Source organism: Arachis ipaensis, chromosome B2, assembly GCF_059453495.1.
Source record: "Arachis ipaensis isolate K30076 ecotype BB chromosome B2, ASM5945349v1, whole genome shotgun sequence".
NCBI classification, from domain to species: Eukaryota; Viridiplantae; Streptophyta; class Magnoliopsida; order Fabales; family Fabaceae; genus Arachis; species Arachis ipaensis.
In genome coordinates, this window is record NC_142437.1 from 90,468,027 (window position 1) to 90,540,115 (window position 72,089).

Sequence of the window (72,089 nt, forward strand, 5' to 3'; positions counted from 1 at the left end):
GGTTTATATCAATTCTTCACCTACTTATTCATATGATTTGCATGATTTTACAATCCCTTCCTAGTTTTGTTTTATGGTTGAAAACTTGCTTCCTAGAGATCTTTAATTAGTATATTTTAATTCTCCTTTATACCATCCGATGCCGTGATCCATGTGTTAAGTGTTTCAGGCTTTATAGGGTAGGAATGACTTAGAGAATGGAGCGGAAGCTTGCAAAAATGGAAGGAACACAAGAAACCAAGGAGATAACCAGCGAGCACCGACGCGAACGCACGGCTCACGCGAGCGTGCGGAATGGAGAAATTGGCAGCGACGCGTGCGCGTGCCTAACGCGTACGCGTGGATTGGAGTTCTGCAAGATGATGCGTGCGCGTGCCTGACGTGTACGCGTGACAAGGAAATTCGCCAAATGACGCGCACGTGTGACATACGCGATCTGCAGAAATAACAAAATTCGCCCCCAGCAATTTCTGGGCTATTTTTGACTCAGTTTTCGGCTCAGAAAACACAGATTAGAGGCTATAAAGTGGGGGAATCGATCCATTCATAAAAAACAACATTCATACTCATAATTTTAGGTTTTAGATGTAGTTCTCTAGCTCTCTCTCTTAGGTTTTAGAATTTAGGATTTCTTCTTCTTCTCAATTCCAGGTTCAATGTTCATTTAAATTATTAATGCAAAGAGTACTTTTCTATTTAAATCTATTATTTGTTTAATTGTTTCCAATTGAATTTTAATTACCATGTTCCCTTTTATTATTTTCAAGGCATTTTTATTCGAGTAGATTTTCTCCTTTTGGCTTTGGTTGAGTAATTGGTGACACTTAAGTTGTCAAACTCAGCTGTTGATTGAAAATTGGAAATTGCTGATTGATTTAGATCCCTCTAAAGCTAGTCTTTCCGTAGGATTTGACTAGGACTTAAGGAATCAAATTGATTAGTGGTGCACGAAAATTACTTCACACTATGTAATTCCGCACAACTAACCAGCAAGTGCATTGGGTCGTCCAAGTAATACCTTACGTGAGTAAGGGTCGATCCCACGGAGATTGTTGGCCTGAAGCAAGCTATGGTTATCTTGCAACTCTTAGTCAAGATATTAATTAGTGGCTATCAATTGACTTGCAAATGAACAAGAGAGCATGAATTAAAGGTTACTTGTTATGCAGTAAATGAGAATATGTTGGAGTTTTGGAGATGCTTTGCCTCTTGAATCTCTGCTTTCCCTCTATCTTCTTCTTCACGCACGCACGTCCCTCCTATGGCAAGCTGTGTGTTAGAGGATCACCGTTGTCAATGGCTACCATCCTTCCTTTCAGTGAAAATGGTCCACATGCGCTGTCACCGCACGGCTAATCATCTGTAGGTTCTCGATCATACCGGAATAGGATTTACTATCCTTTTGCGTCTGTCACTACGCCCAGCACTCGCGAGTTTGAAGCTTCTCACAGTCATCCAATCCCAGAATCTTACTAGGAATACCACAGACAAGGTTTAGACTTTCCGAATTCTCAAGGATGCTGCCGATGGATTCTAGCTTATACCATGGAGATTCCAATTAAGGAATCTAAGAGACACTCATTCAATCTAATGTAGAATGGAGGTGGTTGTCAGGCACACATTCATAGGTTGAGAATGGTGATGAGTGTCACGGATCATCACATTCATCATAATAAGGCGCAAATGAATATCTTAGATAGGAACAAACATGATTGAATAGAAAACAGAAATACTGGCATTAACTCATTGAGGCACAGCAGAGCTCCTCACCCCCAACAATGGAGTTTAGAGACTCATGCCATCAAAAGGTACAAAGTTTAGATCTAAAATGTCATGAGATGTAAAATAAATCTCTAAAAGTTGTTTAAATACTAAACTAGTAACCTAGGTTTACAGAAAATGAGTAAACTATGATAGATGGTGCAGAAATCTACTTTTGGGGCCCACTTGATGTGTGCTGGGGCTGAGATCAAAGCTTCTCACGTGCATAGGGCTGTTTTGGGCGTTCAACGCCAGCTTTGGATCCTTTTCTGGCGTTGAACTCCAACTTGCAACTTGTTTCTGGCGCTGGACGCCAGAATTAGGCAGAGAGCTGGCGTTGAACGCCAGTTTACGTCATCTATCCTTGAGCAAAATATGGACTATTACATATTGTTGGAAAGCTCTGGATGTCTAATTTCCAACGCAATTGAAAGCGCATCATTTAGAGTTCTGTAGTTCCAGAAAATCCACTTTGAGTGCAGGGAGGTCAGAATCCAACAGCATCAGCAGTCCTTTTTCAGCCTGATTCAGATTTTTGCTCAGCTCCCTCAATTTCAGCCAGAAAATACCTGAAATTACAGAAAAACATACAAACTCATAGTAAAGTCCAGAAATGTGGATTTTGCCTAGAAACTAATGAAAATAAACTAAAAACCAACTAAATCATACTAAAATCTATATGAAATTAACCCCAAAAAGCATATAAAATATCCGCTCATCACAACACCAAACTTGAACTGTTGCTTGTCCTCAAGAAACTAGACAAATAAAATAGAAGACTAATAGGTCAAGAAGCAATAATATCTTAGAATTTTTGAGTGAAGCTCAGATTCTAATTAGATGAGCGGGACTAATAGCTTTTTGCTTCCGAACAGTTTTGGCATCTCACTTTATCCATTGAAGCTCAGAGTGATTGGCATCTATAGGAACTTAGAATTCAGATAGTGTTATTGATTCTCCTATTTCAGTATGATGATTCTTGAACACAGCTACTTTATGAGTCTTGGCCGTGGTCCTAAGCACTTTGTTTTCCAGTATTACTACCGGATACATAAATGCCACAGACACATAATTGGGTGAACCTTTTAGATTGTGACTCAGCTTTGCTAAAGTCCCCAATTAGAGGTGTCCAGAGTTCTTAAGCACACTCTTCTTTTTGCTTTGGACCTTGACTTTAACCGCTTAGTCTCAAGTTTTCACTTGACACCTTCACGCCACAAGCACATGGTTAGGGACAGCTTGGTTTAGCCGCTTAGACCGGAATTTTATTCCTTTAGGTCCTCCTTTCCACTGATGCTCAAAGCCTTGGGATCCTTTTTATTACCCTTGCCTTTTGGTTTTAAGGGCTATTGGCTTTTTGCTCTTGCCTTTTGGTTTTAAGAGCTTTGGCTTTTTCTGCTTGCTTTCTCAAAAAAAAAAATTTTTTTCTGCAAGCTTTGTTCTTTGCTGCTTTTTCTTGCTTCAAGAATCATTTTTATGATTTTTTAGATTATCAATAACATGTCTCATGTTCATCATTCTTTCAAGAGCCAACATATTTAACAGTCTTAAACAACAAATTCAAAAGACCTATGCACTGTTCAAGCATTCATTCAGAAGACAAAAAGCATTGCCACCACATGTTACTAATTAGAATTTTTCTTATTAAAAACTCGAATTTTATTGCCTCTTATTCAAAGATCTACTATTTTATTCATGTTTGCTGATGATGAGAAAAATAGACTATAACTTAATTGGAGATAAAATCAAAATAGACACTAATTACTACTATATGAGTCCTAAGGTAAACTCCTATAACAACAACTATCACAGAGTTAAAGCAGAAATTGGAATTTAACAACCTTTGTTCTGGGAAGTGGATGTTCCTCGGATCTGTGGGGTGCTTGGTCCTTCAAGAGATAACTTCTGGCGCTTCAATTCCCTCAAGTCACGCCCTTGCTCCTCTTGTTCTTTAATCAAATAGCAAAGAATTTGACTTTGTTCCTTCTGTTCTTTTATTATTTGTTCCATAGCTTCTTGCATCTTGGTAATGGATGTTTCAAGATACTCCCAGTATTCAGATTGAGGGATTTCTGGGAGAAATTCCTGTGTTTTCTTCTTGATGGGATCATCCTGTGCTTGTTGTTTTTCCATTGATGCTTTGGTGATTGGTTTCTCAACTGAGATATACTCAGTTATTCCCATCCTTACTCCAGCGTCCTTGCAGAGCAGAAAAATTAAGCTTGGGTAAGCCAACCTGGCCTCTTTAGAATTTTTGTTAGCACTTTTGTAGAATTCAGTTGAAATCAGTTGATGAACTTCCACTTCTTTTCCCATCATGATGCAATGGATCATCACTGCTCTTCTAACAGTGACTTCAGAACAGTTGCTAGTGGGCAGCAGAGAATGCCTAATGAAGTCCAGCCATCCTCTGGCAACTAGTTTGAGATCTTCTCTTTTGAGTTGATTTGGGACACCCTTCGTGCTGGTGGTCCATCTGGCTCCAGGAATACATATATCCTCTAGAATCTTATCCAGGCCATTATCTGTTCTCATCATTCTCCTGTTGAAAGAGTCTGGATCATCTTTCAGCTGAGGTAGCTTTAAGATCTTCCTGATCTTATCAGGGTTGGTATGAATAATCTTTCCTCTAACCACGGTCCGATATTCATAGAAAGCAGTTCCAGATAGTTTTTGCTTGTCTGTCTGCCACATATTAGCATAGAACTCCTGGACCATATTCCTTCCCACTTTCGTTTCAGGATTAGCTAGGACCTCCCAGTTCTTGATTCGAATTTGCTCCTAGATCTCTGGATATTCGTTTTCTTTCAGATTGAATCTAACTTTCGGGATCACTGATCTTAGACCCATTATTTTGTAATAATGGTCTGAATGTTCTTTAGATAAGAACTTCCCTTGATTCCAAAGTGGTTTTGGAACGCTCTCTTTCTTGCCTCTTGAAGTGGGTTATTTTCCCTTAGGAGCCATGATCTTAGTGATCACGGATAAACACACCAAACTTAGAGGTTTGCTTGTCCTCAAGCAAAAGAAAAGAAAGGAGAGGGAGAGAAGGAGAGCTAGGTGTGATTGTGGATGGAAGGGGAGGGAGGCCGAACCCATATTTAAAGGGAGAAGGGGGGGTTTTCGAAAATAGGGAGAAAGATAAGATAGAAGATATGATTTTTTTAAAAAAAATATGATAAGAAAAGATATAGTTTTAAAATTGAAAAGATATGAAAGATATTTGAAAAAGATAAGATTGGATTTTTGAAAAAGATAGTATGGAGATTTGAAAAAGATATTGATTAGTTGAAAAGATTTTTGAATGAAAAGAGATAGATCTGTTTTGAAAATTTTGAAAAAGAGTTGAATTGGAGTGGAAAAAAAGGATTTGTGCTTATGGATTAAGATACATTTAATATTTTTAAAGAAGGGTTTTTAGAAATTAGGGATTTTAGAAATCAGGGTTTGTAAAATGTTTATGTAAGAAATCATGAATTGAAATATGAAAATTAAGATTAAAATGAAAAATATGAAGAAAAAACGAATTTACCTCCTCCCCACTATCCTGGCGTTTGAACGCCCAAACGCTGCATGTTTTGGGCGTTCAACGCCCAAATGCTGCTTCTTCTGGGCGTTCAACGCCCAGCTGCTGCTTATTTCTGGCGTTGAACGCCAGGAAGCCCTTTGTTACTGTGCGTTTTTCTGAATGCCCAGAATGCTGTAAATCTAGCGTTAAACGCCCAGAAAGAGCTTCTTTCTGGCGTTCAATGCCCAGATGGCTATCCTTACTGGCGTTCAATGCCCAGTGGATGCTTCTGTTGGGCGTTGAACGCCCAAAACAGACTTTTACTGGCGTTTTCTTGCCAGTGAGCTCTTTTTCTCTGTTTTGCGTGCAGAATCCTTCTGTAACCCTGTGAACTTATACAATTGACTCTTTACCTTAGGATCAATGAACTTTATATAAACAAATAAAATCAAGAATAGGGCAAAATGCATAGAGGAAGTGATGCCCCATGGCTGGGTTGCCTCCCAGCAAGCGCTTCTTTATTGTCTTTAGCTGGACCTTGCTGAGCTTTTAATCTAGCTTCAGCCTTGAGCATTCTTGCTCAACATTGCCTTCAAGATAGTGCTTGATTCTCTGTCCATTAACAATGAACTTCTTATCAGAATCAATATCTTGAAGCTCCACATAACCATATGGTGATGCACTTGTAATCACATATGGTCCCCTCCACCGGGACTTTAGTTTCCCGGGGAATAGCCTGAGCCTAGAGTTAAACAATAGAACCTTTTGTCCTGGTTCAAAGATTCTAGATGACAGCTTCCTGTCATGCCATTTTTTTATTTTTCTTTATAAAGCTTGGCATTTTCGAAAGCAGTGCATCTGAATTCCTCTAGTTCATTTAGCTGGAGCAATCTTTTTTCTCCAGCTAATTTGGCATCAAAGTTTAGGAATCTGGTTGCCCAGTAAGCTTTATGTTCCAGTTCCACGGGCAGGTGACATGCCTTACCATACACAAGTTGGTATGGAGAGGTCCCTATAGGAGTCTTGAATGCTGTTCTGTATGCCCACAGAGCATCATCCAAGCTTCTTGCCCAATCCTTTCTACCAGTACTTACAGTCCATTCTAGGATTCTTTTTAGCTCTCTGTTAGAGACTTCAGCTTGTCCATTAGTCTGTGGATGATATGGAGTCGCCACCTTGTGGCGAATCCCATACCGGACCATGGCAGAGTAAAGCTATTTGTTGCAGAAGTGAGTGCCCCCATCACTGATTAGTACTCTAGGGACACCAAACCTGCTAAAGATATGTTTCTGGAGGAACTTCAGCACTGTTTTAGTATTATTGGTGGGTGTGGCAATGGCCTCAACCCATTTTGATACATAGTCAACTGCCACCAGAATATAAGTGTTTGAGTATGATGGTGGGAAAGGTCCCATGAAGTCAATTCCCCATACGTCAAACAACTCAATCTCCAAGATTCCTTGTTGAGGCATGGCGTAACCATGAGGCAGATTATCAGCTCTTTGGCAACTGTCACAGTTACGTACAAACTCTCAGGAAACTCTAAAGAGTGTGGGCCAATAGAAGCCACATTGGAGAACCTTGGTGGCTGTTCGCTCACCTCCGAAATGGCCTCCATATTGAGATCCATGGCAATGCCATAGGATCCTCTGTGCTTCTTTTCTAGGCACACACCTACGGATTATTCCGTCTGCACATCTCTTAAAGAGATAGGGTTCATCCCACAAGTAGTACTTTGCATCAGTAATTAATTTCTTCTTTTGTTGCCTGTTGTACTCCTTGGGTATGAACCTTGCAGCTTTATAGTTTGCAATATCGGCAAACCATGGTGTTTCCTGAATGACAAATAAATGCTCATCCGGAAAAGTCTCAGAGATCTCAAGAGAGGGGAGGGGCGTCCCTTCTACTGGCTCTATCCGGGACAGATGATCAGCCACTTGGTTCTCTGTCCCTTTTCTGTCTCTTATTTCTATATCAAACTCTTGCAGAAGCAACACCCATCTGATGAGCCTGGGTTTTGAATCCTGCTTTGTGAGTAGATATTTAAGAGCAGCACGGTCAGTATACACAATCACTTTTGATCCTACTAAGTATGATCTGAACTTGTCAATGGCATAAACCACTGCAAGCAATTCTTTTTCTGTGGTTGTGTAATTTTTCTGGGCATCATTTAAAACGCGGCTAGCATAATAAATGACGTGCAGAAGCTTGTCATGCCTCTGCCCCAGCACTGCACCAATGGCGTGATCACTGGCATCACACATTAGCTCAAATGGTAATGTCCAGTCTGGTGCAGAAATAACTGGTGCTGTGACCAGCTTGGCTTTCAGCGTTTCAAACGCCTGCAGACACTCTGTGTCAAATATAAATGGCGTGTCAACAGCTAGCAGATTGCTTAGAGGTTTTGCGATTTTTGAAAAATCCTTTATAAACCTCCTATAGAATCCTACATGCCCCAGAAAGCTTCTGATTGCCTTAACATTGGCAGGTGGTGGTAATTTTTCAATTACCTCTATTTTTGCTTGATCCACCTCTATTCCCTTGTTTGAGATTTTATGCCCAAGGACAATCCCTTCAGTCACCATGAAGTGACATTTTTCCCAGTTTAAAACTAGGTTGGTCTCTTGGCATCTCTTCAGAACAAGTTTCAGGTGATCAAGACAGGAGCTGAATGAGTCTCCATATACTGAGAAGTCATCCATGAAGACTTCCAAAAATTTTTCCACCATATCAGAGAAAATAGAGAGCATGCATCTCTGGAAGGTTGCAGGCGCATTACACAGCCCAAATGGCATCCTTCAATAAGCAAACACTCCAGATGGACATGTGAATGCTATTTTCTCTTGTTCCTGGGGATCTACTACAATCTGGTTATAGCCTGAGTAGCCATCCAAAAAGCAGTAATAATCATGACCTGCCAGTCTTTCTAGCATCTGGTCTATGAATGGTAAAGGAAAATGATCCTTTCTGGTGGCTGTATTGAGCCTTCTGTAGTCAATACACATGCGCCACCCTGTAACTGTTCTTGTAGGAACCAGTTCATTCTTTTCATTATGAACCACTGTCATGCCTCCCTTTTTGGGGACAACTTGGACAGGGCTCACCCAGGGGCTGTCAGAAATAGGATAAATAATCCCAGCCTCTAGTAATTTGGTGACCTCTTTCTGCACCACTTCCTTCATGGCTGGATTTAGCCGCCTCTGTGGTTGAACCACTGGTTTAGCATTATTCTCCAATAAGATTTTGTGCATGCATCTAGCTGGGCTTATGCCCTTAAGGTCACCTATGGACCACCCAAGAGCTGTCTTGTGTGTCCTTAGCACTTGAATAAGTGCTTCCTCTTCCTGTGGATTTAGAGCAGAGCTTATGATCACTGGAAAAGTATCACCTTCTCCCAGAAATACATATTTCAGGGATGGTGGTAATGGTTTGAGCTCGGGTTTAGGAGGTTTTTCCTTTTTCAGAGGAAATTTCAGAGGCTCTTCCATCTCCTCTGAATCCTCCAAATCAGGCTGAACATCTTTAAAGATGTCTTCCAACTCTGATTCGAGACTTTCAGCCATCTTGATCTCTTCTACCAAAGAGTCAATAAGATCAACTTTCATGCAGTCTTTTGATATGTCTGGATGTTGCATGGCTTTGACAGCATTCAACTTAAACTCATCATCATTGACTCTCAGGGTTATTTTCCCCTGTTGGACATCAATGAGAGTTCGTCCAGTTGCTAGGAAGGGTCTTCCTAGAATGAGAGTAGCACTCTTGTGCTCCTCCATTTCCAGCACTACAAAGTGAGTGGGAAAGGCGAATGGCCCAACTCTGACAATCATGTCTTCAATCACGCCTGATGGGTATTTAATGGAGCCATCAGCAAGTTGGAGACATATCCGGGTTGGTTTAACTTCTTCAGTTAAACCAAGCTTTCTGATAGTGGATGCAGGTATTAGGTTGATGCTTGCCCCAAGATCACATAAAGCTGTCTTGGTGCAATTACCTTCTAATGTGCATGGTATCAGAAAACTCCCAGGGTCTTTAAGCTTTTCAGGAAAGCTTTTCAGAATGACTGCACTGCATTCTTCAGTGAGGAGAACTCTTTCAGTTTCTCTCCAATCCTTCTTATGACTCAAGATCTCTTTCATGAACTTGGCATAAGAAGGTATTTGCTCAAGTGCCTCTGCAAATGGAATCTTTATTTCAAGAGTCCTGAGATAATCTGCAAAGCGAGCAAATTGCCTATCCTGCTCCTCTTTCCGGAGTTTTTGAGGATAAGGTATCTTGGCTTTATATTCCTCAACCTTAGTTGCTGTAGGTTTATTGCCTACAAAAGTGGTTGAAGAAGCCTTTTTAGAGGGGTTGTCATCAGCACTTGTGTGTGTTTGATCCCTCACTGGCAATGGAGTGCCAGAGTTAGAAGCTGGAGTGACGTTAGACGCCAACTCCTTGTCTGTTCCTGGCGTCTGAACGCCAGAACTGTGCCCATTTTGGGCGTTCAACCCCAGATCCTGCCCATTTTGGGCGTTCAACGCCAGATCCTTGCTTGTTTCTGGCGTTGAACGCCAGTCCTTGCTTGTTACTGGCGTTGAACGCCAGTCTTGGGCATGGTCTGGGTGTTCAGCGCCATCCTTCCACCAGATTTCTGGCGTTTTAGCGCCAGAATTACTTTTCCCTGGGCTCTTACTGTCCTCAGGTGAATTTTGGGTGGTTTGCTCACTCCTTAGCTCTTTGCTGCCTTGAGGTGGGATATTTAATGTTTTCCCACTTCTTAATTGAACTGCTTGGCATTCTTCTGTTATTTGTCTTGACAGCTGCTGCTTTGTTTGCTTCAATTGTTCTTCCATATTTATATTAGCCATCCTTGTCTCTTGTAGTTTATCCTTGAATTTGGCTAACTGCTTTGTTAGAAAGTCCAATTGCTGATTGAATTCAGCAGCTTGTTTTGCAGGGCTGAGTTCAGCAGTTACTGTTTTAACCTCTTCTTTTGGGGGAAAGTATTGATTCAGGAATTTTTCTGTCAGCTGTTTCCATGTCCTTATGCTGGCCTTAGGTTGGTTATTTAACCACCTCTTAGCTTGATCTTTTACAGCAAATGGAAATAGTAATAGTCTGTAGACATCCTGATCTATTTCCTTATCATGTACTGTGTCAGCAATTTGTAAAAATTGTGCCAGAAACTCTGTAGGTTCTTCCTGTGGAAGACCGGAATACTGGCAGCTTTGCTGCACCATGATAATGAGCTGAGGATTTAACTCAAAGCTACTGACTCCAATGGAAGGTATGCAGATACTACTCCCATATGAAGCAGTAGAGGGGTTAGCATATGACCCCAGAGTCCTCCTGGACTGTTCATTTCCACTTAGATCCATGATGGAGAAAGGGAGATGATAAAAAAATATTTATTTTTATTTATTTATTTATTTAATTATTTAGAAAATAAATAAATTAAAATAAAGTAAATAAAAATAGGTGAATATTTTTGAAAAAATTGAGGAGAGAGAAAGTGGTTAGGAAGTTTTGAAAAAGATATGATTTGGAAAAGATTTTAAATTTTGAAAAAAAATCTGAATTTTTAAAAATAATTTTCGAAAATTTGTTTTAAAAATAGAGAGAAAAGATATTTTTGAATTTAGTGAGGAAAGAGAAAAACAATAAAATAGCACAAGATTTAAAATTTTTAGATCTAGTGCTCCTAGTTTTTGAAGATTTTGGAGGGAAAACACCAAGGAACACCAAACTTAAAAATTTTAAGATCAAGACACAAGGAAAACTCAAGAACACTTTGAAAACTCACAAGAACACAAGAACATGAAGGAAGAACACCAAACTTAAAATTTTTAGAAAACCAAACTAAAATTTTCAAAAAACACAGAAAAATCAACAAAAAAACACCAAACTTAAAGTTTGGCACGAGGTTTAATAGAAAAATTATTTTTGAAAAAGATTTTAAAAAAGAAAATAAGGATTCTAAAATTTTAACACGACAATAATAAGAGACTCTAAACTAAAAAGGGAAATTTTTCCTAATCTAAGCAACAAAATAAACCGTTAGTTGTCCAAACACGAACAATCCCCGGCAACGGCGCCAAAAACTTGGTGCACGAAAATTACTTCACACTATGTAATTCCGCACAACTAACCAGCAAGTGCACTGGGTCGTCCAAGTAATACCTTACGTGAGTAAGGGTCGATCCCACGGAGATTGTTGGCCTGAAGCAAGCTATGGTTATCTTGCAACTCTTAGTCAGGATATTAATTAGTGGCTATCAATTGACTTGCAAATGAACAAGAGAGCATGAATTAAAGGTTACTTGTTATGCAGTAAATGAGAATATGTTGGAGTTTTGGAGATGCTTTGCCTCTTGAATCTCTGCTTTCCCTTTATCTTCTTCTTCACGCACGCACGTCCCTCCTATGGCAAGCTGTGTGTTGGAGGATCACCGTTGTCAATGGCTACCATCCTTCCTTTCAGTGAAAATGATCCAGATGCGCTGTCACCGCACGGCTAATCATCTATAGGTTCTCGATCATACCGGAATAGGATTTACTATCCTTTTGCGTCTGTCACCACGCCCAGCACTCGCGAGTTTGAAGCTCCTCACAGTCATCCAATCCCAGAATCCTACTAGGAATACCACAGACAAGTTTTAGACTTTCCGAATTCTCAAGGATGCTGCCAATGGATTCTAGCTTATACCATAGAGATTCCAATTAAGGAATCTAAGAGACACTCATTCAATCTAATGTAGAACGGAGGTGGTTGTCAGGCACACGTTCATAGGTTGAGAATAGTGATGAGTGTCACGGATCATCACATTCATCATAATAAGGCGCAAATGAATATCTTAGATAGGAACAAACATGATTGAATAGAAAACAGAAATACTGGCATTAACTCATTGAGGCACAGCAGAGCTCCTCACCCCCAACAATGGAGTTTAGAGACTCATGCCGTCAAAAGGTATAAAGTTTAGATCTAAAATGTCATGAGATGCAAAATAAATCTCTAAAAGTTGTTTAAATACTAAACTAGTAACCTAGGTTTACAGAAAATGAGTAAACTATGATAGATGGTGCAGAAATCCACTTCTGGGGCCCACTTGATGTGTGCTGGGGCTGAGATCAAAGCTTCTCACGTGCATAGGGCTGTTTTGGGCGTTCAACGCCAGCTTTGGATCCTTTTCTGGCGTTAAAATCCAACTTGCAACTTGTTTTTGGCGCTGGACGCCAGAATTGGGCAGAGATCTGGCGTTGAACGCCAGTTTACGTCATCTATCCTTGAGCAAAGTATGAACTATTATATATTGCTGGAAAGACCTGGATGTCTACTTTCCAACTCAATTGGAAGCGCGCCATTTGGAATTCTGTAGCTCCAGAAAATCCACTTTGAGTGCAGGAAGGTCAGAATCCAACAGCATCAGCATTCCTTTTTCAGCCTGATTCAGATTTTTGCTCAGCTCCCTCAATTTCAACCAGAAAATACCTGAAATTACAGAAAAACACACAAACTCATAGTAAAGTCTAGAAATGTGGATTTTGCCTAGAAACTAATGAAAATAAACTAAAAACCAACTAAATCATACTAAAATCTATATGAAATTAACCCCAAAAAGCGTATAAAATATCCGCTCATCAATTAGTCCACTTGACTTTCCTTTATTTAGTAAGGGTTAACTAAGTGGGAGCAATAACAATTCTCATCACACCTGATAAGGATAACTAGGATGGGATTTCCAGTTCTCATACCTTGCCAAGAGTTTTTATAGTTAGTTTGTTTCTATTGCCATTTACTATTGTTGCTTCTTATCTTAAAAAAACCCAAAAAGATACTTTTTCCATAACCAATAATAAACACACCTCCCTGCAATTCCTTGAGAGACGACCCGAGGTTTAAATACTTCAGTTATAAATTTTATTGGGTTTACTTAAGTGACAACCAAAATTTTGTACGAAAGGATTCTCTATTGGTTTAGAAACTATACTTACAACGGGAATTTATTTGTGAATTTTTTTTTACCGACAGAAAACCGTTCGTCAAAATGGCGCCGTTGCCAGATAATTGCAAACGTGTGCCTTATTATTGGTTATTGTAAATATTTTCTTTTTCATTTCTTTATTAGTGTTTCTAGTTTTAGGAGTTTATTTTCATTAATTTTTATTAGTTTTTATTTTCTTTAGCTACTATGAATTCTCACCCCTCTGGTTTTAAGTTTGGTTCCAATGTTGTTGTAAGGAATGGAAACTATAATGAAAATAGGCATCAAGGTTGGAAGAATCAAAGATGGGAGGAGCCACAAGGATTTGATCATCTTGGCAACAACCCCCTCCAATGCGCTATAACCAACAACCATTTTGTGATGCATACCAAGACAATAGTTATGGTAGACCCTTTCGTGACAAACCACCTCCACCAAATTACTATGGTCAAGAGCCATTCCAGGGAGCATACCAAGATGATGAATATGGTGGACCCCCTTGTAGTTACCAACAAGCCCCACCATATGCTTATGAACCCCCTCCTCAACATAACTCTGAACCACCATACTCACAAGCCCCTTTCCACCATTCACCTCCATATGACGCTAATCCTTATCCACCACACCAACCACCATATGAACCACACCCGGAACCACCACCTCAGTATTCACCATCTCCATATCCTTATCAAGAAGAACCACCTCCATATTATGAGCCCTTTCTCCCAACAATTGAACCCTCCTATCCACCCCAACCTCCATTGGATAACAACACACTCATCTCTAACATCATTGGTCTCACCTCTACACTCCAAAATCTTATATCCCACATGAACCAACCCTCTACCTCCAATATTCAACCCTCAAACTCTAGTGCACTTCCTTTTTAACCACATAATGATCTTCCCATCCCATCACCACCCTCTATGGAAGAGCACCCACATCCATCAATACAAGAGCAAGATGATCCCAATCATGCTATTGACATGGAACAAGAGAGAAGGGATCATCTTCGCGAATTCATACTTCATAAGAAGCTAGAGGAGGCCCTAAAGGTAGAGGTAGGAGAGACCCTTGAAGGAAGTTGTCAAGAAGTGGAAGTCAACAAGGAGGAGCTAGATTTTGTACTTGAAGATGAAGGAATAGTTGAAAGGAGTTGTAATGGAAAGGAAATCATCAAGGATGAGTACGATTTTATACTAAAACAACTGGACAAAGCAGTAATTATTGAAGAGGAAGAAGTGGTTGAAGACGTGGGAGATACAGAACCTCCTTGGAAAAGTCCAGTCATAGAACCTCTTTCCAAGATGTTTGAATTTGATGTTGAAGAGGGTGTACAACCTCCAAGGCATATCATGGCTGAAGACTTTGAAGAGGTTGATCAAGAGATGGAGATTAAAGAAGAAGAAGCACAACCTCCCATGCCCTTGGTGAGTAATAAAGAAGAGATTGAATTGGAAGAAAGCTACCAAGAGGAAGAGGTTGAAATTGAAGAAGCTTGCAAAGAGGTGGAAGTTATCAAGGAAGAGTACAAGGGAATGGAGCTTGAAATCACCTTGCCAAAGTTGTTGGAGACCTCTCCCCCAAAGCCATTACCATCAAATACAACATTCAAGTGGGTAAAATACTTATCCTTAACCTTTAGCTTCCCGCTTGAATATGGGTTACTTGAGATAGATGGCCAGCTTAGAGCTCTCTGTGGCTTTAAGAGTAAGAGGGAGATAGTTAGTGGTTGGCAACATAATCCTAGGCTCATTGTGGTTGGGAGCTCAAAATCTAAATGTAAGGGTTGGTATAAAGCTCGAATGAATGGGTCTAGGAGGTTGTTTGGATGCCTAAATGAGAATTCTAAGGCTGAACCACCCAGATGAAATCATCATGATCCACTTGAAGACGGGTGTAGAAGCAAGATTTGGGATCCGGAAATATATGAGGATCAAATTTGGGAGCTCAAATCTTGTGAAAAACTCCATCAAAGCTTGAGAAATTTACTTGGTATTGATAAAGCTTATTGGAAGTCCAAGCATTGGTGGAAGTTTCAAGACGAGTTCAAGCACAAGCCACCATGACAAGGAGCTCACCAAATGTCCAACTTAAAGACTTTAACTAAAAGTGCTAGGTGGGAGACAACCCACCATGGTATGATCGTCTCTTTTTATTCTCAGTTTTATTTTATTTTAATTTTATCAGTGTTAATTTGTAAATTCTGCATCATCATCTGCATTCTGCATTCTGCATTCTGTATATATATATAAAGCGCATTCCATGCGTGTGCGTGAACCACGCGCACGCGTCACATGCAACGCTAAACCTTAAAGAAAGTTACGCGGGAGCTGTGCAGGAAGGGTGCCTTGCGCACGAGCCAACCCACGCGTACACGTGGGCAACGCGTGCGTGTCACCCGTATTTTAGTCACCCCATGCGTAAGCGTCAGTGACGCGTACGCGTGGATCGCCAGATCGGTGTCAATGGGTGATTTGGCCGAGAGTTGTGCTGCCTTAGTGCTGGTATTGTGCATTTAGCACAACCAGTGGTCACGCGTACGCGTGACCGATGCTTACGCGTCACTAGGATTCTTGCTCACCCACGCGTAGGCATGGGCGACGCTTACGCATCGCCTCTTCTTTTGCACACCCACGCGTACGCGTGGGCAACGCTTACGCGTCGCTTCACAGACTCCATTCTTCTCCTTTTCTCTCTCTTTTCTCTTTCTTTCTTCCTCATTTCTTACTTTCTTTTTCTTCGTTTATTTACCTTCTCATCATTATTCTCTTTCATTCTATTTTTTCTATTGCATTTGCATACTTTCATTCACTGCATTTTAATTTTGTGCATATTTTTATTTTCTTTTCTAAAGTTATTCTTTTTACATTGGTGTCACATGTTCTTATTCAATTGTTGTATCTTTTCTAGTATTATTTTGGTGCTTAGTGACTTGTTTTATATTGATTGGATGAGTTTATTTATTTGTCAAATGCCAATTTTTATGATACCTGTGCTCCTTTTGCATTGACATGAATTTATATTTTCTTGCATTACCCATACTCTCTTCCCCATTGTTGCAAATTTTTGCACTCTTGATTTGCCACGTGCTTCTACTATTTTCTCACTTGCATGTTGTAGCTACCATGTAATTGAAACTCTCATCATTTGGCATTAACCCAACCATATTTTAAATTGTTTCCTATCTTTGTTTTTGGGTTACTTTTCTTCTTTTTCCTCTTCTTTTAGGATGGCTGATGAGCGGATAATTTATACGCTTTTTGCCATTGTTTTTAGTATGTTTTTAGTAGGATCTAGTTACTTTTAGGGATATTTTCATTAGTTTTTATGTTAAATTCATATTTCTGGACTCTACTATGAGTTTGTATGTTTTTCTGTGATTTCAGGTATTTTCTGGCTGAAATTGAGGGACTTGAGCAAAAATCAGATTCAGAGGTTGAAGAAGGACTGCTGATGCTGTTGGATTCTGACCTCCCTGCACTCAAAATGAATTTTCTGGAGCTACAGAACTCAAAATGGCGCACTTCCAATTGCGTTGGAAGGTAGACATCCGGGGCTTTTCAGCAATGTATAATAGTCTATACTTTGCCCAAGTTTAGATGATGCAAACTGGCGTTCAACGCCAGCTCTCTGCCCAATTCTGGCGTCTAGCGCCAGAAACAAGTTGCAAAGTGGAGTTCAACGCCCAAACTGGCACCAAACCTGGCGTTCAACTCCAGGAATGACCTCTACACGTGTAACACTCAAGCTCAGCCCAAGCACACACCAAGTGGGCCCCGGAAGTGGATTTATGCATCAATTACTTACTTCTGTAAACCCTAGTAGCTAGTTTATTATAAATAGGACTTTACTATTGTACTAGACATCTTTGAATCTTTGGAATCATCTTTGGACACCTGGCTCTTAGATCAGAGGGGCTGGCCATTCGGCCATGCCTGGACCTTTCACTTATGTATTTTCAACGGTAGAGTTTCTGCACTCCATAGATTAAGGTGTGGAGCTCTGCTGTTCCTCAAAGATTAATGCAAAGTACTACTGTTTTCTATTCAATTCATCTTATTTCGCTTCTAAGATATTCATTCGCACTTCAACCTGAATGTGATGAACATGACAATCATCATCATTCCCTATGAACGCGTGCCTGACAACCACTTCGGTTCTACATTAGATTGAATGAGTATCTCTTAGATCTCTTAATCGGAATCTTCGTGGTGTAAGCTAGAATGATGGCGGCATTCAAGAGAATCCGGAAAGTCTAAACCTTGTCTGTGGTATTCCGAATAGGATTCAATGATTGAATGACTGTGACGAGCTTCAAGCTCGCGAGTGCTGGGCGTAGTGACAGACGCAAAAGGAGGGTGAATCCTATTCCAGCATGATCGGGAACCTCAGATGATTAGCCGTGCCGTGACAGGGCATCTTGGACCATTTTCACAAGAGGAGGGGATGTAGCCACTGACAACGGTGATGCCCTTGCATAAAGCCAGCCATGGAAAGGAGTAAGACTAATTGGATGAAGACAGCAGGAAAGCGGAGGTTCAGAGGAACGAAAGCATCTCTATGCGCTTATCTGAAATTCTCACCAATGATTTACATAAGTGTTTCTATCCCTATTTTATTAATTATTTTCGAAAACCCCATTACTATTTTATACCCGCCTGACTGAGATTTACAAGGTGACCATAGCTTGCTGCATACCAACAATCTCCGTGGGATTCGACCCTTACTCACGTAAGGTATTACTTGGACGACCCAGTGCACTTGCTGGTTAGTTGTGCGAAGTTGTGAACCATGGTATTGGCATCATGTTTTTGGCGCCATTGCCAGGGAAAGAAGGAGCAATGAATTTTACATAATCAAAGTGTAATCACAATTTCGTCCACCAAGTTTTTGGCGCCGTTGCCGGAGATTGTTCGAGTTTGGACAACTGACGGTTTATCTTGTTGCTCAAATTAGGTAATTTTCTTTTTGTTTTCTTTTCAAAAAAAAAATTTTCAAAAATATTTCAAAATTTTCTCCTTTGTTTTCGAAAAAAAAAATTTCAAAATAAAAATGTTTTCAAAAATTTTATAATTTTATTCAAAATTTTTAAGAATGAATTCTAGTGTTTCATGAAGCATGTGAAGCCTGGCTGGCTGTAAAGCCATGTCTAAATTCATTTGGACTGAGGCTTACAATTTGTTATCAAGAGCAAGCTAGTTGGTGCTAATCCACCTACTGCTGTTCATGATCTACCTGTTACATGCTAAAGCTTGGCTGGCTATTAAGTCATGCCTGACCCTTTGATTGGAGCTTTAGACTAAAGAGCATAAGATTCCTGGAATTCATATTAAAAATTTTGGAATCCTTATTTTTCTTTTTCAAAATGATTTTCGAAAAAAATTAAAGAAAATACAAAAAAAAATCATAAAATCATAAAAATCAAAAATATTTTTGTGTTTCTTGTTTGAGTGTTGAGTCAGATTTTAAGTTTGGTGTCAATTGCATGTTCATTTTGCATTTTTCGAAAATTCATGCATTCATAGTGTTCTTCATGATCTTCAAGTTGTTCTTGGTAAGTCTTCTTGTTTGATCTTTGCATTTGCATGTTTTGTGTCTTTTCTTGTTTTTCATATGCATTCCTGAATTCTTAGTGCCTAAGCATTAAAGAATTCTAAGTTTGGTGTCTTGCATATTTTCTTTGCATTAAAAATTTTTTAAAATTATGTTCTTCATGTTTATCATGATCTTCATAGTGTTCTTGGTGTTCATCTTGACATTCATAGCATTCTTGCATGCATTCATTGTTTTGATCCATAACTTTCATGCATTGCATCATTTTTCTTGTTTTTCTCTCTCATCATAAAAATTCAAAAATAAAAAAAAATATCTTTCCCTTTTTCTCTCATCAAATTCGAAAATTTGGATTGACTTTTTCAAGAATTTTTAAAATCAAGTTGTTTCTTATGAGTCAAATCAAATCTTCAATTTGAAAATCTTATCTTTTTCAAAATCTTTTTCAAAAATCAAATCTTTTTCAAATTTCTTAGTTATTTTTGAAAATTCCAAAAATATTTTTCAAAAATCTTTTTTCCTATTTTTATATCAAATTTTCAAAAATAACATCATCAATTAATGTTTTGATTCAAAAAATTTCAAGTTTGTTACTTACTTGTTAAGAAAGATTCAAACTTTAAGCTCTAGAATCATATCTTATGATTTCTTGTGAATCAAGTCATTAATTGTGATTTTAAAAATCAAATCATTTTTCAAAACTAATTTCAATCATAGTTTTTCAAAAATATCTTCCTTATCTTATCTTTTTCAAAATATGATTTTAAAATATCTTTTCTAACTTCCTATCTTTTTATCTTTTCAAAATTGATTTTCAAAATTTGTTTCAACTAACTAACTAACTTTTTGTTTGTTTCTCATCTTTTTCAAAACTACCTAACTAGCTCTCTCTCTCTAATTTTCGAAAATATCTTCCCTCTTTTTCAAAATTTTTTTTAATTAACTAATTATTTTAATTTTTGATTTTAATTTTCGAAAAATTACTAACCTTTTTCAAAAACCAATTTCGAAAATCACTAACTCTTTTTCAAAAATTATTTTCGAAAATCCTCTCCCTCTCTCATCTTATTCTATTTATTTATTCATCTACTAACATCTCTTCCTCACATCACTCACCAAATTCGAACCCCCTCTTCTATCTGTGTTCGAATTTTTTCTTCTTCTCTTCTTCTACTAACAATAAGGAACCTCTTTACTGTGACATAGAGGATTCCTCTTCTTTTCTTTTTCTCTTCTCTTTTTTATGAGTAGGGATAAAGAAAAAGGCATTCTTGTTGAAGCTGATCCAGAACCTGAAAGGACTCTGAAGAGAAAACTAAGAGAAGCTAAATTACAACAATCCAGAGACAACCTTATTGAAAATTTCGAACAAGTAAAGGAGATGGCAGCCGAACCCAACAACAATAATGCAAGGAGGATGCTTGGTGACTTTACTGTACCTAATTCCAATTTACATGGAAGAAGCATCTCCATTCCTACCATTGGAGCAAACAATTTTGAGCTGAAACCTCAGCTAGTTTCTCTGATGCAGCAGAACTGCAAGTTTCATGGATTTCCATCTGAAGATCCTTTTTAGTTCTTAACTGAATTCTTGCAGATCTGTGATACTGTTAAGACTAATGGAGTAGATCCTGAAGTCTACAGGCTCATGCTTTTCCCTTTTACTGTAAGAGACAGAGCTAGAATATGGTTGGACTCTCAACCCAAAGACAGCCTGAACTCTTGGGATAAGCTGGTCACGGCTTTCTTAGCCAAGTTCTTTCCTCCTCAAAAGCTGAGCAAGCTTAGAGCTGATGTTCAAACCTTCAGATAAAAAAAAGGTGAATCCCTCTATGAAGCTTGGGAAAGATACAAGCAGCTGACCAAAAAGTGTCCTTCTGACATGCTTTCAGAATGGACCATCCTGGATATCTTCTATGATGGTTTATCTGAGCTATCAAAGATGTCATTGGATACTTCTGCAGGTGGATCCATTCACCTAAAGAAAACACCTACAGAAGCTCAAGAACTCATTGACATGGTTGCTAATAACCAGTTCATGTACACTTCTGAGAGGAATCCTGTGAGTAATGGGATGCCTATGAAGAAGGGAGTTCTTGAAGTTGATACTCTGAATGCCATATTAGCTCAGAACAAAATATTGACTCAGCAAGTCAATATGATTTCTCAGAGTCTGAATGGAATGCAAGCTGCATCCAACAGTACTCAAGAGGCTTCTTATGCAGAAGAAGCTTATGATCCTGAAAACCCTGCAATAGCAGAGGTGAATTACTTAGGTGAACCTTATGGAAACACCTATAACCCATCATGGAGAAATCATCCAAATCTCTCATGGAAGGATCAAAGGCCTCAACAAGGCTTTAATAATGGTGGAAGAAACAGGTTTAGCAATAGCAAGCCTTTTCCATCATCCACTCAGCAACAGACAGAGAATTCTGAGCAGAATCCATCTAGCTTAGCAAATTTAGTCTCTGATCTATCTAAGGCCACTGTGAGTTTCATGAATGAAACAAGGTCTTCCATTAGAAATTTGGAAGCACAAGTGGGCCAGCTGAGTAAAAGGATCACTGAAATCCCTCCTAGTACTCTCCCAAGCAATACAGAAGAGAATCCAAAAGGAGAGTGCAAGGCCATTGACATAAGCACCATGGCCGAACCTGTAAGGGAAGGAGAGGACGTGAATCCCAAGGGGGAAGACCCCTGGAACGTCCAGTGATCAATAAGGAGCTTCCCTCTGAGGAACCTAAGGAATCTGAGACTCATCTAGAGACCATAGAGATTCCATTAAACCTCCTTATGCCATTCATGAGCTCTGATGAGTATTCCTCTTCTGAAGAGAATGAGGATGTTACTGAAGAGCAAATTGCCAAGTTCGTGCAATCATGAAGCTGAATGCCAAATTATTTGGTATTGAGACTTGGGAAGATGAACCTCCCTTGTTCACTAATGAACTAAGTGATCAGGATCAACTGACATTGCCTCAGAAGAGACAGGATCCTGGAAAGTTCATAATACCTTGTACCATAGGCACCGTGATCTTTAAGGCTCTGTGTGATCTTGGTTCAGGGATAAACCTCATGCCTCTCTCTGTAATAGAGAAACTGGGAATCTATGGGGTGCAAGCTGCTAAAATCTCATTAGAGATGGCAGATAATTCAAGAAAACAGGCTTATGGACAAGTAGAGGACGTGTTAGTAAAGGTTGAAGGCCTTTACATCCCTCCTGATTTCATAGTCTTAGATACTGGAAAGGAAGAGGATGAATCCATCATCCTAGGAAGACCTTTCCTAGCCACAGCAAGAGCTGTGATTGATGTGGACAGAGGAGAATTGATCCTTCAATTTAATGAGGACAACCTTGTGTTTACAACTCAAGGATCTCTCTCTGCATCCATGGAGAGGAAGCAGAAAAAGCTTCTCTCAAAGCAGAGTCAAACAAAGCCCCCACAGTCAAACTCTAAGTTTGAATGCCGCCATCATTCTAGCTTACACCACGAAGATTCCGATTAAGAGATCTAAGAGATACTCATTCAATCTAATGTAGAACGGAAGTGGTTGTCAGGCACGCGTTCATAGGGAATGATGATGATTGTCACGTTCATCACATTCAGGTTGAAGTGCGAATGAATATCTTAGAAGCGAAATAAGATGAATTGAATAAAAAACAGTAGTACTTTGGTTAATCTTTGAGGAACAGCAGAGCTCCACACCTTAATCTATGGAGTGTAGAAACTCTACCGTTAAAAATACATAAGTGAAAGGTCCAGGCATGGCCGAATGGCTAGCCCCCTAAAACGTGATCACAGGATCAGAATACAATCCAGGATGTCAAATACAATAGTAAAATGTCCTATTTATAATAAACTAGCTACTAGGGTTTACAGAAGTAAGTAATTGATGCATAAATCCACTTCCGGGGCCCACTTGGTGTGTGCTTGGGATGAGCTTGAGTGTCTACACGTGTAGAGGTCCTTCTTGGAGTTGAACGCCAGCTTTTGTGCCAGTTTGGGCGTTGAACTCCACTTTGCAGCTTGTTTCTGGCGCTGGGCGCCAGAATTGGGCAGAGAGCTGACGTTGAACGCCAGTTTGCGTCATCTAAACTCGGGCAAAGTATGGACTATTATATATTGCTGGAAAGCCCTGGATGTCTACTTTCCAAAGCAATTGGAAACGCGCCATTTTGAGTTCTATAGCTCCAGAAAATCGATTTTGAGTGTAGGGAGGTCAGAATCCAACAGCATCAGCAGTCCTTCTTCAACCTCTGAATCTGATTTTTGCTCAAGTCCCTCAATTTCAGCCAGAAAATACCTGAAATCATAGAAAAATACACAAACTCATAGTAAAGTCCAGAAATGTGAATTTAACATAAAAACTAATGAAAACATCCCTAAAAGTAACTAGATCCTACTAAAAACAATGCCAAAAAGCGTATAAATTATCCGCTCATCACTTTCTTGCTTGCTACGTTGTCACCAAACACGCCTATAGAAGCTGGCGTTGGCAACGTGCATGATTCTTCCCTTGGGCAAGCTTTCTTGCTTGGCGTTATCATTGGACACGCCAATGCATCCTCAAGTTGGTAACGTGCTCTTCATTCTCAAGGTTGCCTAGCTTGCTTGTATGGTGCGTTGCCAATGAACACGCCTATGTATCCTGGCGTTGGCAACGTGCTCGAGCTTTCCTGGCTGGGCAAAATCTTCTAGCTCAGCGTTGCCTTGAAACACACCAATGGAGGCTGGCGTTGGCAACGTGCTCGATGGGTGGAGATCCAAAGCTTGCTGCGTTTCCTTGGAACACGCCTCTTGTTCCTGGCGTTGGCAACGTGCATCTCCCCTTCCTGGACCAAGTCTTGACGTTGTTCTCAAACACACCCCCATCTCTAGGTTGGCAACGTGCTCGAGGCTTTCAAATTGCTTCTCTCCAAGGCCTTGCTTGCAGCGTTGCCTCTAAACACACCTTTGGACTCTAGCGTTGGCAACGTGCATGAACTTTTAACTTGCTTCCCAAAGTTGCTTGCTGCGTTACCATCAAACACTCACCCTTTCTCCAAGTTGGCAACGTGCTTGAGCCTTCATCCTTCTTGCCAAGTTTTGCTTCTTGGCGTTGTTGCCAAGCACTCAAGTAGTAGTGCAAGTTGGCAATGTGCAACCCTTCCCAGAATCACTCTCCAGGGCTGCTGGCGTTATCACCAAACACTCTAGTAGTAACCCAAGTTGGCAACGTGCAAGTCCTCTGCTTCCTTGCCAAGTTTGATGTATTCTCAAGGCTTCTTGCTCCAATTCTTGCTTCATTGCCTTCTTGCTTCACCTATCATAAACCAAAGAAACTTCCTCAAAGTCTTGCCATCTTATGCAATAATTTCAAGGGAATCATTCACATCAACTTGTTTATAAACTCCTTGAATATTTGCATGAATTTTGACCAACAATTTTACCTAGTTCTTGGTGTTTTAATGCATGGAGGTAAAACTCATAAAATTGCTAGTTTATTTCAAAGATAATGAATGAAACTAAGCTAAAACTAACTAAACTGACTAGCTAATATAGCAAATATGCGAATGCATCACAACACCAAACTTAAAATATTGTTTGTCCTCAAGCAAGAGATAGAATAATTTGACAAAAGAGTTTAAGATGCAAGAATTGAATGTCTTAACAGAGAAGAATTCTTCCATGAAATATGTCATCCTCAATTGTGTAGTCATCTGTTTAGTGCAACTGATCAAGGCTAATTTAAATTCTTAGTTGAAATGCTTGCTCCACTACTAGGTTGGTTAATTTCACTAGACTCTTTTTCTTTACCTTAGCACATAGTCCTTAAGCTATTCTTTTCTCTACTTCTCTTTTCTCCCTTTTTCACTTTTCCTTTGTTTCAATTGAGCTACAAATCTTGTCTTAAGGCAGCTCTTTAGCATAAATTTTCAATCAACAATCCCAAACCAGTTGGTTTAAGTTGTTAAGTGTTGAAGCACTCTTAAAGATTTACTAACTCAAGCCTCTCTCCTTAACACATTCATTCACAGGCATATAACATTGAAACTTTATCTAGATAGTGGTGTCCTGCACCTCTTTGGGTTGCTAAATGTTCTGTTATAGAGCTACTCTTGAATGTGAGTTTTCAATCGATAATCCCGAGTTAGTTAACTCAAGTTACCGAGTGATGAAGCACCCCTCGGATTTACTAGCCCAAGTATGTCTCCCAACATCAATCACCACAGACACATATCCAAATTTTATCATTAATGCCTAGCCTTTCATTCTTTTTGTTCTTTGTTTTCTTTATTTCTCTTTTTTTTTTCTTTTTTTCAAAATTTTGTGTATTACTTCATTATTAAGGATCTTTGTGCTTCTAACTTCTTGAGTCTTATATTCCTTAACCAACTAGTTTTGTGTAAGCAAGCATCTTAACTCCTTTTGATTTCTTGAGCTCTTGATTCGTTCACAATGAAAGCATATATGTACTAACACTTTGTATCAGACTATCTTGTTTTCTTAGGCTAGATTTCTCTCTATTCTTGCTCAAACTACATCTTTTATTCCATCGTCAAGTGAAAGTACTTAAGACAAGCAAACATTCCAAGCATGTGAGTGATACATAGAATAAGCAACATAACTGAGAATGCACAAAGGAAAACAACTAAGAAGGTATACCATGTTTCAGACATACATCTTCTTTATTTAATAAAAGTACCAAAGAAAAGAACTTCACCACCTTTAGTCTTTATGTCCCTTTCCTTTGCCCTTTGGATCTTCTTTCTTTTTCTTTCTTATTTCTCCTTGTTGTTTTGTTGTTGAGTCCCCCTCTTCTCTTTGCCATACTCCTGAGCTTATCATCTTCTCCTTTAGCCTCTCAGTATTGAATCTCACCCTTGCAAGTTCTTGCTCTTCAAATACCTTGTGCTCTTCATTAAAACTTTTGATTTGTGGGTTGAGCAATGGGGGTGCTCCACAAAGGTAGCTGAGTTTTTCTTGGGTGCATATATCATAGTCAATTCTGTCTCTATGTCTGGCCCCCTTGAATATTCTGCTTTCATTGAATTCTCTGTGAAATGTGTCATGTCTAGCATCCAACCTATGGAGAAGCTCCCTTTGCTGAGCTTGCTCTTTCCTTAGTTGAGCTTGTTCCTGTATTACCTTTTCCATGGATCTTTCATATTCAACAGTTGAATTGTTGATGGCTTCATACATCTTGGCATATTGTTCTTGTTGTAGTTCCATCATGTGTGTTTGATATTCATTTTGCTAACTCATCCATTGAACTTGAACTTCTCTTTGCTGATTCATTACCTACCAAAGGTCCCTTTGTTGTTGAGCTTGTTCCTCTTGGCTTCTTTGAATTTGTGAATATTGCCCAGAGATTCCTTCCAAAGCGGCTTGGAGTTGATTCATGTTCAAGGTACTTGTTTCTTCCATTTCTTGAGGCTCTTCCTCTTGTCTTGCTTCTTTCCTTTTCTTTTTTCTTGCTAAAGGTTGTCTCTCCAATTGGGTTGTGGTGACAAATTCCAATCTTTCCTTGGTGAGAGGCTTTCCAATAGATACCATGTCAGTTTCTTCAAATTCTTCGAGAGGTACTCTAGCTTCTTCACATAAGCGCAGAATAGTACTAGGATATCCTAGCCAGCTGTCCTGTTTGACCTTCTGAGCTATGTCAATGATGTTCTTGGCTATAATTTCTCCAACATTGATCTCCCCTCCTTTCATTATGCAGTGGATCATTATTGCTCTATTCACTGTTACTTCGGAATTATTTGAAGTAGAGATCAATGATCTCCTCACTATGTCATGCCATCCTTTTGCTTGAGGTATGAGATCACCTCTTCTGAGTTTGAGTGGTTGTCCTTGTGAATCCAATACCCAATCCGTGCCTACTTTGCACAGGTCACCTAACACATCCACATATCTTGGATCATTTTCAACTCTTTCCTCATAGCTAGCTTGTTTGAACCATTTTGGTTTGACCTTTAGCACCCTGTTGATGGCGTTTAGACTAAAGTCAACAGTCACCCCTCTTACATAGCTCATGTATGGCTCTTCATCATCAAATTCTCTTATCACATTAGTGTAAAACTCATGGATGAGAAGCATGCTCACTTCTTGAGGTTGGTTACAGAGAAGCTCCCATCCCCTTTTCCTAATTATTTTTTGTATCTCAGAGTATTCCTCCTTTCTTAGCTTGAAAGGTAACCCGGAACAACATCTTTGCCTGACATCCAACTAAAGATGCGCTCATTGTGTTTGGATTTGAATCTTCTTCGATCAAAGGTGTTTTGTTCTTCACCTTCTACGGGTTGCTTGTCCTTCCTAGCTCTTGATGATGAGGCCATTGAAATTTCCAACACCAAACTTAGAAGAATGCTTGTCCTCAAGCATAAAGAAAATGTTTATGAAGGGGGTGTAGATGGATATGGTGACAAGATAAGGAATACAAGCTTGAAAGTGATTGTGAGAGGGAATGAAGAAGGGGTTGGTTCAAGTAGGCTAGGGAAAATGGTGCACTCTAAATTTTGCTTAGCAAAACATGGGATCAAGGCTAAAGTCTGCAAAGCAAGGATGATTTAAAAGTTGAGTGTGATTTCGGCTGAGGTGAATTGATGAAATGGGGTGATGGAGAATGGTATATAAGTGAGGATAAAGTGAGGTTTGCTGATTGTGGTTGGAGTGGTTAAAGTGATATTTATGATGGGGGAATGGTCTTGAAGGTTCGGTCAAGGCATGGGAAAAATGAATCTTCTTTGCCTAATGCATGCTAAGGTGTTTTCCTCAATGCACACAATCCAAGGTGTATATGGATGTACAAAACCCAAGGTGCATGTGACTTCTCCTTTCTTTTGTGTGTGTCTGTGATCCTTCCTTCAAGATTCTCCCATCACTTCTTTCTTTCACTTCCCTGCAGCAAGAATACAAATGTGTTAGAATTTCTTGTATTTGGATGCATACTTTTTTTTTTATTGCTTTCATATCACTAAAAGAAATAACTACCTATGGTCTAGCATTTTCGTGTATGTATGGACACCAAACTTAGTTTGTGACTAAGTGTTGTAAAAAAAACTTTTGCAATTATTTCAAGATTAGTCACACCAAACTTAGTTCCTTGCATACACTATATGCTAGTTCACTCTTTATTATCACTAAAGCATGAAAATAAAAGACTCATGTGCATGGGTTGCCTCCCATGAAGCGCTTGTTTATCGTCCTTAGCTTGACATTGCAGCTCTTTTGCTCATGTTAGTAAGTGTACATTTTCTTCCTTGCTCCAGGGGCCACCAAGATAAATTTTTACCCTATGCCCATTAGCTGTGAAAGTCTGTTTTGAAGCTTCATCAAGTAATTCCACATAGCCATGAGGTGATACTTTGGTGATGGTGTATGGACCAGTCCATCTAGACCTGAGCTTTCCAGGGAAGATCTTCAGTCTTGAGTTGAATAGCAACACTTTTTGGCCTGGTTCGAATGTTCTTTGGGAGATCCTCTTGTCATGCCACATTTTTGCTCTTTCTTTGTATATTCTGGCATTTTCATATGCCTCCAATCTGAATTCCTTTAATTCATTGAGTTGTAGTAACCTCTTTTCTCCTGCTGCTTGAGCATCTAAATTTAAAAGTTTGGTGGCCCAAAAGGCCTTGTGTTCAAGCTCCACAGGGAGATGACATGCCTTCCCATACACCAGCTGAAATGGAGATTTTCCTATGGGCGTTTTGAATGCTGTTCTGTATGCCCAAAGTGCATCATCCAGCTTTCGAACCCAATCCTTTCTTGTTGCTCTCACAGTTTTCTCCAGGATCCTCTTTAGCTCTCTGTTAGCAAGTTCAGCTTGCCCATTTGTCTGTGGGTGATAAGGTGTGGCCACTTTGTGAGTAACTCCATATTTGTGGAGTAGAGAATTTAATTGCTTGTTACAGAAGTAGCTTCCTCCATCACTTATAAGTCCCTTAGGCACTCCAACTCTTGTGAAGATGTTTCTCTTTAGGAATTGCAACACCACGTTAGTATCACATGTAGTGGTGGCTATTGCTTCTACCCATTTTGAGACATACTCCACTGCCACCAAAATATATTTGAATGTGTAGGATGGAGGAAAGGGTCCCATGAAGTCTATTCCCCACAAATCAAAGAGCTCCACTTCCAAAATGAACTTCTGAGGCATCTCATTTTTCTTTGTCAAACCTCCTGTTCTTTGACATTCATTGCAATGGCTCACAAAGTCTCTAGCATCCTTGAAGATGGAAGGCCAGTAGAACCCACTTTGAAGCACCTTTGCAGCAGTTCTTTCAGCTCCAAAATGGCCACCATAGCTTGAGTTGTGACAATGCCATAGTATGTCCTTCATCTCAACCTCTGGTACACACCTTCTTATCATTCCATCTGGGCATCTTTTGAATAGAAATGGTTCATCCCAGAAGAAGAACTTGGCCTCATGTAGCAACTTCTTGACTTGTTGTTTTGTGTATTCTTGTGGGATGATCCTTCCTGCCTTGTAGTTGGCCATGTCTGCGAACCAAGGGATATGTTGAATTTTCAAGAGATGCTCATTTGGAAATTCTTCATTTATTGATTGAAGATTGTCTTGACATGCATCTTGTGGTACCCTTGATAGATGGTCGCCAACTTGATTTTCACTACCTTTCCTATCCTTTATCTCAATGTCAAACTCTTGTAGGAGCAGTACCCATCTGATTAGCCTTGGTTTGGCATCCTGTTTTGACATAAGATACTTAAGAGCAGCATGGTCAGTGTATACTAAAACTTTAGATCCAATCAAATATTGTCTAAACTTATCAAAAGCATATACCACAGCTAGCAACTCTTTCTCTGTTGTAGTGTAATTTCTTTGAGTTTCATTTAATACTTTACTTGCATAGTAGATAACATGAAGCTTCTTTTCCTTCCTCTGTCCCAACACAGCACCAATTGCAAGGTCACTTGCATCACACATGAGTTCAAAAGGCAATCCCCAACTTGGGGGTGTGATGATTGGTGCTGTGGTGAGCTTAGCTTTTAGAGTTTCAAAGGCATGTTTACATTCATCATCAAAGAGGAAAGGATTGTTTACCACCAGCAGATTGCTTAGTGGCTTTGCTATTTTGGAAAAATCTTTGATGAATCTTCTATAGAATCCAGCATGCCCTAAGAAGCTCCTAACAGCTTTCACACTAGTTGGTAAAAGAAGTTTTTCTATAATTTCTACTTTTGCCTTGTCAACCTCTATACCCTCTCTTGAAATTTTGTGACCAAGAACAATGCCTTCGGGTACCATGAAATGGCATTTCTCCCAGTTTAAAACCAATTTGATTTCTTGGCACCTCTTCAAGACTAGGGTAAGATGGTGCAAGCAAGTATTGAAAGAATCACCAAAGACAGAGAAATCATCCATAAAGACTTCAATAAATTTTTCTACCATGTCCGAGAAGATTGATAGCATGCATCTCTGAAAGGTAGCTGGGGCATTACACAGTCCGAATGGCATTCTCCTGTAAGCAAAGACTCCAAAAGGGCAGGTAAAGGAGGTCTTCTCTTGATCCATGGGGTCAACTATGATTTGGTTATATCCAGAGTATCCGTCAAGAAAACAGTAATAGGCATGGCCAGCCAGCCTTTCCAGCATCTGATCAATGAAAGGAAGGGAAAATGGTCCTTTCGTGTGGCATCATTCAGCCTCCTATAGTCAATGCACATCCTCCATCCAGTCACTGTTCTTGTTGGAATAAGCTCATTCTTCTTATTGACAATTACAGTCATCCCACCTTTCTTGGGTACTACTTGAACTGGGCTAACCCATGGACTGTCAGAGATGGGGTAAATAATCCCAGCTTTACATAGCTTCAGTACTTCTTTTTGGACCACCTCTTTCATTGTGGGATTCAATCTTCTCTAAGGTTGTACTACTGGTTTAGAATTTTCCTCCAAGAGTATTTTGTGCATGCATATGGCAGGGCTTATGCCTTTCAAGTCATCAATGGTCCATCCCAACGCCTCTTTGTGAGCTCCCAAAACTACAAGTAGCTTTTCTTCTTCCTCAGCACTCAATGTAGAATTGATGATCACTGGGAAACTGTCCTTTTCACCAAGAAATGCATATTTAAGATGAGGGGGTAGTGATTTCAACTCTTGTTGTGGTGCCTCTTCTTTCTTAGCTTCACTTGGTTCCTCTGGTATTTCTAATTTGTTCTCTTCTTGTCCTTGGATGTCCTGGACTTCTTCCTGTTTCACTTGATGGTTTATTTCAAGTACTTCTTCAACCAAAGAATCCATTACATCAATCCTCATGCAACTCTCTTTCTCAACGGGGTGTTCGTTGCATTGCCTTGAAGACATTTATGGTCATTTGCTCATCATGTACTCTAAAAATCATCTCTCCCTTTTCCACATCAATGATTGTTCTAGCTGTAGCCAAAAAGGGTCTACCAAGGATAACTGAGTTTCTCCCCTCTTCGTCCATATCCAGGACCACAAAATCAGCTGGGAATATAAAGTTCTCCACTTTCACCAAGAGGTTCTCAACTACACCATTTGGTATTTTGATAGATCTGTCAGCAAGTTGGAGTGACATCCTTGTGGATTTCAACTCTTCTATCATCATTTTCTTCATCATGGTAAGGGGCATTAAGTTAATGCTTGCTCCCAAATCATAGAGTGATTTGTCAATGGCTATACTCCCAATTGTGCATGGTATGAGGAAGCTGCCTGGATCCTTGAGTTTTGGTGGTAATCCCCTTTGAATAATGGTACTACACTCTTGAGTGAGAATCACTGTTTCTTTCTCTTGCCAACTTCTCTTCTTGGTGATTAATTCTTTAAGAAACTTTGCATATAGTGGCATTTGTTCCAAGGCCTCTGCCAATGGGATGTTGATTTCAAGTTTCTTAAAGATTTCTAAGAACCTTGGGAATTTTTGGTTTTTCATTCCTTTGTGTATCCTGGTTGGGTATGGAAGCTTGGGTACATAGGCTTTCACTCCTTCATTCTTGTTCTCCTGTTGTAGCTTCACATTCCCCTTGTTACTGGAGTGGTTGTCTTGAGTGGGTGTCTTGCTTTGTGGTTTTTCATCTTCTTTGCTTTCTTGAGGTGTTGATACTTTGTCTCCACCTTGCTTGCTTGCTGTGCCTTGCTCTTTAAGTTTTGTTGCTTCCTTGTTAGAGCTTTCTCCAATTACTTTGCCACTTCTCAACTGAAGAGCTTTGCATTCTTCTCTTGGGTTGGGTATTGTGTCACTTGGGAGGACATTGGTCGGCCTTTCAGCTTGTTTAGCCAATTGTCCCACTTGCCTTTCAAGGCTCTTCATGGTAGCTTCATTTCTCTCTTGCACTTTGATCAAGCTTTGAGTGGAGTGAACAATTGCTTGTAGGACTACCTCAAGACTTGAAAGTCTACTTTCATGATGGTCAATTGGTGGTATGATGGGGGTGGAATGTGGTTGCTGGAAGTTGTTTGTAGGGGTAGCGTGGTAATTTTGGGGGTTAGATGTTGGTGCGGGAATGCTATTTTGATGAGTTTGTGAATTGTGGTGAGGTGGTTGATATGTGTTTTGTGGTTTCTTGTATTGGTTAGTATTGTTGGATGAGTGGTTTTGACTGTGTGTGTTGCGGGAATGGTTGGAGTTGTTGTTCTTCTGCCACTGGTTTTGATTATTGGTGCACGAAATTGTGATCTCTGGTAATGGCTCCAAAAACTTGGTGCTCTAATCTCAATTCATAATTTGTCACAACTTCGATACAACTGACCAGCAAGTGCACTGGGTCGTCCAAGTAATAAACCTTACGTGAGTAAGGGTCGATCCCACAGAGATTGTTGGTATGAAGCAAGCTATGGTCACCTTGTAAATCTCAGTCAGGCGGATATAAAATAGTTATGGAGTTTTCGAAAATTAAATAAAAAAAGAAGGATAGAAACACTTATGTAATTCATTGGTGAGAATTTCAGATAAGCGTGTAGAGATGCTTTCGTTCCTCTGAATCTCTGCTTTCCCACTACCTTCATCCAATCAGTCTTACTCCTTTCTATGGCTGGCTTTATGCAAGGGCATCACCGTTGTCAATGATTAACTCTCATCCTCTTGTAAAAATGGTCCAAATGCTCTGTCACAGCACGGCTAATCATCTGAGATTCTCGATCATGCTGGAATAGGATTCACCCTCCTTTTGCGTCTGTCACTACGCCCAGCAATCGTGAGTTTGAAGCTCGTCACAGTCATTCAATCCCAGAATCCTACTCGAAATACCACAGACAAGGTTTAGACTTTCTGGATTCTCATGAATGCCGCCATCAATCTAGCTTACACCACGAAGATTCTGATTAAGAGATCTAAGAGATAATCATTCAATCGAAGGTAGAACGGAAGTGGTTGTCAGGCACGCGTTCATGGGGAATGATGATGATTGTCACATTCATCACATTCAGGTTGAAGTGCGAATGAATATCTTAGAAGCGGAATAAGTTGAATTGAATAGAAAACAGTAGTACTTTGCATTAATCTTTGAGGAACAGCAGAGCTCCACACCTTAATCTATGGAGTGTAGAAACTCTACCGTTGAAAATACATAAGTGAAAGGTCCAGGCATGGCCGAATCGCCAGCCCCCAAAATGTGATCTCAGATAGCATACAACTGATCAAAGATGTCTACTACAACAGTAAAAGTCCTATTTATACTAAACTAGTTACTAGGGTCTACAGAAGTAAGTAATTGATGCATAAATCCACTTTCGGGGCCCACTTGGTGTGTGCTAGGGCTGAGCTTGAATGTTCCACATGCAGAGGCTCTTTCTGGAGTTGAACGCCAGCTTTTGTGCCAGTTTGGGCATTGAACTTCACTTTGCAACTTGTTTCTGGCGCTGGACGCCGGAATTGGGCAGAGAGCTGGCGTTGAATGCCAGTTTGCGTCATCTAAACTTAAGCAAAGTATGGACTATTATATATTTCTGGAAAGCCCTGGATGTATGCTTTCCAACGCAATTGGAAGCGTGCCATTTTGAGTTCTATAGCTCCAGAAAATCCATTTTGAGTGCAGGGAGGTCAGAATCCAACAGCATCAGCAGTCCTTCTTCAACCTCTGAATCTGATTTTTGCTCAAGTCCCTCAATTTCAGCCAGAAAATACCTGAAATCACAGAAAAACACACAAACTCATAGTAAAGTCCAGAAATGTGAATTTAACATAAAAACTAATGAAAACATCCCTAAAAGTAACTAGATTCTACTAAAAACATACTAAAAACAATGCCAAAAAGCGTATAAATTATCTGCTCATCACAACACCAAACTTAAATTGTTGCTTGTCCCCAAGCAACTGAAAATCAAATAGGATAAAAAGAAGAGAATATACTATAAATTCCAAACTATCAATAAAACATAGCTCCAATCAGATGAGCGGGACTTGTAACTTTTTGCCTCTTGAATAGTTTTGGCATCTCACTTTATCCATTGAGGTTCAGAATGATTGGCATCTATAGGAACTCAGAGTTCAGATAGTGTTATTGATTCTCCTAGTTCAGTATGATGATTCTTGAACACAGCTATTTTATGAGTCTTGGCCGTGGCCCTAAGCACTTTGTTTTCCAGTAATACCACCGGATACATAAATGCCACAGACACATAATTGGGTGATCCTTTTCAGATTGTGACTCAGCTTTGCTAAAGTCTCCAATTAGAGGTGTCCAGGGTTCTTAAGCACACTCTTTTTTTTGCTTTGGACCTTGACTTTAACCGCTCAGTCTCAAGTTTTCACTTGACACCTACACGCCACAAGCACATGGTTAGGGACAGCTTGGTTTAGCCGCTTAGGCCAGGATTTTATTCCTTTAGGCCCTCCTATCCACTGATGCTCAAAGCCTTGGGATCCTTTTTATTACCCTTGCCTTTTGGTTTTAAGGGCTATTGGCTTTTTGCTCTTGCCTTTTGGTTTTAAGAGCTTTTGGCTTTTTCTGGTTGCTTTTTTTCTTTTTCTATATATATATATTTTTTTTCGCCTATTTTTTTTTCTGCAAGCTTTGTTCTTTGCTGCTTTTTCTTGCTTCAAGAATCATTTTTATGATTTTTTAGATTATCAAATAACATGTCTCCTTGTCATCATTCTTTCAAGAGCCAACATATTTAACATTCATGAACAACAACTTCAAAACATATATGCACTGTTCAAGCATTCATTCAGAAAATAAGAAGCATTGTCACCACATCAATATAATTAAACTAAGTTCAAGGATAAATTCGAAACTCATGTACTTCTTGTTCTTTTGAATTAAAACATTTTTCATTTAAGAGAGGTGATGGATTCATAGGACATTCATAACTTTAAGACAAAGTTACTAACTACTAATGATCATGTAATGAAGACACAAACATAGATAAGCACTTTAACATAGAGAAAACGAAAAACAGAGAAAGTAAGAACAAGGAATGAGTCCACCTTAGTGATGGTGGCGTTTCCTTCTTGAGGGACCAATGATGTCCTTGAGCTCTTCTATGTCTCTTCCTTGTCTTTGTTGCTCCTCCCTCATTGCTTTTTGATCTTCTCTTATTTCATGAAGGATGATGGAGTGCTCTTGATGTTCCACCCTTAGTTGTCCCATGTTGGAACTTAATTCTCCTAGGGAGGTGTTGATTTGCTCCCAATAGTTTTGTGGAGGAAAATGCATTTGAGGCATTTCCGGGATCTCATGGTGATGAGCTTCCTGTGCCTCTTGAGCTCCATGAATGGGCTCTCTTGCTTGCTCCATCTTTTTCTTAGTGATGGGCTTCTCTTCCTCAATATGAATGTCTCCTTCTATGAAAGCTCCAGCTGAGTAACATAGATGGCAAATAAGATGAGGAAAAGCTAGCCTTGCCCCAGGGGAGGGCTTTTCGGCTATTTTGTAGAGTTCAAGGGAGATGACTTCATGAACTTCTACTTCCTCTCCAATCATGATGTTATGGATCATGATGGCCCGATCCACAGTAACTTCAGATCGGTTGCTAGTGGGGATGATGGAGCGTTGGATGAACTCCAACCATCCTCTAGCCACAGGCTTGAGGTCCAGTCTTCTTAGTTAAACCGGCTTGCTTTTGGAGTCAATCTTCCATTGAGCTCCTTCCACACATATGTCCATGAGGACTTGGTCCAACCTTTGATTAAAGTTGACCCTTCTAGTGTAGGGGCGTTCATCTCCTTGCATCATAGGCAAGTTAAATGCCAACCTCACATTCTCCGGACTAAAATCTAAGTATTTTCCCCGAACCATTGTAACATAATTCTTTGGATTCGGGTTCTTACTTTGATCATGGTTCCTAGTGATCCATGCATTGGCATAGAACTCTTGAACCATTAGGATGCCGACTTGTTGGATGGGGTTTGTTAGAACTTCCCAACCTCTTCTTTGGATTTCATGTCGGATCTCCGGATACTCATTTCTCTTGAGTTTGAAAGGGACCTCGGGGATCACCTTCTTCTTGGCCACAACATCATAGAAGTGGTCTTGATGAGCTTTGGAGATGAATCTTTCCATCTCCCATGACTCGGAGGTAGAAGCTTTTGTCTTCCCTTTCCCTTTTCTAGAGGATTCTCCGGTCTTGGGTGCCATCAATGGTAATAGAAAAACAAAAAGCTTATGCTTTTACCACACCAAACTTAGAATTTTGCTCGCCCTCGAGCAAGAGAAGAAAGAATAGATGAAGAAGAAGAAGAAAATATGGAGGAGAAGGGGGAGGTGTGTTTCGGCCAAGAAGAAAAGAGAGGGTTGTGTTGTGTGTAAGTAAGGAAGAATGGAGGGGTATATATAGGGAAGGGAGGGGGGGTAAGTTCGGCCATTTAGGGTGGGTTTGGGTGGGAAATTGATTTTGAATTTTGAAGGTAGGTGGAGTTTATGAGGTAGGTTTATGGGGAAGAGTGGATGGATGTGAGTGGTGAAGAGGTGATGAGGAAGAGAGATTGAGGTGATTGGTGAAGGATTTTGGGGAAGAGTGTTTATGAGATTGTGTGAAAGAGGGGTGATAAGAAGTGAGTGGAGGTAGGTGGGGATCCTGTGGGGTCCACAGATCCTAAGGTGATCCTGTGGGGTCCACAGATCCTGAGGTGTTCAAGGATTTACAACCTTGCACCAAATTAGGCATGCAAAATGCCCTTTCACACAACTCTGGGCGTTCAGCGCCAGATTGGTGCTTGTTCTGGGCGTTGAATGCCCATTTGTTGCCCATTTCTGGCGTTGAACGCCAGAACCATGCTTGTTCTGGGCGTTCAGCGCCAGCTCTTCTCCAGGGTGCATTTCTGGCGTTCAAACGCCCAGATGCTGCCCATTTCTGGCGTTCAGCGCCAGAACCATGCTCTGTTCTGGCGTTGAACGCCCAAAACATGCTTCTTACTGGCGTTTAAATGCCAGTAAGGTCTTCCTCCAGGGTGTGATTTTTCTTCTGCTGTTTTTGATTCCGTTTTCAATTTTTATATTTATTTTGTGACTCCACATGATCATGAACCTAATAAAACATGAAAAACAATGAAAATTAGATAAATAAAAATTGGGTTGCCTCCCAACAAGTGCTTCTTTAATGTCAATAACTTGACAGTGGGCTCTCATGGAGCCTCATAGATGTGCAGAGCTTTGTTGAGACTCCCCAACACCAAACTTAGAGTTTGGATATGGGAGTTCAACACCAAACTTAGAGTTTGGTTGTGGCCTCCCAACACCAAACTTAGAGTTTGACTGTGGGGGCTCTAGTTGACTCTGTTTTGAGAGAAGCTTTTTATGCTTCCTTTCCATGGATGCAGAGAGAGATCCTTGAGTTGTAAACACAAGGTTGTCGTCATTTATTTGAAGGATCAATTCTCCTCTGTCCACATCAATCACAGCTCTTGCTGTGGCTAGGAAAGGTCTTCCTAGGATGATGGATTCATCCTCATCCTTCCCAGTATCTAGGACTATGAAATCAGCAGGGATGTAAAGGCCTTCAACCTTTACTAACACGTCCTCTACTTGTCCATAAGCATGTTTTCTTGAATTGTCTGCCATCTCTAATGAGATTTTAGCAGCTTGCACCCCAAAGATTCCCAGTTTCTCTATTACAGAGACGGGCATGAGGTTTATTCCTGAACCAAGGTTACACAGAGCCTTAAAGATCATGGTGCCTATGGTACAAGGTATTAAGAACTTTCTAGGATCCTGTTTCTTCTGAGGCAATGTTAGTTGATCCAGATCACTTAGTTCATTGGTGAACAAGGGAGGTTCATCTTCCCAAGTTTCAATGCCAAATAATTTGACATTCAGCTTCATGATTGCACCAAGGAACTTGGCAGCTTTCTCTTCAGTAACATCCTCATTCTCTTCAGAAGAGGAATACTCATCAGAGCTCATGAATGGCATAAGGAGGTTCAATGGAATCTCTATGGTCTCTAGATGAGTCTCTGATTCCTTTGGTTCCTCAGAGGGAAGCTCCTTATTGATCACTGGACATCCCAGGAGGTCTTCCTCCTTGGAATTCACGTCCTCTCCTTCCCTTACAGGTTCGGCCATGGTAATTAATTCAATGGCCTTGCACTCTCCTTTTGGATTTTCTTCTGTATTGCTTGGGAGAGTACTAGGAGGAATTTCAATGATCTTTTTACTCAGCTGGCCCACTTGTGCTTCCAAATTTCTAATGGAAGACCTTGTTTCATTCATGAAACTTATAGTGGCCTTGGACAGATCAGAGACTAAGTTTGCTAAATTAGAGGTATTTTGTTCGGAGTTCTCTGTTTGTTGCTGAGTGGATGATGGAAAAGGTTTATTATTGTTAAACCTGTTTCTTCCACCATTATTAAAGCCTTGTTGAGGCTTTTGCTGATCCTTCCATGAGAGATTTAGATGATTTCTCCATGATGGATTATAGGTGTTTCCATAAGGTTCACCTAAGTAATTTACCTCTGCTATTGCAGGGTTCTCAGGATCATAAGTTTCTTCTTCAGAAGATGCCTCTTGAGTACTGTTGGATGCAGCTTGCATTCCATTCAGACTCTGAGAAATCATATTGACTTGCTGAGTCAATATTTTGTTCTGAGCCAATATGGCTTTCAGAGTATCAATTTCAAGAACTCCCTTCTTCATAGGCGTCCCATTACTCACAGGATTCCTCTCAGAAGTGTACATGAACTGGTTATTAGCAACCATGTCAATGAGTTCTTGAGCTTCTGCAGGCGTTTTCTTTAGATGAATGGATCCACCTGCAGAAGTATCCAATGACATCTTTGATAGCTCAGATAAACCATCATAGAATATATTCAGGATGGTCCATTCTGAAAGCATGTCAGAAGGACACTTTTTGGTCAGTCCTTTGTATCTCTCCCAAGCTTCATAGAGGGATTCACCTTCTTTCTGTCTGAAGGTTTGAACATCCACTCTAAGCTTACTTAGCTTTTGAGGAGGAAAGAACTTGGCTAAGAAAGCCTTGACCAGCTTGTCCCAAGAGTTCAGGCTGTCTTTGGGTTGAGAGTCCAACCACACTCTAGCTCTGTCTCTTACAGCAAAAGGGAAAAGCATGAGCCTGTAGACTTCAGGATCTACTCCATTAGTCTTAACAGTATCACATATCTGCAAGAATTCAGTTAAGAACTGAAATGGATCTTCAGATGGAAGTCCATGAAACTTGCAGTTCTGCTGCATCAGAGAAACTAGCTGAGGTTTCAACTCAAAGTTGTTTGCTCCAATGGCAGGAATGGAGATGCTTCTTCCATGTAAATTGGAATTTGGTGCAGTAAAGTCACCAAGCATTCTCCTTGCATTATTGTAGTTGGGTTCGGTTGCCATCTCCTTTACTTGTTCGAAATTTTCAATAAGGTTGTCTCTGGATTGTTGTAATTTAGCTTCTCTTAGTTTTCTCTTCAGAGTCCTTTCAGGTTCTGGATCAGCTTCAACAAGAATGTCTTTTTCCTTGTTCCTGCTCATAAGAAAGAGAAGAGAACAAGAAAAGAAGAGGAATCCTCTATGTCACAGTGAAGAGGTTCCTTATTGTTAGTAGAAGAAGAAAAGGAATAGGGGTGAAGAAAAATGAAAAATCCAAACACAAGGGTAAGGATAGGAGCAGTGATGTGAGATGAAGAGAAGTGTTAGTAGATGAATAAATAATTAGAAGGAGATGAGGGAGAAGGATTTTCGAAAATTATTTTTGAAAAAGGATTAGTGATTTTCGAAAATAGTTTTTGAAAAAGGTTAGTAATTTTCGAAAATTGAAATCAAAAATTAAAATAATTAGTTAATAAAAAAGAATTTTTGAAAAAGAGGGAGATAGTTTCGAAAATTAGAGAGAGAGAGTTAGTTAGGTAGTTTTGAAAAGGATAAGAAACAAACAAAAAGTTAGTTAGTTAGTTGAAACAATTTTGAAAATCAATGTTGAAAAGATAAGAAGATAAGAAGTTAGAAAAGATATTTTAAAATCAAATTTTTGAAAAAGATAAGATAAGAAGATATTTTTTTGAAAAGATATGATTGAAATTAGTTTTGAAAAAGATTTGATTTTCAAAATCACAATTAATGACTTGATTCACAAGAAATCACAAGATATGATTCTAGAACTCAAAGTTTGAATCTTTCTTAACAAGCAAGTAACAAACTTGAAATTTTTGAATCAAAACATTAATTGATGATGTTATTTTCGAAAATTATGTGATAAAATTAAGAAAAAGATTTTTGAAAAATATTTTTAAAATTTTAGAAAATAACTAAGAAAAAATGAAAAAGATTTGATTTTTGAAAAAGATTTTGAAAAGATAAGATTTTTAAATTGAAAATTTTATTTGACTCATAAAAACAACTAGATTTTAAAAATTTTTGAGAAAGTCAAATCTAATTTTCGAAATTTTAAGAGAGAAAAAGGGGAAGATATTTTTTTTTTTTTGAATTTTTATGATGAGAGAGAAAAACATGAAAATGATGCAATGCATGAAAATTTTGGATCAAAACAATGAATGCATGCAAGAATGCTATGAATGTCAAGATGAACACCAAGAACACTATGAAGATCATGATGAACATCAAGAACATATTTTTGAAAAATTTTTAATGCAAAGAAAACATGCAAGACACCAAACTTAGAATTCTTTAATGCTTAGACACTAAGAATTCAAGAATGCATATGAAAAACAAGAAAAGACACAAAACATGAAAATGCAAAGATCAAACAAGAAGACTTACCAAGAACAACTTGAAGATCATGAAGAACACCATGAATGCATGAATTTTTCGAAAAATGCAAGATGAATATGCAATTGACACCAAACTTTCAATTTGACTCAAGACTCAAACAAGAAACATAAAATATTTTTGATTTTTTATGATTTTATGATTTTTTTGTATTTTCTTTTAATTTTTTCGAAAATCATATTGAAAAAGAAAAATAAGGATTCCAAAATTTTTAATATGAATTCCAGGAATCTTATGCTCTTTAGTCTAAAGCTCCAATCAAAGGGTCAGGCATGGCTTAATAGCCAGCCAAGCTTTAGTATGTAATTCAGACATGACACGCCTGACATTCCCTATCCAGAAGAACTAGACATGGCTTTACAGCCAGCCAGGCTTCAACATGCTTCATGAAACACTAGAATTCATTCTTAAAAATTCTGAAGATAAATATATTTTTGAAAACATTTTTATTTAAAAAAAAAAATTTTTTCGAAAACAAAGGAGAAATTTTTGAAAGGTTTTTGAAAAATTTTTTTTTTTGAAAATAAAACAAAAAGAAAATTACCTAATCTGAGCAACAAGATGAACCGTCAGTTGTCCAAACTCGAACAATCCCCGGCAACGGCGCCAAAAACTTGGTGCACGAAATTGTGATCTCTGGTAATGGCTCCAAAAACTTGGTGCTCTAATCTCAATTCATAATTTGTCACAACTTCGATACAACTGACCAGCAAGTGCACTGGGTCGTCCAAGTAATAAACCTTACGTGAGTAAGGGTCGATCCCACGGAGATTGTTGGTATGAAGCAAGCTATGGTCACCTTGTAAATCTCAGTCAGGCGGATATAAAATAGTTATGGAGTTTTTGAAAATTAAATAATAAAAGAAGGATAGAAACACTTATGTAATTCATTGGTGAGAATTTCAGATAAGCGTGTAGAGATGCTTTCGTTCCTCTGAATCTCTGCTTTCACACTGCCTTCATCCAATCAGTCTTACTCCTTTCCATGGCTGGCTTTATGCAAGGGCATCACCGTTGTCAATGGTTACCTCCCATCCTCTTGTGAAAATGGTCCAAATGCTCTGTCACAGCACGGCTAATCATCTGAGGTTCTCGATCATGCTGGAATAGGATTCACCTTTCTTTTGCGTCTGTCACTACGCCCAGCAATCGCGAGTTTGAAGCTTGTCACAGTCATTCAATCCCAGAATCCTACTCGGAATACCACAGACAAGGTTTAGACTTTCGGATTCTCATGAATGCCGCCATCAATCTAGCTTACACCACGAAGATTCTGATTAAGAGATCTAAGAGATAATCATTCAATCGAAGGTAGAACGGAAGTGGTTGTCAGGCACGCGTTCATGGGGATTGATGATGATTGTCACGTTCATCACATTCAGGTTGAAGTGCAAATGAATATCTTAGAAGCGGAATAAGTTGAATTGAATAGAAAACAGTAGTACTTTGCATTAATCTTTGAGGAACAGCAGAGCTCCACACCTTAATCTATGGAGTGTAGAAACTCTACCGTTGAAAATACATAAGTGAAATGTCCAAGCATGGCCGAATGGCCAGCCCCCAAAACGTGATCTCAGATAGCATACAACTGATCAAAGATGTCTAATACAATAGTAAAAAGTCCTATTTATACTAAACTAGTTACTAGGGTTTACAGAAGTAAGTAATTGATGCATAAATCCACTTCCGGGGCCCACTTGGTGTGTGCTTGGGCTGAGCTTGAATGTTCCACGTGCAGAGGCTCTTTCTGGAGTTGAACGCCAGCTTTTGTGCCAGTTTGGGTGTTGAACTTCACTTTGCAACTTGTTTCTGGCGCTGGATGCCAGAATTGGGCAGAGAGCTGGCGTTGAACGCCAGTTTTCGTCATCTAAACTTGGGCAAAGTATAGACTATTATATATTTCTGGAAAGCCCTGGATGTCTACTTTCTAACGCAATTGGAAAGGCGCCATTTGGAGGTCTGTAGCTCCAGAAAATCCATTTTGAGTGCAGGGAGGTCAGAATCCAACAGCATCAGCAGTCCTTCTTCAACCTCTGAATCTGATTTTTGCTCAAGTCCCTCAATTTCAGCCAGAAAATACCTGAAATCACAGAAAAATACACAAACTCATAGTAATTCCAGAAATGTGAATTTAACATAAAAACTAATGAAAACATCCCTAAAAGTAACTAGATTCTACTAAAAACATACTAAAAACAATGCCAAAAAGCGTATAAATTATCCGCTCATCAATTATCACCCCATCTCAGGTTGGGGTGGTTCCTCCAGGATGATTTGTATGTGTCACCATGAAAGTCATTTTGAAATGAACTTGAGGTGTTTTGCATGTATTGAACTTCTTCTTGTTGCTGCTCAACATTGCCTGCTTCATTTTGACCCCATTCAATTGAAGCCTGATTTGTTGTACTCACTGAAGCTAGTTGGAGGCCATCTATTCTCTTAGCCATCATTTTCATTTGTTGCTGGATTTGTTGGTGCATCAACTTGTTCTGTGCTAAGATAGTATCCACTCCTTCTAGTTCCAACACACCCTTCTTTTGAACGGGTTGGCGTTGCCTCTGATGAGCAAAGAAGTATTGGTTATTTGTCACCATGTCTATGAGATTCTGAGCTTCTTCGGCTGTATTCATTAATTGTAGCGAGCCTCCTGCAGAGTAATCCAAAGATTCTTGAGATTTTTCAGTCAACCCTTCATAGAAATTTTGAAGTTTATCCCATTCACTGAACATCTCAGGTGGACATTTTCTAATCAAGGTTTTGTATCTTTCCCATGCTTCATACAATGTTTCCCCATCCATTTGAGTGAATGTTTGCACCTCTGTTTTTAACCTGATGATCCTCTGAGGTAGATAGAACTTGGATAGGAATTTATTCACCAGATCATCCTAAGTGTTGATACTTTCCTTGGGAAATGTATCTAGCCATTGAAATGCCTTATCCCTCAAAGAAAATGGGAATAATAACAGCTTGTAAACATCTGGATGCACACCATTTGTCTTGACAGTTTCACAAATTCTTAGGAAGACAGATAGGTGTTGATTTGGGTCCTCAAGGGGGCCTCCTCCATAGGAGCAATTGTTTTGCACGAGGGTGATGAGTTGAGGCTTCAATTCAAAATTGTTTGCATGAACATTGGGGGCGAGTATACTGCTCCCACAGTGTCTTGGATTTGGGAGAGTGTAAGAGGCTAGAACTCTCCTTTGAGGTGGTTGTTATTGTTGGCAACTCCCTCTGGGTTGTTATTGTTGGTAACTCCCCCAGCATGGTTATGTGAATTGCCCTCCATGAATTGATCTTCTCCTTCTGAATCCTCTTCTCCAACAATGTTTTTCCCTCTTTCAGCTCTTCTTAATCTTCTGAGGGTTCTTTCGTCTTGTTCACAAAAAGTGGGTATAGTTCTCCTTGTACCTGACATGCAACCAAAGCATAAGAATCACACAACACCGGAAAGGCAATAACACTTCAATCCATGGCTGAAGTGAAATGTTAGTTGGTTTAAGCAAAAATTCAAATAGTTAGTGTGTTAGTTAAAAGTTAAAGAACAAAAGAAAAAGTGCTAGATCTAGATCTTCACTTCACTTAATCATTGTTAATCTTTTCCAATCCCTGGCAACGGCGCCAAAAACTTGATACGTAAAAAATTAATTTCACGTAATTACCGGCAAGTATACCGGGTCGTATCAAGTAATAAAACTCACTAAGAGTGAGGTCGATCCCACGGAGATTGGTAGATTAAGCAACTTTAGTTAAATGGTAGATTTTAGTCAAGCAAACATGGTTTTGAATTCATGAGATTTGATTTTTGAACGTAATTGCAAGAATTTAAATGGCAAGGAATTTAAAGAGCTAGAATAGAGAAAGAAAATGAAAGTGAATAACTAAAACTTAAAGTGCAATAAACTTAAATGACATGGAAAATAAATTGCAAGAAAGTAAAGGTTGCAGAAATTCAAAGAACATAAGAGTAAATAGCAAGAAATAGAGAAACAGAATCTAAATGACAAGAATAATAAATTGCAAGAATGTAGAAGGGAATTGGGTAATGGGTATTCAAACAACTAAAGAGCAAAAGAAATAAGAATTAATGATGGAAAGGATCATTAGGGATCAAAGATGCAAATTCTCATGAATTGATGGTGATCAATTCCTTCTCAATCATGGGTATAGATCCATGGCAATTTGTGGGTAATTGAGTCCCAATCTCTTGGTAACTCAATTTCTCTCAACACAACCAATTGCCACTCTCGTGATCTAATTGTTCATGAGAAGAGATGAAGTTCAATTTCTAATCCAAGCCACACAACTTCCAGAATCTCAACTAAGGGAGGTTACATCTCACATACCAACCAAAGTGTATTGATCAAGGAAATCATGAAAGGATGAACTCTAAACTGAATTATGTAGTTCCTTTCTCAAATTCACCACATAATTCATATAGATTAATCCCTCTCTCGATGGTGATTGAATCTTTGAAGAACAAGAGTTTCCTCTTGGATTAACCACTTGAATTAAGAAGGAGGAGAAGAGTTATCAATTCATTCAAATAAGCAGAGCTCTTCCCCCTAATGAAAGTGGGGTTTAGTGAATCATAGCTCCAATTTCAATAACAATTGCAATAGATGAAAATTAAACTAAGTGTAGAGATGAATGAAGAAGAAGAAGAAGAAGTTCTTAAAACTGGAATTCAAAGTTGCAAGAAAAACAAAATAGAAAACCGGTGAGAAAAAGTAGAGAATAGAAATTACTAGTGTAATAGAAAAATGTCTAAGTGTCAAAAAGTCTAAAAACAAGTTTTAAAGCCAAAAAAATAGAAGTCCCTCAAAGTATCAAACTCTTCTCTATTTATACTACTCCTAAAACTCCTTCAGAGATCTTTAATTTGGGCTAGCAATGTGGGCTTTCTCTTTGTTGAATTCCTGGCTCTATGGAAGAAGTGTTGCTAAATAGGGAAGGAGGAGCTCATTCATAATGCTTCTGGCCCAATGGTTTGGCATTTTTTCCAATAACGCTAGCCTTAATGCATGTTGGCAACGTGCATGGTATTTTCCTGGGAGTGGGCTTTGATACTTGGGCGTTGTTAGCTCAAGTTGTTGCTAACAACTTGGTTCTCTTCTTCTTGACCCTACTTTCATACTTAATGTTGTCCAGAATTTGAGTATCAATCCTCTGCTTCAATATGGACTATCATACATCATTGGAAAGCTCAGAGTGTCTTCTTTCTAATGCACTTGGAATCATCTCAATTGGATTTTTTTAGCTCAAGTTATGCTTCCTCAAAGAAGGTAAGGTTAGGCTGCCAAGTTTGTTGAAGTTGTTGCTGAACACGCCCCTCTCTTCCCAAGTTGGCAACGTGCCAAACCTCCCAAGGCTGAGACATGGGGCTGGCGTTATTGCTGAACACGCCCCTCTCTTCCCAAGTTGGCAACGTGCCAAACCTCCCAAGGCTGAGACATGGGGCTGGCGTTGTTGCTGAACACGCCCCCTTGTTGGCACGTTGGCAACGTGCTCGCTGCTCCCCTCCAGGGCTACCTTCTGGCTTCAACTTTGCTTGTCACGTTGCCTTGGAACACGCCTATAGAGCTTGGCGTTGGCAACGTGCTCGAGTGAGGGGAGGTTGCTCTCCAAGCTTGCTTGCCACGTTGCCTTGGATAACGCCTATAGAGCTTGGCGTTGGCAACGTGCTCGAGTGAGGGGAGGTTGCTCTCCAAGCTTGGCGTTGTCACAAAACACTCCAACTCTTCCTGGAGTTGGCAACGTGCAGGATCACTTCCCAGGGTTGCTTTCTTGCTTGCTACGTTGTCACCAAACACGCCTATAGAAGCTGGCGTTGGCAACGTGCATGCTTCTTCCCTTGGGCAAGCTTTATTGCTTGGCGTTATCATTGGACACGCCAATGCATCCTCAAGTTGGTAACATGCTCTTCATTCTCAAGGTTGCCTAGCTTGCTTGTATGGTGCGTTGCCAATGAACACGCCTATGTATCCTGGCGTTGGCAACGTGCTCGAGCTTTCCTGGCTGGGCAAAATCTTCTAGCTCAGCGTTGCCTTTAAACACGCCAATGGAGGCTGGCGTTGGCAACGTGCTCTATGGGTGGAGATCCAAAGCTTGCTGTGTTGCCTTGGAACACGCCTCTTGTTCCTGGCGTTGGCAACGTGCATCTCCCCTTCCTGGGCCAAGTCTTGACGTTGTCCTCAAACACACCCCCCATCTCTAGGTTGGCAACGTGCTCGAGGCTTTGAAATTGCTTCTCTCCAAGGCCTTGCTTGCAGCGTTGCCTCTAAACACGCCTTTGGACTCTAGCGTTGGCAACGTGCATGAACTTTTAACTTGCTTCCTAGAGTTGCTTGCTGCGTTACCATCAAACACTCACCCTTTCTCCAAGTTGGCAACGTGCTTGAGCCTTCATCCTTCTTGCCAAGTTTTGCTTCTTGGCGTTGTTGCCAAGCACTCAAGTAGTAGTGCAAGTTGGCAACGTGCAACCCTTCCCAGAATCACTCTCCAGGGCTGCTGGCGTTATCACCAAACACGCTAGTAGTAACCCAAGTTGGCAATGTGCAAGTCCTCTGCTTCCTTGCCAAGTTTGATATATTCTCAAGGCTTCTTGCTCCAATTCTTGCTCCATTGCCTTCTTGCTTCACCTATCATAAACCAAAGAAACTTCCTCAAAGTCTTGCCATCTTATGCAATAATTTCAAGGGAATCATTCACATCAACTTGTTTATAAACTCCTTGAATATTTGCATGAATTTTGACCAACAATTTTACCTAGTTCTTGGTGTTTTAATGCATGGAGGTAAAACTCATAAAATTGCTAGTTTATTTCAAAGATAATGAATGAAACTAAGCTAAAACTAACTAAACTGACTAGCTAATATAGCAAATATGCGAATGTATCAGTATGATTCCTGGAATCTTGATTGAGGACTTTGAATTCATTGCTTCCTTTTCCCTATATGTTTTCAAAAAAATAAAAATATACAAAAAAATAAAATAATAATAAAATCATAAAATCAAAAATATTTTGTGTTTCTTGTTTGAGTCTTGAGTCAATTTTTAAGTTTGGTGTCAATTGCATTTTTTTTTTAAATTTATGCAATTTTCGAAAATTCATGCATTCATAGTGTTCTCCATGATCTTCAAGTTGTTCTTGGTAAGTCTTCTTGTTTGATCTTCATATTTTCTTGTTTTGTGTCTTTTCTTGTTTTTCATATGCATTTTTAATTTGTTAGTTTCTAAAGTTTGAAAATTTCTAAGTTTGGTGTCTTGCATGTCTTTCTTTCATTAAAAATTTTCAAAAGTAAGTCTTGATGTTCATCTTGATCTTCAAAGTGTTCTTGGTGTTCATCTTAACATTCATAGTGTTCTTGCATGCATTGAGTGTTTTGATTCATAATTTTTATGTTATGAGTCTTTTTCATGTTTTTCTCTTTCTTCAATAAAAATTCAAAAATCAAAAAAATATCTTTCCCTTTTTCACTCATAAATTTTCAAAAACTTGAGTTGACTTTTTCAAAACTTTTTAAAATTTAGTTGTTTCTTATGAGTCAAATCAAATTTTCAATTTGAAAATCCTATCTTTTTCAAAATCTTTTTCAAAAATCAAATCTTTTTCATTTTTTCTTATTTATTTTCGAAAATTATAAAAATACTTTTCAAAAATCTTCTTCTTAATTCTATCTTATAATTTTCGAAAATATTACTAACAATTAATGTGATTGATTCAAAAATGTAAAGTTTGTTACTTGCCTATTAAGAAAAGTTCAATCTTTAAATTTTAAAATCATATCTTTTAGTTTCTTGTTAGTCAAGTAATCAACTTTAGTTTTTAAAATCAAATCTTTTTAATTTTCTTTTCAAATCTTTTTCAAATTAAAATTTCAATCATATCTTTTTCAAATTCAATTTCAAAATCTTTTCTAACTTCTTATCTTTTTAAAATTGATTTTCAAATCTTATCATTTTGTTTCAATCATATCTTTTTAAATTTCAATCATATCTTTTTCAAAAATAAATTTCAAAACTTTTTCAATCAATCTTATCTTTTTGTTTCAATCATATCTTTTTCAAAACTACCTAACTAATCCTCTCTCTCTTATTTTCGAAAATTCCCTCTCTCCTTTTTCAAAATTCCCTTTTAATTAACTAATTGTTTTAATTTTAATTTAATTTCAACTTTAATTTTCGAAATCTAACTTTCAATTTTAATTTTTATTTTAATTAAATTTCGAAATTCTCTCTCTCATCTCCTTCTATTTATTTATTCATCTACTAACACTTCTCTTCCATCCAAAAAAAATTCGAACACCATATCCCTCTCTGTGTTCGAGTTTTCCCTCTTTTCTTCTTTATATTACATTCTTTTCTTCTTCTACTCACACAAAGGAATCTCTACACTGTGACATAGAGGATTCCATATTTTCTTTGTTATTCCCTTCTTCGTCATATGAGCAGGAGCAAGGACAAGAACATTCTTGTTGAAGCAGATCCTGAACCTGAAAGGACTCTAAAAAGAAAACTAAGAGAAGCTAAAATACAACAATCCAGAGACAACCTTACAGGAATTTTCGAACAAGAAGAGGAGATGGCAGCCGAAAATAATAATAATGCAAGGAGGATGCTTGGTGACTTTACTACACCTAACTCCAATTTACATGGAAGAAGCATCTCCATTCCTGCCATTGGAGCAAACAATTTTGAGCTGAAACCTGAATTAGTTTCTCTGATGCAACAGAACTGCAAGTTTCATGGACTTCCATCTGAAGATCCTTTTCAGTTCTTAACTGAATTCTTGCAGATCTGTGATACTGTTAAGACCAATGGGGTTGATCCCGAGGTCTACAGGCTTATGCTTTTCCCGTTTGCTGTAAGAGACAGAGCTAGAGTATGGTTGGACTCTCAACCTAAGGATAGCCTGAACTCTTGGGATAAGCTGGTCACGGCTTTCTTAGCCAAGTTCTTCCCTCCTCAAAAGCTTAGTAAGCTTAGAGTGGATGTTCAAACCTTCAGACAAAAAGAAGGTGAATCCCTCTATGAAGCTTGGGAGAGATACAAGCAACTAACCAAAAAGTGTCCTTCTGACATGCTTTCAGAATGGACCATCCTGGATATATTCTATGATGGTCTGTCTAAATTAGCTAAGATGTTATTGGATACTTCTGCAGGTGGATCCATTCACCTAAAGAAAACGCCTGCAGAAGCTCAAGAACTCATTGACATGGTTGCTAATAACCAGTTCATGTACACTTCTGAGAGGAATCCTGTGAGTAATGGGACGCCTCAGAAGAAGGGAGTTCTTGAAATTAATACTCTGAATGTCATATTGGCTCAAAATAAAATATTGACTCATCAAGTCAATATGATTTCTCAGAGTCTGAATGGAATGCAAGCTGCATCCAATAGTACTCAAGAGGCATCTTCTGAGGAAGAAGCTTATGATCCTGAGAACACTGCAATAGCAGAGGTGAATTACATGGGTGAACCCTATGGAAACACCTATAATCCCTCATGGAGAAATCATCCAAATCTCTCATGGAAGGATCAAAAGCCTCCACAAGGCTTTAATAATGGTGGAAGAAATAGGTTTAGCAATAGCAAGCCTTTTCCATCATCCACTCAGCAAAAGACAGAGAGTTTTGAGCAGAATCCATCTAGCTTGGCAAATATAGTCTCTGATCTATCTAAGGCCACTCTAAGTTTCATGAATGAAACAAGGTCCTCCATTAGAAATTTGGAAGCACAAGTGGGCCAGCTGAGTAAAAGGATCACTGAAACCCCTCCTAGTACTCTCCCAAGCAATACAGAAGAAAATCCAAAAGGAGAGTGCAAGGCCATTGAAATGACCATCATGGCCGAAACCACAAAAGAGGAGGAGGACGTGAATCCCAGTGAGGAAGACCTCCTAGGACGTCCAGAGATTAATAAGGAGTTTCCCTCTGAGGAACCAAAGGACTCTGAGGCTCATCTGAAGACCATAGAGATTCCATTAAACCTCCTTATGCCATTCATGAGCTCTGATGAGTATTCTTCTTCTGAAGAGAATGAAGATGTTAATGAAGAGCAAGTTGCCAAGTACCTTGGTGCAATCATGAAGCTGAATGCCAAATTATTTGGTAATGAGACTTGGGAAGATGAACCTCCCTTGCTCATCAATGAACTGAGTGATCTGGATCAACTGACATTGTCTCAGAAGAAACAGGATCCTGGAAAGTTCTTAATACCTTGTACCATAGGCACCATGACCTTTGAGAAGGCTCTATGTGACCTTGGGTCAGGGATAAACCTCATGCCCCTCTCTGTAATGGAGAAACTGGGAATCTTTGAGGTGCAAGCTGCCAGAATCTCATTAGAGATGGCAGACAACTCAATAAAACAGGCTTATAGACAAGTAGAGGACGTGCTAGTAAAGGTTGCAGGCCTTCACATCCCTGATGATTTCATAATCCTAGATACTGGGAAGGATGAGGATGAATGCATCATCCTTGGAAGACCCTTCCTAGCCACAGCAAGAGCTGTGATTGATGTAGACAGAGGAGAATTGATCCTTCAACTGAATAAGGACAACCTTGTGTTTAAAACTCAAGAATCTCCTTCTGTAATAATGGAGAGGAAGCATAGAAAGCTTCTCTCAGGACAGAGTCAACTAAAGCCCCCACAGTCAAACTCTAAGTTTGGTGTTGGGAGGCCTCAACCAAACTCTAAGTTTGGTGTTGAACTCCCATATCCAAACTTTAAGTTTGGTGTTGGGAGTCTATAAAATTAACCTGATCACCTGTGTGACTCCATGAGAGCTCACTGTCAAGCTATTGACATTAAAGAAGCACTTGTTGGGAGGCAACCCAATTTTTATCTATCTAATTTTATTTTTATTTTTATTGTTCTTTCATGTTTTATTAGGTTCATGATCATGTGGAGTCACAAAATAAATAGAAAAATTAAAAACAGAATCAAAAATAGCAGAAGAAAAATCACACCCTGGAGGAAGGGCTTACTGGTGTTTAAACGCCATTAAGGAGCATCTGGCTGGCGTTCAACGCCAGAACAGAGCATGGATCTGGCGTTGAACGCCAGAAACAAGCAGCATCCTGGCGTTCAAATGCCAGGAATGCACACTGAGGAAAGCTGGCGCTGAACGCCAGAAACAAGCATAGAACTGGCGTTCAATGCCAGAAACATGCTGCATCTGGGCGTTGAACGCCCAGAACAAGCATCAATTCGGCGTTTAAACGCCAGAATTGCATGCAAAGGCATTTTACATGCCTCAATAGTGCAGGGATGTAAATCCTTGACACCTCAGGATCTGTGGACTCCACAGGATCATCTCAGCATCTGTGGACCCCACAGGATCCCCACCTACCTCCACTCATACTCTCCCCTCTTCTCATTCATCCTCTCTTCCCAATAAACACCTTTCTCCAAAATCCTTCACCAATCACCTCAATCCCTCTCTTCCCTATTACCCATTCACCACTCACATCCATCCACTCTTCCCCATAAACCTACCTCATAAACCCCACCTACCTTCAAAATTCAAAATCACTTTCCCACCAAAACCCACCCCATATGGCCGAACCTTAACCCCTCTCCCTCCACTATATAAACCTCTCCATTCTTCTTCATTCTCACACAACATAACCCTCTCATCCCCATCTTGGCTGAAACACAACCCTCTCTCCCTCTCTTCTATATCTTCTTCTTCTTCTTCTATTCTTTCTTCTTTTGCTCGAGGGCGAGCAACATTCTAAGTTTGGTGTGGTAAAAGCATAGCTTTTTTTTGTTTTTCCATAACTATTGATGGCACCTAAGGCCAGAGAAACCTCTAGAAAGAGGAAAGGGAAGACAAAAGCTTCCACTTCCGAGTCATAGGAAATGGAGAGATTCATCTCAAGGGTCTATAGCTCAGTGGTAGAACATTTGACTGCAAATCAAGAGATCCCTGAGATACCTCAAGGGATACATTTTCCTCCACACAATTATTGGGAGCAACTAAGGGTGGAACATCAAGAACACTCCATCATCCTCCATGAAATTAGAGAAGATCAAAGAGCAATGAGGTAGGAGCAACAAAGACAAGGAAGAGACATAGAAGAGCTCAAGGACATCATTGGTTTCTCAAGAATAAAACGCCACCATCACTAAGGTGGACTCATTCCTTGTTCTTAAATTTTCTGTTTTTTCGTTTTTTATGTTAAATGTTTATTTATGTTTGTGTCTTATTACATGATCATTAGTATCTAAGTATCTATGCCTTAAAGTAGTGAATATGAATCCATCACCTCTCTTAAATAAAAAATGTTTTAATTCAAAAGAACAAGAAGTACATGAGTTTTGAATCTATCCTTGAACTTAGTTTAATTATATTGATGTGGTGACAATACTTTTTGTTTTCTGAATGTATGCCTGAACAGTGCATATGTCTTTTGAAGTTGCTGTTTATGAATGTTAAATATGTTGGCTCTTGAAAGAATGATGAAAAGGAGAAATATTATTTGATAATATGAAAAATCATAAAAATAATTATTGAAGCAAGAAAAAGCAGTGAATACAAAGCTTGCAGAAAAAAAAATAGCAAAAAAAAAAGAGAAAAAGAACAAGCAAGCAGAAAAAGCCAAAAGCTCTTAAAACCAAAAGGCAAGAGCAAAAAGCCAGTAGCCCTTAAAACCAAAAGGCAAGGGTAAATAAAAAGGATCCAAGGCTTTGAGCATCAGTGGATAGGAGGGCCTAAAGGAATAAAATCCTGGCCTAAGCGGCTAAACTAAGCTGTCCCTAACCATGTGCTTGTGGCGTGAAGGTGTCAAGTGAAAACTTGAGACTGAGTGGTTAAAGTCAAGGTCCAAAGCAGAAGAAGAGTGTGCTTAAGAACCCTGGACACCTCTAATTGGGGACTTTAGCAAAGCTGAGTCACAATCTGAAAAGGTTCACCCAGTTATGTGTCTGTGGCATTTATGTATCCGGTGGTAATATTGGAAAACAAAGTGCTTAGGGCCACGGCTAAGACTCATAAAGTAGCTGTGTTCAAGAATCAACATACTGAACTAGGAGAATCAATAACACTATCTGAACTCTGAGTTCCTATAGATGCCAATCATTCTGAACTTCAATGGATAAAGTGAGATGCCAAAACTATTCAAGAGGCAAAAAGCTACAAGTCCCGCTCATCTGATTGGGCTATGTTTCATTGATATTTTGGAATTTATAGTATATTCTCTTCTTTTTATCCTATTTGATTTTCAGTTGCTTGGGGACAAGCAACAATTTAAGTTTGGTGTTGTGATGAGCGGATAATTTATACGCTTTTTGGCATTGTTTTTAGTATGTTTTTAGTAGGATCTAGTTACTTTTAGGGATGTTTTTATTAGTTTTTATGTTAAATTTACATTTCTGGACTTTACTATGAGTTTGTGTATTTTTCTGTGATTTCAGGTATTTTTTGGCTGAAATTGAGGGACCTGAGCAAAAATCAGATTCAGAGGTTGAAGAAGGACTGCAGATGCTGCTGGATTCTGACCTCCCTGCACTCAAAGTGGATTTTCTGGAGCTACAGAACTCCAAATGGCACACTTCCAATTGCGTTGGAAAGTAGACATCCAGGGCTTTCCTGCAATATATAATAGTCCATATTTTGCTCGAGTTTAGATGACGCAAACTGGCGTTGAACGCCAGTTTCTTGTTGCAGTCTGGCGTTCAGCGCCAGAAACAAGTTGCAACGTGGAGTTCAACGCCAGAAACACGTTACAAACTGGCGTTCAACTCCAAGAATGACCTCTCCACGTGTAAACTTCAAGCTCAGCCCAAGCACACACCAAGTGGGTCCCGGAAGTGGATTTCTGCATCAATTACTTATTTCTGTAAACCCTAGTAGCTAGTCTAGTATATATAGGACTTTTTATTATTGTATTAGACATCTTGGGACGTTTAGTTCTTAGATCATGGGGGATGGCCATTCGGCCATGCCTGGACCTTATCACTTATGTATTTTTCAACGGTAGAGTTTCTACACACCATAGATTAAGGTGTGGAGCTCTGCTGTTCCTCAAAGATTAATGCAAAGTACTACTGTTTTTCTATTCAATTCAACTTATTCCGCTTCTAAGATATTCATTCACACTTCAACATGAATGTGATGATCGTGACAAAGTCATCATCATTCCCCTATGAACGCGTGCCTGACAATCAATTCCGTTCTACCCTCGATTGAATAGATATCTCTTGGATATCTAATACAGGGGATCGAGTCCGGGTTATTAGCGTCTTCGTGGTATAAGTTAGAACCCATGGATGGCCATTCCTGAGATCCGGAAAGTCTAAACCTTGTCTGTGGTATTCCGAGTAGGATCTGGGAAGGGATGGCTGTGACGAGCTTCAAACTCGCGAGTGCTGGGCGTAGTGACAGACGCAAAAGGATAGTAAATCCTATTCCAGTATGATCGAGAACCGACAGATGATTAGCCATGCACTGACAGCGCATTGGACCATTTTCACAGGAGGATGGGATGTAGCCATTGACAACGGTGATGCCCTACATAAAGCTTGCCATGGAAAGGAGTAGGATTGATTGGATGAAGACAGCAGGAAAGCAGAGATCAGAGGAACGAAAGCATCTCTATACGCTTATCTGAAATTCTCACCAATGAATTACATAAGTACCACTATCCTATTTTATATTTTATTTATTTTCATCCACTATAATTTCTTAATACAATTTAATCCGCCTGATTGAGATTTACAAAGTGAACATAGCTTGCTTCAAGCCGACAATCTCCGTGGGATCGACCCTTACTCACGTAAGGTTTATTACTTGGACGACCCAGTGCACTTGCTGGTTAGTTGTACGAAGTTGTAAAACAGATATAAGATAATGAACGTGTGTATTGAGTTTTTAGCGCCGTTACCAAGGAATGGAATGATCATGATTTCGCACACCACAGCCTCCCATTCTACCAAAGCACCAGTGACGACAAGCAAGCGCCAGCGCTATCCCATCTTTCCCTCACTCCACGACGCAAACTCTCTCTCACTCCATTGCAGCAGTCTCGCCCCCAATCTCTCCCGATGGAGGTAGTCGCGCTCCCTAATCTCCTTACTCCAGCTTCTTGGCTATTTTCTTGTTGGTTGTCCAGAAACAAAAAAAAAAAAAAATAAGAAGACCTAGCCTCAAATGACTAGGTCTTGCCAATAACTTTTCTCTGCCAGAACTGGTCATGATTCTGATTTTTTCTATTATTGCCTAATTTAAAATTTTATAAAATTATTGAATATGAAATAGATATGATATTCTAGAGTGTGATTACATTGCTTGAAATCATCAATTTCAATTTGAATTTGAATAGGTTGTTTGAAATTTTCTATTCTAATGTTAAAATTTCAATTCAGAATTTGAATTTTGAGATGTGACAAATTCTTTGAAAATATATATATATTTATAATATGAATTTATGTTTTTAGATTAATTCAAATTTAAAAAAAAAAAAACTGAATAGGTATCGTAATTTGTCAACCTGTCGACCTGCTTTGTTTTGTGTTGGGTTTGGACGAGGTGAGTAGCCCTCTTTGTTACCCGTAGATTACATCCATAATCAAAATATTAATATAAATAAAATATAATTCGTATAATCTAAAATAAATATATGCTGAAATATATATTTGTGTTAAAAAGAAAAAATAACTTTGAATTGACTATAAGCCTATAAATTTTTAATAAATTAATCCAAATTAAAAGATTATAAATTGCCAAAAAACTTTAGTTAAATGATTATAATTATAATATAATGCTAATATAAAATTTTTATTCAAAAGAGTGTAATGTAACATACTAATTAAAATAATAATACTAAAATTTAACTATTTTATTTTTTTATGTTTATAATATTATTTTATATATTATTTTATTATAATTTAATTATTTTAATTCAACTTGATTGAATTAGTTAAATCACTAAACTAATAAATCAGCGACTAAAGTGTATTAAAGACTCATTTGGTTTTCAAATTCATGCTTCAAACAAAAACAATTTACATTACAATAGAAAATATGACTTTCTTTAAGAAAATAAACAAGGAATATAATTAATTTACTTGAACCAATTCAACTTTGATTGGTTTGGTTCCCTTCAGTTCTGATGGAGAAAATACCTGAATCCGAACCAATTCGAACTAACAAAATTTCGTTGGATTGGAGTTAGTTTTCCTTTAAAATCCAATCCAAATCACCTTTTTACGCATTTACCAAATTGAATAGATTTCCTTTGTTTAATTCATGTCTTCATGAACTGAAAAAAAAAAATGGCAAACATATTAGCCAAATTGAACCTTATCTCAAGAAATTAAATAAGTATACAAACTAATATTTAATTTAGTCCCTTAATTTATATGTGAATTTTAATTTAACTCCTGAAATTTTAATTACTTTTATTTAATCTTTAAATTTTTCAAATGTGATACATATAATTCTTAGAATAATTTTGGACGCATAAATATTAACGGAACGTTGACATAAATAATTGAATATCAAGTTAGACTCTGTAAAATGATGTCATTTTTGTTTCAGCACTCAAATAGTTCTAAAAAATTGTAAGTAGCATTTATTAAATTTTTTCTTCCTAAAGCAAGTAATCTCACGTCATTTTGTAGATATTTGAGTGTCAAAACTAAAATGATGTTATTTTATAAGTTCTATCGTGATATTTGATTGTCCATGTTAGTGCTTCATTAATATTTTTGTATTAGAAATTGTCTTAGAGATTAACGTGAGTCATGTTTGTAAAGTTTAGAAATTAAAAAAAGATAATTAAAATTTTAAAGATTAAATTAAAATTTGAGTACAAATTCAAAAATCAAATTGAATATTGACTCTAAATGTATATTGAGATCATTTTATTCTTTTTAAAAATATAATAAAATAATTATTCTAATTTCTAATATATAATTAACTTGAATTGATTAGTAATTAATTTTTTAGTCTATTTAAATATGTATAGATATTCGAATTATGTAATTTTTAAATAAAATTTAAATTTACGATTGATTAATATTTAACCTATTGAATTGAGGATACTACTGAAAAAAATCCATTACATTTTTCTTTGTAGTAATTGTACAGTGTACACGAGTTAATTGTTCATGTATCTTTTGTGAGAAAAGAACAGAAAAGACCTTTAATTGTTAATTTTGAACATTAGCATTCTCTTTTCACTCATTGAGTTCAGTGACTTCATTCCCCTTGATTGAAGCATTGCTGCAAACCCATCTGCCCACCTCAATGCTTACGTGCCCATTACCCATCCTTCAACCACTGAGAGCAAAATCACCATCCATCAATGGCTTTCATCCTACTTTCCATAAGCGCAACCAAACTCTCAAACTTGAGCCACCCCAATACTCTGAATTCTCTTCTCTCTCAACCACCTTTGAGCAGAACAACAATCCTCTTCATCACTGGCCTCAGCTCATTCAGCTCTCAATTGGGTCCCAAGATTACATGCTGGCTCAGGCAACTCACGCCTCTTTAATCAAATCTGGTTGTGATGGTGAACTCTTTGTTGTTAACAATCTTGTGAACTTGTACTCAAAATTCAGCAACATGGGTGATGCACAGAAGGTGTTTGACGAAATGCTTGTGAGGAGCACGGTCACTTGGACTACCCTTATGAAGGGGTATTTGAGGATTAGTGATGTTGAATCTGTTTTTCGTGTTGTGCGTGATATGTGTGAGCTTGGAGAGAAGTTCAATGAGCATACATGCTCAGTGATGCTGCAGGCATGTAAATCACCAGAGGATGGTGTTTTCGGCAAGCAGGTTCATTCTCTTGTTTTGAAAAATGGGCTTCAGGAGAATGTTGTTCTGGCCACTTCATTGGTTTCTATGTACTCTAAAAGCGGAGACTTGGGGAGTGCAGAGAAAGTTTTCAATGGCATAAGTGTTAAAGATGTGCAGAGCATAAATTATATGATCTTGGAATATGGCAATGCTGGCTTGGGAAGTAAGGCCTTTGAGATCTTTGTGGATATGCTAGACTCTGGATTGAACCCAAGTGATTACACTATTACAAATTTGATTAGTTCATGTGATTCAAGTATGGGAATCTATATAGGGAAGCAAATACATGGGCTTGCCGTAAAGTTAGGCTTTATGGCCCAAACATCTATCGGAAATGCATTAATTACATTGTATGCACAAGAAGGGATAGTCAAAGAGGCTGAGAAACTGTTTATTAAAATCGACAGGAAGTCTTTGATTTCTTGGTCTGCACTTCTATCGGCATTTGTTAAGAATGGTTGCGCTAGTAGAGCCCTTGAGCTTTTCATAAATATGCTTGAGGAGGCTGTGCCTCTTGATTCTGGTTGTCTCGGCACTGTGCTTGATGGATGTTCAGTGTGCAATAATATGGAGTTTGGGCTTCAAATTCATGGACTTGGAATGAAGCTTGGCCATATCTCAGATGTAAATAGCGGTACTGCTTTAATAGATTTGTATGCTAAATGTGGGACTTTGCACTCTGCACGAACAGTTTTTGACAAGCTCGCAAATAAAACTATTGCTTCATTTAATGCTATTCTAGTTGGATACTTAAATTCAGAATTAAGAGATGATGAAGAAGATCCTTTAATCTTTTTCAACAGAATGAGAGTCGGTGGCATGCAACCAGATTGGATAACATTTTCGCGGCTCCTGAGTTTATCTGCCAACCAAGCTTCCTTAGTAGCAGGGGAGAGTCTTCATGCTTATGCTATTAAGGTGGGACTAGAAGATGATACGGCTGTATGCAACGCGGCCATTACCATGTATGCTAAATGTGGCTGTGTGCAGGATGCTAATAAAATATTCTGTCTAATGAACCGTGATTGCGTGACTTGGAATGCCATAATTTCTGCTTATGCACTTCATGGTGATGGAAGCAAAGCACTTTCGCTTTTTGAGAATATGAAGGAAGAGGGATTCGATCCTGATGAGATTACAATGTTGGCTGTTCTCCAAGCATGTAGTTACACAGGTTTATGTAAAAGTGGATTAAGCTTATTCAATGAAATGGAACACAAGTATGGGATCAAGCCTGTGATTGAGCATTACTCATTTATAGTTGATCTCTTAGGCCGCGCAGGAAACCTGTCGAAAGCCATTGATGTCATCAATGAGAGCCCATTTCCTGAATCATCTTTGCTTTGGAGGGCTTTTGTCAATTCTTGTAAGTCGTGTGGCGATTTACAACTTGGAAAGTGGGCTTCTGAAAAATTGCTCGACTTAGCACCCAACGAGGCTTCCTCTTACATACTCGTATCAAATATGTATGCAGAAGGAGGCTTGCCAGAAGAGGCCGCAAAGGTGAGAACGGCTATGAATGACTTGAAGTTAAACAAAGAAACTGGTTTGAGCTGGATTGAGATAGACAATAAGGTTCACTATTTTATTGCAAATGACAAAGACCATCTACAAAGTAGACAAATTTATTCTAATTTGGAGCTGTTAAGAAATGAAATGCATTGGTGCTGTGAAAACAGAAACAATATGATCTCAGGTTTTTTGTGACTGCATGGCATAAATCCAGTGCCACTATTATAATTATCAAGTTAAACTGCGTACATTATATTCTTTGGGTACAGTTCTTCTCCAAACCCTGTGTAAACATGGGATGCTTTGTGCATCGAACTGCTCTTTTTTTTATGACATAAATCCAATTGAGTTGCTTTTGTTCTTTTCATTAGCTAGATATTATTTACAGGTAGTTGAGGAGCGATCCGCATGTAGATAACTCGCTGATAACAGTTTTCTCATTTTAAATGTAGTGATTCTGTAATATTTATTGTACAGTGACTTTTGTTTTTGTAGAAGTTTCTGAATTAGAAACTGTTGCAACATGTTTTATACTCTACTCCAGATATCTATTATCTATTAATATAAAACACAGGGCTGCTACACATCCATATAACCATATAACCAAGTTGGCCCAAGCCCAAATAGAATCAGACGCATTAAATGGCGAGTAAAAACACGCGCCAGAGACAAACAAAATCCCTCATTTTTCATTCGCGCTTCATTATGAAAAACCGTTACATCTTCTTCAACACGAAACCAATACACGAAACGACTCATTCTCTTCGACTCTCTTTCAACATCACTCAAACTTCAATCATGTTCTCCGCAGAAACTACTACTGGAAAGGAATCGGGAGAAGATTTTGCAAGCAACAACCAGAAACAAACGAAAACTGCAACAGAGACTACCAAAGGTATGTGAAAACTACTCTTCATTTGAAATCTTGCAATGTCGCGCTTCTCCTAGTTGCTTGATCGCCTTGATGAAGAGAAAGGATGCTTGAAACTCTCCAGGGAAAAATATACATAACTCCTCGGAAAGTAGCAACTGTCATGGGCATAACTAACGGAGGTAATACACTTTTTACTTACTGCTTATTTTCGGTTCATTGGTGTCCAGAAAATTAAACTGAGCCTTTTTGACTGATTTTTGCTATTAAAATATTGTAGGGAATTGTTTTCTTGATAAGGTTGATTACAACAACCTGAATCCAAAAGACAAGGAATGTGCTGGATATGAGTGTAGAAGGGGAGGAAAACCGGAAAAAATTTAAGAGGACTTTTGTTGTCTTCATACAAAAGTGTTTCTTGCTCCTTACAACGGTAAGTGTGGCCTCCCCAATCCATAAGCCACCGATCTTTCATGTGGACAGCATTCGGGAATGGGATTGGGCAAAACATGTTCTCAACTTCTTGATGAAAGGAGTTGAAAACAAGAGAAAGGGGAGGAAACTGTCTGTTAATGGCTGTGTTTTTGTGTTGATGTTGATATACTCCCACGAAACCAAGTTTTTCCACCCGTTCGCACCTGATGCTCCCCCAGTACCGTGGGTGGCCCATTGGACAAAGCAAATGATGCTTGAACGGATTTCTGCTGAAGCAACAGAACCATTGGTAAATACTCTACTAAAATTAATTTGTCCTACTTGCAATTGTTAGTTTGTTCATTTGAATGTTTATGCATTAAGAAACATTTTTCTTGATGATTAAATATTTGTCATGTACTATTCACCATATGAATATTTTTCGGTTCGATGAGATTGCTTCATTTGGTTCACCGGATTGTTAATGTGGTTTCATTTGAATTCTTGTTTATTCAGAAATAATTGAGTCCTTGTTTCTGTTTTAGGAACTTTTGTACATAAAGGAAAAAAAAGAAAGAAAAAACAAAAACAAGTAAGTTGGACAAGAAAGAAAAAGGAAAGAAAATAAAAAAGAAAATTGTCGAGCTGGATTCTTCTTTGGAAGAGGAAAGATTTTCCGAATCTGAATCCTAAAACCAGTAAGTTTAATTTTCATATTGATTTCATTTAACTTGTATTTGCTTAAATTTGTTCTTATGCGCTTGTTCTTATGTATTGCAGGGAAGAAGAAATTAAAAAAAACCGGAACAAAGAAAAGAAAACAACCACCGAAGGTGGTTAAAAAACATACAAAAAAAAGAAAAAAACAAAGCCTGTTCCGATAGATTCAGCGAGCACAAGCGAATTTGAAAGCTAGTAAGTATTGTTAATTTCTGTGAGACGTGTAACACCCTAATTAGCCTAAGCTTTACCTCGCGTCGTAAAGCAAAGGTCAATAAAGGATTACGACAGTTCTAAACTCATACATATAATATATATATATATAGAAAGAATAGTATAATCTAGAAGCCCGACGAAAGATATAGCTCAAAAACAGGATTTGAAAAGTGCAAAACGTACTAACGAAGCTACTAACTTAAAGCACAAGATATAGATAAGATATATCAAAATATAATAGTATAATATCATAAGAATCTAGCCACGGCTCGCGGAGTTTAAGCCGGCTAGCCATATACAGACCAAAATGAACCAGACAGTAAAAACAGCTTATACAATTTTGTTCTCTCAAATACAAGCCTCTAGGCAAAACAAAATACAAAAGTGAGAGACATATACAAAATAAGTCAAAAAGACTCAAAAAGATATCTGGATCCCCCACTTTTGTCACCAATTAGACAACTCACCGAGGTGGGTTACGACCTGCATCTGAAAAACACAACAGAGATATGGTATGAGAACCGGGGGTTTTCAGTATGGTAACAGTGCCCAGTGATGTAGGATATAAGACCCCGGGATGCCAAAGGCAATCCTAGACTCCATATCCATTACAAGAATTCAAACTTAATGCATTCTAAAACAATTAAGCATAATTATATAAACCTTAGAATAAATAAACAGGGTACTCTATCTTAGGGGATTTCTAATATAACCAAACACCGCTGTCTCACAGCCTTCACCAACCTATCCTTCATGTGATCCCATCGCCACCACCTTCCGAACCTCCTCAATCCCAGTAGAAAACACAGGTAATATACCATGCAAGTAAAACACAAGTAGGAGCATATAAGGCAAATAATTCAAATAGCAAATAGGCATGTTATACAATTAGGCAAGTCATTTCAAGTAGTCAAAGCATACAAACAGATAGAAAATGAATATGATGAATGCCTGCCCTATTTGGCTGTGATATCACATTGTCGGTTCAACTGCCAACCCGACACATCTCCATGGAGATGTCGCCCTACGGAATCATCAATGGGAAACCCCGAGATATAGTGCTCGGATCACTGTCCAGGATTTTGCGCCTGCACGCTCTATAGATCTGAAGGGATGCGAGCGGGATACTCTTGCCACAGACCTCACATCTCAACGTAAGCGGGATTAGACCACCGTCCTTACGCCGCCGCTGCTACCTCAACAGGCGGGATCCAACCGCCGTCCCTGCCGGGTGCATAGCATCTCATAATCTCAATACAAAATAATAATGCAGTGGTTTTTCAGAAAACAGTTTCAATACATCAGTGATTCCTCATCACACATTCGAGTCCTCGACTCATCTCAACCACTATCAATTCACATTTTTATTCTAAACTCTGCAGTTCCTCAATTTTCATCTCATACATCACCCATTCATCACATAATATCACACCATCCTCAGCACGCCAGAAACTTAGGCCTCCGTTTTCTAAGTTTTCCAAATAATATCATCTAGAACCATTAAATTCTTTCCCAACATTTTAAATGTCCAAAACTAGGCCCAAGAGTCTTAAAATGGTGTTAGAGAAGCTTACAACCTTGTTGGGAAGGTAGAATAGTTGAAAACAAAGTAAAATTTGAGAAATAGGGCATGTGCGTCCGCACAGGGGTGTGCATGCACACGCCCAGAAGAGTTTTCAATAAACTTTAATTCTAAACCAATTTCAACCGATTTTGAAAACCGAGGCAAAAGTTATGATCAGACAAAGTTCACAAAAAACCCACTTTTACCAAACTTCATAATTTCCACAATTTCTTATAAAACACAACCAAAACCATACCAAACAATTCCAAACTTTCATTTCCAGCACACTCTACCCTTTTAAATCACAATTCACCATTCTCAATCATCAAATACCACATATATGATACTAAGGTCAATTCTCCACCAACATCTTCACCAATCATTAGTTTGTTCCCATCACTTATCATCATCAATTCCATTCATACATTATATCCACATCCAACAACACACAATCATTCAAGTCATCAAACATCATACTTAAACATCATTATTTCTCAACATAACATTACCAATTCAACATGCATTTTCAAATAAACCATCATCAACAACCACAAAATTTCAACCTATCCTATAGGTCACTAGCCTAAGTGTCCATGAATATTATATACCACATAAAGAAAACTGAAACCATACCTTGGCCGATTCCCTATATGCACCAAAACTCAAAATGAGCACAAGCAAGCTCTCAACTCCAAACCAAGCTTTCAATTCCACTTCAACAAGCACCAATATGTTCCAATGGCTCCCAAACTCACAATAATCAAACTATATATGCATAAACCATCACAAATCAACCTAGGGTTCCATTTAAACATAATATCACAAGGGTTTAGTGTCTCTTACCTTTTTCAACAGTTTTGATAGCCAAAATTCAATGCTAAACAAGGATTAGAGTGAACCTAAACATCCAAAATCACAAAAACTCACTTAATCAAAAACCCTAAATACCCGAAATTTTGAGGAGAAGAACGGAAGGGATTTCGAGCTTTACTTACCAGTTTCTTATATGGGTTTTGTAGAGCGCTTCACAAGGAACACGTAGCCGCTGACGGCACGCAAATTGGAGCACCGTAGCTTGAGATATCGCGAGTTGAAGTGAGAAGTGAATAGTGTCAATAGGGGTTTTCTTCTTCTTCCCCCTTCTCTTCTCAATTCTGTTGTGTTTTTAATGATGAATGGGTTCATTAATGAGCCCTTATATATGTTGGACTTGGGCCCAACTTGGGTCCGGTCCAACCTGTTAGCGTTTTTAGCCCGTTTGGCCCAACTTCGGGCCAAACCTTTAAAATTAACGCCCGGTTTTCCATTTTTAATGTTTTTCTAAGGTTTATGACGATTTTCACTTTTTCTCGTGCGGTACTGGACAAACTTGAACCGGTTGAACCGATTCGACTGCCAGTTTGCGATTTTTCACAGTTTTCGCAGAAAACACATTTTCTGACTTGGAAAGACCTACTGAGTCCGAAAATCACATTTAAATCGTCAAATTCTCAGTCTAACTTTTTGGATTCTATTTTGGGGCAATAGAATATCTTAATTAACCAGTTGATTAGTTGCGGTTCTTACATTCTTCCCACTAAATAAGAAATTTTGCCCTCAAAATTTGAATTACCTGAGAATAGCTCGGGATAATCCTTCCTCATCTCGGATTCCAATTCCCAAGTATGCTCTTCAACTCCAGCTCTTTTCCAAGCAACTTAACCAATGTAACTTCTTTTCCTCGCAACTTCTTCACACTGGTGTCATCAATTCTCACTGGTGTCACTTGGAATGTTAAGTTCTCCCTCAACTCGACCTACTCAGGCTCTAACACATGAGCCACATCCGACGTGTACTTACGGAGTTGTGACACGTGGAATACGTCATGTAGGTTAGATAGGTGAGGTGAAAAATTAACTTGATACGCCACCGGTCCGAATCGCCTTAGAATCTCAAACGGTCCTATGAATCTTGCATTCAACTTCTTGGTCTTGATTGCTCTCCCAATCCCCGTTGTTGGTGTAACCCTCAGAAATACATGTTCTCCCACTTCAAACTCTAACGGTTTCCTCCTTTGGTCCGCATAACTCTTTTGTCTACTCTGAGTAGTTAAAATCCTTTCCCGTATCTTCTTAATCTTCTCCGTAGTCTCTGCTACCAAATCTGGACCCAAAACACTTGCTTCACCAGGTTCATACCAACAAAGTGGAGATTGGCACTTCCGTCCATATAAGGCTTCATACGGAGCCATCCCAATGCTCGCATGAAAGCTGTTGTTGTACGAAAACTCCACCAATGGCATGTAACGATCCCAACTTCCGGGTTGATCCAATACACAAGCCCTCAGCATATCTTCCAACGTCTGAATAGATCTTTCCGATTGTTCGTTCGTTTGTGGATGGTATGCAGTACTGAGACATAGCTTCGTACCGAAAGCTCTTTGAAAAGCTCCCCAAAACCTTGATCTGAATCGGGGATCTCGGTCCGACACTATGCTTGAAGGCACACCGTGCAACCTTATTATCTCCCTGATGTACAACCTTGCTAACTCCTCCATAGAACAATTCACTCGAATAGGTAGAAAATGAGCGAATTTGGTTAAGCGATCCACGATCACCCAAATCACATCAAATCCCGACCTAGTCCTTGGTAAATCGGTCACAAAATCTATTGCAATTCCTTCCCACTTCCACTGAGGAATCTCAAGTGGCTGTAGCATCCCTGACGGTTTTTGATGCTCTATCTTCACCTTCTGACATGTCAGGCACTTTGAGACATATTTCGCCACATCTTTTTTCATATCAGGCCACCAGAACATAGCCTTCAGATCAGGGTACATCTTAGTACCCCTTGGGTGAATCGAAAACCCACTGTTGTGTGCTTCTCTCAATATATCTTACCGCAAAGTCCCGATATCCGGCACAATGATCCTACCTTTGAATCTCCACAATCCATCTTGATCCCATGACACTCTCCACTGCTTCCCTTGCTCGATAGCTGGCAACACCTTAGGTAACACGTCATCGTTTTGATGAGCCTTTAGGAGTTCAGACTTAAAGTCACTTGAGATCTGTAACTGATTCAAGCAAGCCCTTCTGGCAACTTCACCAATATCCAACTTAAGATCCACAAACTTACCCACTAACTCCTCCTCCATGATTCTCATCCAAGTGATCATTAATGACTTCCGACTTAATGCATCTGCCACCGCGTTTGCCTTTCCAGGATGATAACTCAGTTCAAAATCATAATCCTTTAACAACTTCATCCACCTCCTCTGACGCATATTAAGCTCTTTCTGATCAAAGATGTATTTGAGATTCTTATGATCAGAAAAGACGCTAAACCTCACTCCGTACAAGTGGTGTCTCCAAATCTTCAATGCAAACACAATCGCCGCTAACTCTAAGTCATGAGTTGGGTAGTTCACCTCATGCGGTCTCAGCTGTCGTGATGTGTAAGCCACTACATTCCGATGTTGCATCAACACGCAACCCAAACCTTTCAGTGACACATCACAATATACTTCAAACGGTTCATGCGGTTCCGGCAAGATTAAAACAGGTGCTGAAGTTAGCTTTTGCTTCAAGGTATGAAAACTCTCTTCACACTCCGACGTCCAAACAAAAGGCGCTTCTTTCCTTGTCAATTTAGTCATCCATAGTGTAATCCGGAAAAATCCTTCAATAAATCTTCGGTAATATCCGGCTACACCCAAGAAGCTTCTGACTTCCGTCACAGTCGTCGGTCTCTCCCATTCCATCACTGCTTCTACCTTAGAAGGATCTACGGCTATTCCTCCTTTGCTCACCACATGACCTAAGAACTTCACTTCCTCCTTCCAAAACTCACACTTTGAAAACTTAGCGTACAACTTTCGCTCCTTTAGGATTCGCAACACAATCCTCAAGTGTTCCTCATGCTCCTTTGCCGTCTTAGAATAAACTAAGATGTCGTCTATGAAAACCACCACGAATTTGTCCAAAAAGGGACGAAACACTCTGTTCATGTAATCCATGAAAACAGTAGGTGCATTCGTTAACCCAAAGGACATCACCGCAAACTCATAGTGCCCATAGCGTGTCCTAAACACAGTCTTAAGGATATCATCCTCCTTCACCCTTATCTGATGGTAACCCGACCTTAGATCAATCTTGGAAAACACTCCAGCTCCTTGCAGTTGATCCATCAAATCATCTATCCTTGGCAGCGGGTACTAGTTCTTCACAGTCACTTTGTTTAGCTGTTGGTAATCAACGCACAGTCGCATTCTTACATCCTTTTTCTTTACCAATAAAACTGGTGCTCCCCATGGTGATATACTCGATCAAATGAACCTCTTGTTCAGAAGCTCCTCCAACTGAGTCTTTAACTCGACCAGCTTTATCGGAGCCATTCTATACGGTGCAATCGACACTGGTCCGGCTCCTGGCACCAATTCAATCACAAATTCAATCTCCCTTTGAGGTGGGAATTCAGGGATATCTTCCGGGAATACCTCCGAAAAATCTCTAACTACCGGAATCTGATCTAAGTTTTGGGTATCGCCCGAAGCGTTAGCAGTTAACAAGATGTAACCCTGACACTCTTCCCCACTACAATGCACCATTACAGAGTTCAAGTAATACCCCGCGGCTACCACTGCTTCATTTTCTCCTTCCGGCATAAATCGAATTGATCGCTCAAAGTAATCCAATAAAACTCGGTTCTTTGACAACCAATCAAATCCCAAAATCATCTCCAACCCAACCATTGGTAAACAAATCAAATTATGCACAAAGTCTCTACCCTCAAGCTTGAAACCTACTTGTCTACAACCTGACCTAGTCATAACTGTCTGATGCGGAGTATGTACATGCAGATCAAACGGTAACTCTGACACTTTCAAGCCTAGTTCCTCAACTTTAGCAAATAAAATAAACGAATGTGAAGTCCCAGTATCATACAATGAAATTAAGGTCTTATCACCAATTAAACAAATACCTCTCATCAACGGATCCGTCTTGGAAGCATCCTTGGCATTCAAAGCAAAAACTCGACCCTGATGCTGACTCTGACCCGCAGTCGGGTTCCTCCCACGAGTGCAATCCCTCGCAATGTGGCCAGGCAACCCACACTTGAAGCACCCACCTATACCAATCTTGCAAGAGTCATAAGGATAAAAACGTCCACAACGATCACAAGCTAAGTTCGGAGAACTCTTACTTTGATTTCCTCTCCCTTTGCCACGCTGAAACTGATCATGGGTGTTCTTTCTGAAGCCTCCTTGCCCTTGAGGCGCATATCCTCCTCTCTTGAAGCTTTGACCTCTAGGATGGAAATACTTCCGGCGTCCTCGAATGGAACTCCCTCCGTGAGTTTCCTTGGATGAAGCTACCGTCTTGGCATACTCCTCAACCACCCTTGCTTTGTTCACTAAGTCGAAGAAGACACGGATTTTCATAGGAGCCACAGCAGTCATAATGGTATCCTTCAAACCCCTCTGGTACTTGATGCACTTCCAACTCTCGTAGGTCTCCGGGGCACCCTGACACACCCGAGAGAACCTACAAAGCTCCTCAAACTTGTTGGTGTAGTCCGCCCAGATAGGGAACCTTGCTTCAACTGCATCAGTTCCATCTCCTTTGCTTCCCTTACAGACTCAGGGAAGTACTTCTTATAGAAGGCCGTTTGGAACACATCCCACGTAACGTCGGCGTTCTGAAGTTGTAGCAAGCGACACTCTGCTTGCCAGCAGTGCTAGGCCTCTCCCGCAAGCTGGTAAGCGGCAAATTCAACATATTGATTGATGGGGACATGCTGCGCCTGTAAAGCACGCTCTATAGCCTGGAACCAGTTGTCCGCTTCAGTAGGATTAGTTGATCCTTGGAAAGTTGGCGGATGAACCTTGAGGAACGTCGCCAAGGTCATCAGAACGCCACCCGTGTTATCGTCGTTTCCCTCCGCATTATCATTGGCATTCCCTTCGCCATTCCCGTTTTCGTTTCCGGCTGGTTGGCCTAATCTCTGCCCAGCTTGCAGAGTCGCAGCAGCATTAGCTTCCATGGTATTAGCGAGATTCACCATTGCCGCCATGAATTCGGCATGGTTATCAGCTGGTCGCTCATTCCTACTTTGTCGTGAACGTGCTCGACCTCGTCCGCGAGTGGTCATTAGGGTTCCTGTCTACACCAAACAATTGATATCAAGGTGATCAGTCTCAATATCAAAAGTCTAGTGCTTCAATTATCCCAAACAGGCACTCACAAACAAGCATGCTATGCAATATCAAGCAGATAACCTAATAGCATCAAAGAAAAAGACACACAGAGTATGCAATGAAGCACAATCGGTCCATCCCTCAGGCTCACAAGGACGAACCGATCTAATACCACTAAATGTAACACCCTAATTAGCCTAAGCTTTACATCGCGTCGTAAAGCAAAGGTTAATCAAGGATTACGACAGTTCTAAGCTCATACATATGTATATATATATATATATATATATATATATATATATATATATATATATATATATATATATATATATATATATATATATATATATAGAATAGTATAATCTAGAAGCCCGATGAAAGATATAGCTCAAAAACAGAATTTGAAAAGCGCAAAACGTACTAGCGAAGCTACTAACTTAAAGCACAAGATATAGATAAGATATATCAAAATATAATAGTATAATATCATAAGAATCTAGCCATGGCTCGCGGAGTTTAAACCAGCTAGCCATATACAGACCAAAATGGATCCCCCGCTTTTGTCACCAACCAGACAACTTACCGAGGTAGGTTGCGACCTACATCTGAAAAACACAACAGAGATATGGTATGAGAACCGGGGGTTCTTAGTATGGTAACAGTGCCCAGTGATGTAGGATATAAGACCCCGGGACACCAAAGGCAATCCTAGACTCCATATCCATTACAAGAATTCAAACTTAATGCATTCTAAAACAATTAAGCATAATTATATAAACCTTAGCATAAATAAACAGGGTACTCTATCTTAGGGGATTTCTAATCTAACCAAACACCGCTGTCCCACATCCTTCACCAACCTATCCTCCATGTGATTCCATCGCCACCGCCTTCCGAACCTCCTCAATCCCAGTAGAAAACACAGGTAATATACCATGCAAGTAAAACACAAGTAGGAGCATATAAGGCAAATAATTCAAATAGCAAATAGGCATGTTATACAATTAGGCAAGCCATTTCAAGTAGTCAAAGCATACAAACAGATAGAAAATTCATATGATGAATGCCTGTCCTATTTGGCTGTGATATCACATTGTCGGTTCAACTGCCAACCCGACACATCTCCATGGATATGTCACCCTTTGGAATCATCAATGGGAACCCCCGAGATATAGTGCTTGGATCACTGCCCAGGATTTTACGCCCGCACGCTCTATAGATCCGAAGGGATGCGAGCGGGATACTCTTTCCACAGACCTCACATCTCAACGTAAGTGGGATTAGACCACCGTCCTTACGCCGCCACCGCTACCTCGACAGGCGGGATCCAACCGCCGTCCCTGCCGAGTGCATATCATCTCAAAATCTCAATACAAAATAATAGTGCAGTGGTTTTTCAAAAAATAGTTTCAATACATCAGTGATTCCTCATCACACATTCGAGTCCTCGACTCATCTCAACCACTGTCAATTCACATTTTAATTCTGAACTCTACAGTTCCTCAATTCTCATCTCATACATCACCCATTCATCACATAATATCACACCATCCTCAGCACGCCAGAAACCTAGGCCTCCGTTTTCTAAGTTTTCCAAATAATATCATCTAGAACCATTAATTTCTTTCCCAATGTTTTAAATGTCCAAAACTAGGCCCAAGAGACCTAAAATGGTGCTAGAAAAGCTTACAACCTTGTTGGGAAGGTAGAATAGTTGAAAACAAAGTAAATTTTGAGAAACAGGACGTGTGCGTCCGCACAGGGGTGTGCGTGCGCATGCCCAGAAGAGTTTTCAAAAGTGTGCGTACGCACAGGTATAAAAATTTTCAATGTCCGTTCACTCGCACAACCTGTGCCAACGCCTCCAATAGACTGGCCTTCC

The 72,089-nt window shown here is 39.2% G+C and overlaps 3 protein-coding genes and 2 non-coding genes across 5 annotated transcripts; 2 read left to right on the forward strand and 3 right to left on the reverse strand.

Annotated features, from left to right (window-relative positions):
• Positions 1 to 31,067: 31,067 nt before the first annotated feature.
• On the reverse strand, positions 31,068 to 32,069 carry LOC148574810 (uncharacterized). The gene has a single exon (XM_088505963.1). It carries the CDS (start codon positions 32,067 to 32,069, stop codon positions 31,068 to 31,070), a length of 1,002 nt encoding a protein of 333 aa, XP_088362089.1.
• A 6,952-nt stretch (positions 32,070 to 39,021) lies between these two features.
• LOC148574811 (small nucleolar RNA R71) lies at positions 39,022 to 39,129 on the forward strand. Its single transcript, XR_015906641.1, has one exon. It is a non-coding gene; the product is annotated as a small nucleolar RNA R71 (small nucleolar RNA).
• A 10,768-nt stretch (positions 39,130 to 49,897) lies between these two features.
• On the reverse strand, positions 49,898 to 50,005 carry LOC148574812 (small nucleolar RNA R71). The gene has a single exon (XR_015905880.1). It is a non-coding gene; the product is annotated as a small nucleolar RNA R71 (small nucleolar RNA).
• Positions 50,006 to 58,024: 8,019 nt separating this feature from the next.
• On the forward strand, positions 58,025 to 60,757 carry LOC148574813 (pentatricopeptide repeat-containing protein At5g27110-like). The gene has a single exon (XM_088503468.1). It carries the CDS (start codon positions 58,175 to 58,177, stop codon positions 60,437 to 60,439), a length of 2,265 nt encoding a protein of 754 aa, XP_088359594.1. The 5' UTR covers positions 58,025 to 58,174; the 3' UTR covers positions 60,440 to 60,757.
• A 7,578-nt stretch (positions 60,758 to 68,335) lies between these two features.
• Positions 68,336 to 70,083, reverse strand: LOC107627391 (uncharacterized). Its single transcript, XM_088505964.1, has 2 exons — positions 69,754 to 70,083; positions 68,336 to 69,640 (listed from the first exon to the last, which is right to left on the reverse strand). Exons 1-2 carry the CDS (start codon positions 70,081 to 70,083, stop codon positions 68,336 to 68,338), a joined length of 1,635 nt encoding a protein of 544 aa, XP_088362090.1.
• Between the last annotated feature and the right edge of the window lie 2,006 nt (positions 70,084 to 72,089).

Bases quoted from the DNA above. Each gene is read 5' to 3' on its own strand.
- LOC148574810 (XM_088505963.1), bottom strand. From the start codon at position 32,069: ATGAAGAGCCTTGAAAGGCAAGTGGGACAATTGGCTAAACAAGCTGAA.
- LOC148574813 (XM_088503468.1), top strand. From the start codon at position 58,175: ATGCTTACGTGCCCATTACCCATCCTTCAACCACTGAGAGCAAAATCA.
- LOC107627391 (XM_088505964.1), bottom strand. From the start codon at position 70,083: ATGGCGGCAATGGTGAATCTCGCTAATACCATGGAAGCTAATGCTGCT. The intron at 69,641-69,753 runs GCCTAGCACTGC...TGAGTCTGTAAG, and splicing joins CTTACCAGCTTGCGGGAGAG to GGAAGCAAAGGAGATGGAAC.